Source organism: Lonchura striata, chromosome 4, assembly GCF_050655825.1.
Source record: "Lonchura striata isolate lonStrDom1 chromosome 4, ASM5065582v1, whole genome shotgun sequence".
Classification (NCBI taxonomy): domain Eukaryota; kingdom Metazoa; phylum Chordata; class Aves; order Passeriformes; family Estrildidae; genus Lonchura; species Lonchura striata.
In genome coordinates, this window is record NC_140706.1 from 39,455,289 (window position 1) to 39,527,377 (window position 72,089).

The 72,089-nt window shown below is 36.7% G+C and overlaps 1 protein-coding gene across 2 annotated transcripts; it reads left to right on the forward strand.

Moving 5' to 3' along the window:
• Nucleotides 1-12,456: 12,456 nt before the first annotated feature.
• NAF1 (nuclear assembly factor 1 ribonucleoprotein) lies at nt 12,457-36,603 on the forward strand. Of its 2 annotated transcripts, none has more exons than XR_014955127.1 (8): nt 12,457-13,132; nt 14,751-14,886; nt 16,379-16,472; nt 19,452-19,534; nt 20,454-20,614; nt 24,466-24,688; nt 28,944-29,049; nt 31,492-36,603. XR_014955127.1 is itself a non-coding variant. In XM_077782595.2 (8 exons), exons 1-8 carry the CDS (start codon nt 12,519-12,521, stop codon nt 31,899-31,901), a joined length of 1,656 nt encoding a protein of 551 aa, XP_077638721.2. In that variant the 5' UTR covers nt 12,470-12,518; the 3' UTR covers nt 31,902-36,603. The 2 variants fall into 2 exon arrangements, 1 of the variants encoding a protein (XP_077638721.2); XM_077782595.2 differs by having other exon boundaries at nt 12,470-13,132; nt 24,466-24,517.
• The last annotated feature ends 35,486 nt before the right edge of the window (nt 36,604-72,089 follow it).

The following is a 72,089-nucleotide window of genomic DNA, read 5'->3' on the forward strand; positions in this document are numbered from 1 at the left end:
TCTGTCTTAAGTAGACCAGAGGTTTCACCACCATCCACCCTAAAACCTCGCCTCAGCAAAAGAGTCCTAGCTGGACTCAGCCAGAGATGATTTTCAGCACAGCTACTAGGTTGTACCTGATTTTCAGGTAGCTGCTAGTGGCTACACTCTTCTCCCCCAGCTTTATCTACTCCTCCTTTGACCTGAGATAATTGGACAGTATCTTCATCTTATCTCAAGTCCCATATCAGGAAGCATACTCAGGGGGGAGGGAGGTGGCTTTGGTGGTCACAGAAGAGCAGTTCTTTCTTTGTACAGTTTCCTGCAGTGGGAAAAGCCCTTCAGTGATTTTAACATTATTTGAGCCATTAACCATTTCAGTCTCTCACACTCCTGAAAGATAAAAAAAGAGGTATGGGGTTAAGCAAGTGCCTTTGATGCATATCAACACTGCTGATGGCAAATAGATAAAAATCTTATTTATGGAGGTCAAGAAGCTGATCTCATTCTTTGAGGGCTCAGAATGTAAAATATGAGAAGCAGATAATATTAGAAGCAGATATTAATGTTCTTGGTCTAACCCATTTTCTGTGACATGGCATTAAAGAATATTAAACTTAGACCAAAAAAAAAAGTGAGTTTTCTTACTGTAACACACAGAAAAAAACTGGTACAGATGTCGGTGACTATAACATTTTACTGATCTGTTTCTGTGGAAATTCCTAGTATTTATGTTTAGCCTAAGTATGAGTTTTCTGTTGAAAACCAGACCAACCATTAGGATCAATGAATCTCCCCATTCCAGTGTAGAACATCTAGAAATATTTGGATCTCCTGTTCATATAAGTGATCAGGAGATAACTGAATCTCCAGTCCACAACTGATTGAAAACTCCATGCTGGACAGTGAGCAGACTAAGAATTGCTTGCTAACTTCCTTATTATGTGCCTTTTTATTTTCAGCTGAATACCAGTGAATATGTGACTGAAGCATATATTTTGATTTGAAGAACACTGAGAAGATGTTTCAGCAAGGTTTTGTATCTCTCAAACAGGAAACACAGCATTAGAAAGATCTGAAAAGTGTATTAATAGGTAAAAAAATCTTCAAAAGGTGAATAGCTGGTAAAATTACCTGGGATATATTTAAACTAAATGAAGATCAAAAAATAAAGCATTTTATCTGTGAAAATATTTTAATGAGAACAAATAACTGTAATTGGTGGACTTGTCCTCTGAACATGCTTCAGATAGGACTGTACCATCTGGAGTTACCAGCAATTTGATGAAATGCCAAATTTCTAGTTTTGAATTCACTGATACTACTGTAATCTATTTGATACATTCTTTATTTTGTATTCATGACTAACATCACAATGTGCTTTTTGCAGAACAAAAACTGCCTAACAAAACCACCTAGCTATTTCTAGTTTTGGTATTCCTATCTTATAATTATGAAGCATCTAGGAATATCAAGCAGAGAAATCACTGCATTATCTAAACAAACTCTTTTGCAACATGGTATTCCGTTAATATTGTTAATGATCCTAGTCAGCATCACAAAGGATACCAGCTCTGAGAAATATGATTTAGTAAATACATAGTTCAAATATACAGAGACAAATTACAGAGTAATTTTACTATGCTGTGTAACAACAGATGACAAGGAAGGAATTGAGTGAATTTTACATGAATATAAAGTAGTAAAGCAAAGAAAAGGCATGCTTTTTGGTTTAGAAATTGTCCTTCTAAGCACCTTTGTATTTGATTTTCTTGTTTATGTAGAAACTGCTAAGAGTAAAATAAAAATATATAATATATATGAAATACAGAAGTTGATTTTATTAAGATAAAAAAAGAGATAAGCACTCAAATAGTCTAGTTGCAAAATATCTGCTTTTCCTTCTCAGCTCAAATTTATTCAGTCTTGTGGGTAGCTTTGAATTTTAAAAATTGTTACTACTATGGCTATGTGAACCACTAACAAATATTCTACTACTGGAGCATTACCTCCTTAAATAATCTAATATTTCGCCATTCTGCTGTTGTATATTATTTTTTCCCAAATAATTTGTTAGGTAGGTTAGTTTGTCCACAAATTGGAGTTTCATGTGTCATTGTGACACACATCATAATGTCATAGTCTAAATTCCCTTCTCTTTCACAATTACTGCTTCTCTTTCAGCCTTCAGCTTTCAGGGGTACAAGATTTCCCCCTTTTTACCATGGGCACTGTTTGTTCTGCTGTTTGGTGTTTTAACATCCAAAGACCAACGATTTTCTCTACAGAAGTAATTGCCCTTTCATGCTTTCCTTTATCTCAATCATTTTAGGTCGAAGATACAAGGAAGCAAGTGAGGAAATGGCTTTGTTTATAAACTTCTCATTCTGAAGCTTCTCTTCCTTTTCAAATGCAACTGAATTTCCTTCCTCTACTCTGACACTGAGCAAAGAGGATGGTTACCTAAGCAGGGACACACAGCTGCCTTTCCTTTGTGTATGTCCATATATTTGGTGTATTCAGCTTTGTGGGAATAAGGAGCTAAATCATTCACAATAAAGACGCCTGCCCAGATAACTGGAAAAGAACTGAGCACCTGTAGAATGTATTTCCTTTATTGGTATCATATTTATGACTATATATGATGTGCATAATATGCTATATTTTTTATTTATACATATGATATATAAGTGATATTAATATCAGTTGAGCTATCCAGTAGGCAAATCCAGTCTTCTACCAGAAACAGCCATGACTGTTGAAAGTTCTAGAGTGACACTTTCTGACCACAAGCTAAAGAAAGTGTTTCTCTCTGGTGCAATTCAGCTCTTATTATTTATCAAAGAGTTAATAACGGGGCTTGAAATCATATGTCCTGTCTCTCTAATGTTTTGCTAATATTTTCTTCCTCTACTCCAGCTTCTTTTTTTCTTATAACAGTCTGGTTTTGGATTACCTTTTTCCTCACTTTTTTTTCTTCTTGCCCTCAAAGAAAACAGGGCAAAGTGGTCTAGTTTCTAACATCTGTCAAAGTATGATCTTGGATAGGAGCAGTACACATTTGTTTGCAGTGAACACATTGCTTTTGAGTGGGAGGACTGAATGTCAAGTGAAGATTTGCTTCCTTTTCCACACTGTCCCAGAATTGTGTTTCTGATGGAAGTATGCTGGCTCATACAGAAGGTTTTATCCATAAAATAAAATAATGATAGCACTGACATCCATGTGGAAGACAAAGTATTAAAACCTCTGCATTTTCAACAGCAGCTTGATAGAAAACAGAATCTGAAATAAAAATGGATGGCCTAACCTTCCAGCTGTAAATTTATTGCATAGTAAATGAGGATAAATCTGTTCAATTGCAACTTTTGCAGCACATGACCTTTTTTCTTAGCTTAATCAATAAATCAACCAATACTCCAGTTTTCTCTGAATTAAAAATTTAAAAGCAAAATCAATTTTTCTATGGCATATCTCCAAAATTCAGAAAACTTACCTCAGATACTGGCTGACAAGTGGAATTTTGAGATAATTTACTCTAAGCAATAATAAAAAAAATATATTATTAAAGGATATACAATAATTCCTGAAATAAACTTAAATTCAATCTGAATGTAAAGGATGATGTGTCTTTTAGCAGACTTTTTTTTTTTTGTGAGGATCATCCACTAATTATCATCATATAAATGCAACAGAGAATGCAAATGCATTCCTTTCTTCAGTAAAAATGTTTATAGTGTTTTTAGTGCCATACTGTAATTGAAATTAGCCTTTTGACTAGAAAAAGTAAACCATTTCTTAAAAGGATTAATTTATTTTTATTGTTGGATAAAATTCCTGAAGGTCTCTCAGGAAAATTCTGCACATAAAAAAAGAGTAAATAAGCATGCAGCCACATGAATTACGTCTGTCTCTTGGGCAAGGTCAAGACAATTGTGCACATATTAATAAGCTGACTGAGAAGTCTCTAAGTGTGTACAACAACTCAGAGCATCCCTTCTGCATGTCACTTAGTGAACCCAAGCAGATCACGACAAGAGATCCTGTGCACTAGCCATTGCTTCAGGATTCCTGTATGTTAGGATGTTTCAGGAGAAACAGGAACTGCTGCCCTGAGAGAACACAAAACCATCTCTGCTTAGACAAAAGATGCATTTAGGTGAATATCCTGTCTTCAGCAAAAGATGACAGTACTCATCTGAAATAAAAGTGTAATTAACAAAGCTGGCATAGGTGCTTCTAGTCTGCAGCAGTCTGTGGGCCAGGAATTTTCTACAGGCAGGAATGTAATCTTTATAATTATTAAAAACTTGTGAGTATCCAAAACATTCTGTGGGGAGAAGTTCCATAGCTCACTCTTCTATATTGTGTGAAGGACCATCTTTTTTTTTCATCTTGACCTGCCACATGAAGGTTTTAATGTTTTAATGTTTTAAGCCTCTTGTTCATCACCAAGAATTGTTTCTTATTCATATTCCTCCTAAATCTCTGTGGCAGTACATGTGGATTGTTTTTGCAGACTGAAGAAGGCTGTCTGTTTAGTACAGAATCTTCCCTACATTTCTTCCAGTTCTGCTCTATCCGATCTGACATAAGGAATTGCATACGGTATGCAAGATACAGAAGCATAGTCAATTTATTTTGTAGCATAATATTTTTTATGTTATGTTCTCAGTTTATTTTTTTCTTTTTCTTTCTTCTTCTGTCATTGTCTTTCTCTTTTTCCTTTTTTTTTTTTTTGGATTCTTACAGAACACTCAGCTACTGCTTTCATAGACCTATTTATTATAATTGTAAGGTGTTTTTCAAGATTTATTTATTTTCAGGGATCTATTTTAGTATCTGTAAAGCTAGGACTCTTTTGTCTCATATGTTTGATTTTATAAATTTTCTTTCTGAAATTTTCCTACCTTCTATCACCCAAGCACTCAATCTTCCAGTGTTCATCTGCAATTATTCACAGTCACCCATGTGTCACCTACTGTTATTTGTGTATAGGTTAGCACATTTTGCCACCTTATTGCTTTCCAGATCTCTTGTGACAATAGATAAAACAAAGTTTTCATATAAAGTTTGTCCATGTCCATATATATCCATCCTCATCTGAGTCAAGATGTATTACAGGCAGATTAAGCACGTCAGCTCTTCTATATATTCAAAATTCATTTAAAAAAATTAATCTGCAAATAGAACAGAGATCTGAATTCAGAAACTCACATAGAGTTTCTGGACTCATGGTTCAGGATGAAAATAATAATAACAATAACAATATGGATTACTTTTCACCAGCTTAAATAAGTGGGAACTGAATACTGGTACTGCTGATCCCATTTGCACGGTACCCTCTCCTGTTGCCTGGTCAAAACTGAGGTAATTTCTGTACCAAATGGCCACTCAGTGGACAGGGAGAAAGGTTTTGATAATTTCATAAGGTCTGTTTTACTTTCTTTCTGAGGCACTGTAGTAGCATTGCTTTTCATCTTATTGTACAGTTCAGCAAACAAAAATAAATATTTTTCCATTTTGCGATGTAGAGAGTGGACATTTTTCTAGTCCTTCTGGACCAACCATGATTCACATGATTGTCTGAGATTGCAGGAGCCTGAACATAATGAGCCACATCTCTTCTACAGTTGTGTTCCTTGGTTCTCAAAGAGCCTATCAACAACACCAAATTACTAAAAAAGAGCATGATTAAGTCAAAGGGAAAGGGAAAGGGAAAGGGAAAGGGAAAGGGAAAGGGAAAGGGAAAGGGAAAGGGAAAGGGAAAGGGAAAGGAAAGGAAAGGAAAGGAAAGGAAAGGAAAGGAAAGGAAAGGAAAGGAAAGGAAAGGAAAGGAAAGGAAAGGAAAGGAAAGGAAAGGAAAGGAAAGGAAAGGAAAGGAAAGGAAAGGAAAGGAAAGGAAAGGAAAGGAAAAAGAAAAGGAACATGGCATGATAAGAGAACTCCTGGGACAGATGGAGGGGCAGCATGAAGCACAACTTCCCTGAATGCGAAACCAGAATGTAGGATGAAAAGCAGAGGCAAAGAATTTAGGAAAGCCCTGTGCAATATATATTCATTTTAGTTTCTTTCCACTTTCTTCAGATAATTTTGACACTTTGGGTACAACTTATGTATGTGATGTGAAGCGATCTTGCTTTTTCTGGTGACTACTTTCAGAATAATCACTGAGTAAGTGATCTCAACTGAGTTTGTGCCTTATTGGTGATGTTATGAGAGATTCCATCTACAAGATTTTCAGTTTTGTCTGAAGATATTGAGCTCATAGGCACTATAATTTCTCTCAAGAATAAGATAATGTTTCACCAGACAGGTTTTCAAACTTACTTTTTTCTACAGACACAGTTTTACTTTCGAGCTTTGGAACTGACTTGCAGCTCTCATGAGGGCAAGGTGATGCACACTTACCTATCAGTGAGGAATCAGTAATTAAAATGGAGCATCAAGGTGGTGTGCTTTCAGTAGCCATTTTTGCTAGGCAGACATGCTTGCATTTCCTGAAATATTTTTATTTTTTGTAAGTTTTAGGTGTTGGAAACTTTTTTTTTTTTGTTGTTTGATTTTTTAAGAGTACAGAGAATTATAATTAAGCCAAAAGCTTAATTGATTCTCAGTGGTTCAGTCTGAAGGCAATGGAAAGATATGAAGGCCAAATGAGCATGCATAAAATTCTTAAGGATATAATGATTTCCCAAAAGCCATTCAATGAGTCTAGATATGTAACTGTCTCACCTGCTGGTCTCCTGTATATTCTTCTTACCCTATGCTAGACTGCTTTCTTCAAACTCCAAAGAAGTGCCTGCTTATGGTATTCCATGCAGACCAGTTTTTGTTTCAAAGGGACTTTTTAGAATTTTTCATACTCCTTCTGTTATCCTGTTTCTTTACATTTTGGAAAAAAAAAATCCAACATAAACCAACTAATTCTTCCTTATGAGTACAAGGAGATACAACTTTCAGTTTTACTCGTGTCTGCAAGGACAGAAAGGCTGGCACAATGAAGCACTCAGAAAATAAGAACTGGAGAAAAGGTAAAACCACCTGTTTTATTGACAGTGCCAGTTTATGATAGATTAAAGTTATCCAAATACAATGTAAGAAATGCAGTCTGAGATGTAAAGTGTTCAGAAATCTACAGCAAAACATCTGAATAAAGTGACAATTATGACATAAGTGGATTAAAATTTACAATCTTTAATTTGTTCACTGATTTCATGCTTAATGTCTGTCATATATTGGCACTTTAATAAGTGCCTGTCTACCCAAAACATTGCAAGCATGGAAAGAATGTTAGGCTGTGCAGCAAGATGAGATGGATTGGTTGAGAGCATATATCTGGACAGAAAGAGAGGCCTTCCCGGCTCCAAACAGTCGGTAAAGGCCTCTGAGAGCTACAAAAACTTCACTTTTGTGGAAGACACATCTGAACCATGATAATCAGATAAAAACCCCAGTTCACTAAAACTACTATTTCTTACATAGAGGTCATTACAGGGAAGCCACACTCAAATTTACTTGAGTTACTCTGCCCAAATGTGAGTCCCTACAAATTCCAATACACCGACTATGCTGACAGTTGAAATTTCAGAGCTGTTTATACATACAAGAATAAATCACATTTATAGATGCAGCCTGGATCCAGTTGGTTTTGTAACGAATTAAATTATGGTTATATTAGTATAATTCAAAATTATGAGTGAAATAAAGTAGAAAAAGAATGCAGTAGACTCCAATTATAAATAGATGTCATTGACAAACAAACTGTACAAACTCTTAGAATAATTGGAGGTGAACTTGTCCATTGGTCTGTGAAAGGATTTGGAATGCTACTGTTGAAATTGGTTGTGGGCAGCTCAGTCATGGAAAGATTACTGGCTATATTTGGAAAAATAAACAACAATAAGAATATGGTAAATAAAATTGTACATTTTTTCCATATTTAAAAATGTATTTTGGGGAAAAAAAAATCCTTCGAAGTTCAATTTTTTTATCTAGTTATAAGCTGCCCAACTCTTTATATGAAAAAAGAACTAAGAAATTTGTGCAATTTAACTCTGTACAATAATTTTAAGCTTTGAAATGAGTAAAACATTCTGTACCGTAGCTATTTTAATCTCATTTCTGTACTAGATATCTCAGCTGTGCAAGCTACAATATTGATTCATCTGGGTAGAATGAAATATGACTAGCAATAGGGACACAGAAAATTCTGTTGATCTGATTTCTTTTCCCTCTCACTGTTCCTGACCATGAATACCTTAGCTTCTAATAGTTCAGGCAGAGTGAAAAAAAAGGCTCTGGGATCAGAGCAGTAGCTTCAAAACTGTTGGAAATTTAAGCTCATGGTTTCCCTATTGTTGTGGGACAACTCCCTTTCCTCTTCCATGCCACTCTAGAAGCTTGCAGAATCACAAAACAACCTGAGTTGGAAGAAACCCACAAGGATCATCAAATTCAACTCCTGGCCCTGCACAGGACACCCCAAGAGTCACATATTTGCTCGAGACCATTGTCTAAATGCTTCTTAAACTCTGCCAACTGGTGCTGTGACCACTTCCCTGGGAGCCTGCTCCAGTGCCCAACCACCCTTGGGGAGAGGAAACTCTCCCTAATATCCAACCTAAACCTCTCCTGACACAGCTTCATGTCATTCCTTTGGATCCTGTCACTGGTCACCACAGAGAAGAGATCAGTGCCTGCCCCTCTGCCTTCTGCTTGTGAGGAAGCTGTAGACCATTATGAGGTCTCCTCTCAGTCTCCTTCAGGCAGAACAGACCAAGTGACCTCAGCTGCTCCTCACACAGCTTCACCTCCAGACTCTCCACCATCTTCACTGCCCTCCTTTGGATGCTCTCCAGTTTATACCCTTCTTATATTGTGGTGCCCAAAACTGCCCCCAGCACTCAAGGTGAGGCTGCTCCAGTGCAGAACAGAGTGGGACAATCCCCTCCTTTCCTGGATGGTGATGCTGTGCCTGATGTCCCCTAGGACAGGGCTGGCCCTCCTGGCTGCCAGGGCACAATCACTCATGTTCAGCTTGACATTGACCCAGACCACCAGATCCCTTTCCATAGTGCTGCTCTCCAGCCTGTTGTTCCCCAGTTTGCACATAAATATAGGGTTTTCCTATCCCAGGTGGAGAATCCAAAACTTGTGTTCCTTAATCTTCATACAGTTGGTGATTACCCAGCCCTCTAATTTGTCTGCATCTCTGCAGGACCTCTCTGACTTTGAGGGAGTCAATGGTTTCTCCCACAGGCAAACTTAAGAGCCCTTAGAGTCCTGTGCCCAAGTTGTCTATGCAGACGCTGAAGGCCACTGACCCTACAATGGAAGCCTGAAGAACCCCTTCCGTGACAGGCTGCCAGTCTGATGTCACCCCGTTCACGATGAACCTTTGCAGCCAATTCGCGAGGCAGCTGCTCACCCTTTGTATGACGTTTATCCAAGTGTGTGCTGGACATTTAATCCAGAGGGATCCTATGAGAGACAGCATTGGAAGCTTTATTGATATCAAAAAAATATATCAAGCAGGCTTACCAGCTGCTTATACTACTTACAGTACAGTGATATAGTGATATAGTGATATAGTGATATCACTGTGTATAGTCATTCACATATGGAAGCATAAAATATATAAATTATAAAGATCACAGTGAATAGTGTTTTAAAATATATAAAGAAACATTACTTCCTTTCTTATTCGTACCTTTTCTTCCCAAGACATAATAAGCAGGACACTGAAATCTCCAACCTGTTTTCTATATTCCAGTCCAGGACAGATATGACGATGAAACTATTTCTTCCAACAGACTCCTTTATTGCATCCAAAGCATTGCAATAAAACATTGTAATAATAGTTTGAGTTCCATCACTTTAGCTTTAAAAGTGCAATGGGAGCAATTATGCACACCCATCTTAGCAGCAAGAATGAAGAAATAAATGTAGGAAACAACACCTCCAGAGAGCTTCATCAAAGATTGGAGGCAGAAAACAGAGCTTACAGTACCTTTTATCCCAGCCTTGACAGATGATGTCAGATTCCAGTCCTAGCAGTGACATTTCTTAACTGCTCAGACCTTGAAAACATGCGTTGGAACTACTGTGATTCAAGTGTTCATCTCTGAAATGTTTCTTTTCCTAGAACATCTCTTTGCTCATGCTGTTACGTTGCAGATTATTTACTGCATGCCTTTGCTGAGTGGATGACGATGTTTACTCTGCATTAAACCTCTCAATATCTTCATTCTAAGAGCAATGCTATTTTATATGTTAAGGGGGATAAGTGGCAGCATTCAGATGAAATAAAGTATCTTTCTTGTCTGAAAGATGCTGCCAGTTCTGCACAAACACAGAGGAAACTGTCATAACACAATCTATGTGCCAGAGTAAAGCTATAAATCACTTACTAAAATACTTTAAAAAGCAGGAAAGACATGGTTCATAAGACAGTTGAAGAATTTTACTTACATAAATGCAACATAAAGACCTGAATATATTTTCACATTTCCAAGCAATGTGTGATAACAAATAAATAAAATTAATTTTAATTCAATTAATTCCTTCATACATTATGGCATTAATTATTTTACCTTTTTTAGGAAAGGCTTTGGCTGATGAAAGGGCTTTGTCTGCTTTGGTGAAATTATTTCCTTCCCAGTCACACTGATCAACTTTTTCACACAAACACACAAATCTTGTATTATAGTCTATTTCAGATACATCTGACAAAACAAATGAATAAATTAAAAAAGAAATCCCAGTCTAATAATAAACTGTCTTTGCTTAGTTTTAAAATGAAACCTGGTTTTGCAGAATTTGATTTTAGCGGGATTCTGCATCTATTCATTGTTTAATTGGATACATATTTCATTTCTGTCACTTTCTTAGGGATTAAAATATATTTGCCAGTGAGATTCAATAGAAACCATTTTTATAATTGTTCAATATTTAATCTCCAAGCAATTGACAATTAATTGTTGTTGACATTTAATTGCATGATTTTCTAAAGCTCTCTTTTGTTAAAGAGCTTGCAGTACAGGTCAGTAATATTCAGAACATGCTTCCCACGTACACTCATCTCAAGATCCCAGTGCTGTCACTGAAGGTGGAGATGATTCCTACCCTAGGTGTTCTGAGTAATTGTGCAGTGAGAGTTTACTGCTGCTGTATAAACGTACAGCTCATACAGGCTCCTTGCCTATGACCGTGCAAAACTATCAAATGCTCATAACATACCTGTTCTGCTTGACCTATACATAATTGTAGACAACTGAAAAAAAGTACTGTTGAATTAAATTATATACAAACTTGGACATGCATGACTTTCCTACTAAATAAAAATCTGCTGGTTGCTTCTGTTATGTCATAATGAAGAGTGGAACAACCAGAGAACAAATCTTCTGTCATCAGATGCTCCCTTCAGCCTGTGTTGGTTATTAGTGAAGCACTCTTGTGACAGTGGGCTCAATGTAGCCTTGCCATTCTGGACAAGAATAAAATGTTTTGGGCGCCATTTGAGCTGTGGGGCACACAGCCCTGGAGGAGAAGGTCATTACATGGAAAACGTATCATTCTCTGCTCTCATCAGATATTCAAGTCCCAGTCTCCTCTGGCACTTCCAGCATTATCACATGCAACTTTTTCAAGTATTTATCTGTTTTTATCTACTTATTCTCCTGGGGCCTATGCTGTACTCTGTTGCCTGGTAATGAAGCCCATTTGGAATCCGGTCCAAGGGACAGTGTGGTGTGGTCAGGGACACACAGCGCTGGCCCAGGAGCGCAGTTGTCAAAGTACACTTTAGAGGCTGGGTTAAAGGGACTTGTCACCCTAACAGTGATCTCCTGATGCTGTGTGCCTTTAGAACATCTTTTGGCATTTCCCAAGGATTAATTGCACTATAGAGAAAACGTAGTGCTTTTTCTGCTGTGTTCCCTTGTGAGGAAAAGCTTTATCTGTGTGACACCAACCACACAGAGCAGTCAGGAGGGACCTGAGTCGGTTCCCTCCTATGGGAACCGTGTGCCACATCCTGGGATGCCAAGAGTCCTTCCCATCCCCACGGAGCTGCGTGAGACAGACACCTCAGAAAACCTAAAGCTCCAAAGCCGTAAGTATTTATGGTGAACCAGAACACAGATTTTTTTTTGGAGAGCTTGGCATTATTGTACAGTCACCATCAGTATGGAGTCACTACGTCAATGTACTACAAACTACTATTAGTACAGTAATTTGGTATTCTACAGCTTTTTTGTTGTTGTTGTTTTTGGTTTTTTTTTTTAGTTTTAACTACATGACTCTGTGTGTTGTCAGCACAGAACCCCTCCCAGCAGGTTCACAGTAAGAGCAGCTCTAGCTCTGTGTCTCACTGAGCCGCCACAGACACCAAGGCCGGCCGCGGAGCTCCCCCCGCCCGGAGCCGCCCCGGGACTGGCCCGGGCCCGCCTCGCTTCGGCGCACGCGCACGGGGGCGGCTCGCGGCGGCCGGAAGTGGCGCGCGCCGGGGGCGGTGACGCGGGGCGCGTGGCGCGGGAATGGAGGGGCGGCTGGAGAACCCGGCCGTGGAGCCGGGCGGGCAGCCCGAGACGGTGGAGCGGGAAGTGGTGGAGCAGCTGGAGAACCCGGCCGTGGAGCTGGGCTGCCAGCAGGAAGTGCTAGAGCAGCTGGAGAACCCGGGTGTGGGGCCGGGAGGGCAGCGAGAGATGGTGGAGCAGCTGGAGAACCTGGCCATGGAGCCAGGCGGGCAGCGGGAAGTGGCGGAGCAGGTAGAGAACCCGGCTATGGGGCCGGGTCGGGAGCGGGAGATGATGGAGCAGCTGGAGAATCCGGCTGTGGGGCCGGGCCGGCAGCGGGAAGTGGTGGAGCAGCTGGAGAGCCTGGCTTTGGAGCCAGGCAAGCAGCGAGAAGTGGAGCAGCGGGAGAACCCGGCCGTGGAGCCGGGCGGACAGCTGGAGGAGGTGGAGCAGCGGGAGAACCCGGCCGTGCAGCCGGGCGGACAGCGGCAGGCCGACCGGGAGCTGGTGCAGAGCCCTGCGGAGGGCGCCGGGGAAGTCCAAGGCGCTGTGCCCCCGGCCGCGGGCCCGCGGCGCTCGCCGCCCGCCTGGCCCCGCGGTCCCGCGGCCGCCGTGCCCTCGTCGGACTCGGACAGGTGGGTCCAGCCCCGCCTCGCCCCGTGCTCCCCGAGGCCTCGGGCGGCGGCGCGGGCCGCTGGGGCTGTGGCTGAGCGCCAGAGAGCCCGGTGTGTCTCCCCCGTCTCGCTGTTTCACCCTCTGGAGCTTGCTCCTTCCCATCAAAGGTGTAATTTTCAGTTACATTTGTCTGGGAGCCTGTTAAATTAGGTCTCCAGATCAGTGCCTGTAAGGGTGTAGGGTTTAACGATGGCATGAGTTTGGTGGCTGCCGCCTGGAGAGCGTGGGGCGCCCGCCCCATTGGCTTGAGGTAGTCCTCAACAGAATTTTGGGGCAGGACACCCGCAGTAGGACTGCTGAAAAACCTGAATGCAGGACTAAAGGTGGCGAGTCTGCACACCATACCATGTTGGCATCTCAGTGGAAAAGCTCATTCTCGTTTATTTTTTATTTAATATGGTTCCATATTGTACTTGAGGCATCTCTACTTCGATGTTCAGTATAGTTGGTGAAAGGTTAAATGTGGGCTCTGTTGCAGTGTTAGAAGTCTGCACACTTCGGTTGTTGCAGTAAGTCTTGTGTTTTCTTATTTGGCTGGTACAGCAGGATGGCCATGTACTTCTTTTGACTAGAGAAGGCTAAAATAAAGTCTAAGAATCTTCTTTTAAAGATACCAAGCTTCATTAAGAGTTAATTGATTAAAGTTTGACTTCAGAAGTACTTTTGTTGGTTCAAAGTTTCCTTGAATATCATAAAGTGATAGTGAAATTCCTGACTTCAGGGGCTTCACCCATGTGTAGTGTTTTTTACTTTCAAAATCTCTTGTGCTGATAAACATTAAAGATGAAATTTTAATAACTACAACTTATCTGTTTTGCATATATCTCAGTCTTTGTTTTGTTTTTAACTTTCTTCACTGGTCGGTATCCTAGTCTGATTTTTTTGTCTTTCTGTTGTATTGATATTGTTCCAAGAAGTCCATATTTGACCTTTTCAAAAGGTTTATTTGGAGAGGTGCTCTTATTTCTTGTCATTACTATGAGCATTTGTTGTAATAAAGAAAGGAGCAATAGAAGGCCACCCACTTACTTGGGAATGAGACTGGTATTACAAGAATCTCGAAAGAAGTGTTTTTTTTTGGTTTTTTGGGTTTTTTTTTTTCCTTCAGGTAAGAAAGGTTATTTTGCATAAGTTTGCTTATCTCATTGTATTTTCATGTGTTAAGTTCGTATTTCTTCAGTTACTAGGATCAATTGTTCCACATTTTTTTCTTCCACCAGCCCTTGAAGAACTTGGACCTTTGCTAAAACAAGCATGTTGACATGAATAAGGACTGGTTTCTTACTCTACTTGAAATATTGAGAGTCTAAGACAATAAGTATCTCTTCACATGTGACAGTGAGAAATACTGAATTACTTTGTGAATATTTACCAGGAGATTTGGACAGGACATGAATTATGAAATGAATCCATTTTATTTACAAAAAATAGAATTTTCTCCCCTTGACTGCAAGATGCATTACTTGGAATAAGTATTTTCTTAACTTTCATTCAGCATTATGCTAATGTTGGGATTTTACAAGAACAGTGACTGTGAGAAGGCAGTATTGTAACTCCCATATTTTTTTTTTAATATAGTGATACAGATTCAGATAGTTCATCAACTACACTCTTCTCTTCATCTTCATCAGCAGTATCTGATGAAGATGATCATCCAAATGAAAAGAATAACAGATCTTACTGTCTTAGGACAAAGGATGAGTTGCCTATTGATGTAAGTACAATGCAGTATTTTTTAAACCCTTTTCTACTAACCCAGCTAAAAATTTATATATTAAGTTAGTCCTCCTGTGTCAAGATGGGGATAGAATCAGAATAGTAAAAGAGAAACTCCAAGGCTGAACTAGACACAGTTTAGTGGGTAAAGCAAAAGCCACCCACACAAGCAAAGAGAACCCAGAAATTAATTTACCACTTTCCATGGACAGGCAGGTGTTCTGCCATCCCCAGGAAAGCTGGGCTTCATCATGTGTAACTGTTGCTTGGGCACACAAACAGCATCACTGGAAATGTCCCTCATTCTCCTTTTTCACCCAGCTTTGTATGCTGAGCATGATGTTACATGGTATAGAATGTTCCTTTGGTCTGTGCAGGTCACCTCTCCTGGCTGTGCCCCTCCCAAGTCCTTTTGCAGCTCCTCACTGGTGGGGTGGCATGGGAGGCAGAAAAAGCCCTGGCTGTGTGGAAGCCCTGCTCAGCAATAATGAAAACATCTCTATATTGTCAGCAATGTTTCCAGCACAGATCCAGAACACAACCCTGTAACAGCCACTGTGAAGAAAATTGGCTTTTCTGCAGTAAAACCCACCACAGTTAATAATATAAAAAATCGTGTTTTACAGGTATATGTATTAAGGAGTGTTAGTGGAACCATTTCAGAAATCTCTTGCTTTGAAACAAGGATTGGCAGATACTGTATATAATGTGGCAGAAGGTATTTTGAGATACAGGATCACAGTTTTATCTTCCTGCTTGTCTTTGGTGTTTCAGTTCTGTTATAAAAGTGACTCAGTTAAGTCTTAGCAGTGAACTAAGTAAATTTTGATCCTTATATGGGAAAAACCCTATTTGAATATTGTGTAGCACTCATTATTATATCTGAAGTTTGGTTTTTTGTGTTCTCTCTGATGTCTAGTACCAAATGCAGCTTTCAGCTAAAAATAATTCTTTGTATAAGTTGTTGTGATGTTTACATCTTTTATAGTGATCCAAGCCATGATGTAAATGGACAGACTCCATTTTGTAAATCAGATGATACACATCTGGTGCATTTTATGCTATATTGCTGTGTACATTTTTTATGCTATATTGCTATATTGCTGTGTACATTTTTCTTCTAGCATACATTGAGTGTTGTTGCAGGTGGTCTTATTTTTTGATTTCTGATTATTGTGTTGTACATGGCGTGTGAATGAAATGCCTGTCAATTGTTGGCTTTCTCCTGCTAAATAAAACTGGCTTCTGCCATAGTTGTGATGGAAATATATAGAGTAGTGTCTCTGTAGGAGAGATTTTCTCAAAAGTGGTGGTCCCCTAAGATGAGTTCATTTAGGATGATTCTGAAAGAGGCAAATCAAACTAGTTTTTTTAACAATAAATCTTAAAAATGCCAGGGGATTTTTCCAAACTGTCAAATTTCTGCAGTGACAAAGTGGTAAGTGCCTTTGTGTGATATTATATTGTAAACATTGACTTGATGTTTGCAGAAACTGCCTCCTGTTGAAGACTTATCAATAATTCTTCCAGATAATGTTGAACTGAAACTCTTTGGGACAGTTTCCAGCGTGATTGAGCAGCTAGGTAGGCAAGATATGTTTGCTGTGTTCTTAATTATTATAATTTCTGTATATCTCTGCATGAATTGTGTTCTTAGCTGGTCCTTCAAAGTGTCAGTCCTGCAGCATCCCATTTCTGGGGGTAGCAGGTTGCTGAATTGGAATTCTAACTAGTATTTGTGTTCAATTACCTTTTGTTTGGCTTATATGCATGTGTTTCTGTGTGACTTCCATGTTTAATTTTTTAATTCAAACACCTTTATTTCTGTTGTGTATTATGGCTTTTATATTGATACTGGCCACAGTTATTGTATTTAAGTGTTTTAAGAAAGTCTTCCAGTTGTAGTTGCTATTTTTGAATAATCCCTGAATATATAGGAGCTGTATAACTGAAAGCGCAGATACAATACAATGCAGTCCCAAGTGCTTGCTTGTTAATATATGAGGACAGGTAAAAGACTTGTTTATTCAACAGTGGAAGTTCATTTATTTATTTTTTTATATATTTATTCATTCCACTTCTGGTACCTTGAGCTGCCCGTTGTCAGCAGTCAGATGATGGTGTGACTAACATGATTTATAGGTGGAGGGTGAGCTTTAGATATTGAATGGATGTAAACTTAACCACAGGCATAGAGATTTAGGGATCTTTTTGGATCTGTGTGGGACCTCAGTATTTGATAAATGAAATCAAAATTTTGCTGAAGCTCATATTACTAAAACATTCACAGTATGTTTGTATTAAAGCTATTTCAAGTGTTTCATTCTGCTTGAACTGCATTTCAAGCAATTTGCTTATGCAAATTAGAAATTAAGTTCAATTTTGAAGTTACAGTATTTATGCTGAATGTAGTACAAAAGAAAGTAAGTAACTTTTGCTATTAATTTTTCTTTTAAAAAACTTCAGATAATACAGGCAAGTCCTCTATTTTATTGTGGTGAGGTTTAATTTCATTCATTTACAGGAAGCTAAAAGGAGGGTGTGGAAGGTAGTGATCTAGTTCTTTTCTACTTTGTCCTTTCTTGCGTATTGATAATAATGGGGACTTCAAGAATGTTGCTTTCAGCTAAAATGGTAGTTTGAAACCAAGTTTTAAAAACAAGTTGAATTATACTTGCTATTATTCTTACTTTTGGTTTAAAATGTGAAGGTATAAACAAAACTATTTTAAAGACTGCAGTTTTGAAAACCATCCTTAATTCTAATCCTTACTGGTGAGTATAATCTTTTCAAATACCAGTTTACTGGTAGGCGAATTCTTCACCTACCAGGCTGCATCCTACTTCATGTAATGTACATCTATAAAGTGTTGCATTAAATTTTTTGGTGAAAATTAGAAAACAAGCTCATAATCATAGTGAAATAAAACCATATAAATGGGATAAACTCCCAGGATATTTGGGATTATTTTCTTGCTTTTATTACCTTGCTTTATAACTTTTCTTTCTCCACATTTTAGTTTGTTTTCAGTTCTTCTGAAAACAGCCCTCAATTTCACTTGATTTGTGGTTATATTAGGGATGCCAGCTGATTGGGGATTTTTTTTTTATTTTTGAACTAAATTGATACCTCTGTATACCAAGTTTGTATCTAGTCTGAGGCGAGTTGATTCCTCATTTGGAAGCCACCAATATTATTCTGACATAAGTGAGTATTCTTTTTCTGTCCCTTTGATGTCCCTCAGAATTTCTTGCTGTTCTCTGTAGCAAACGTCCAAGTTCATCAGTTTGCAGTGAGTGATACTTCTAAGTGGATATTTCATCCTGTGAGGTAAATTTGAGGTTAAAACAGTGTAGGCTCATGCTTGCTGTGCGGTAGCTAAAAGCAGAATGACAGTATTTTCTATGAACTTCTGCTCAATGTATCAGAATTTAACAAAACTTGTGCTGTATCTTGCGTCAAGGTACTTAAAGAGAAGAGAAAAATTCACTGTGTGGGTTGGGACCTGGAGAGTAAACAGCTTTGGATATGAGAAACTTTCCCTGTGCTTTGGGCCCTGCAGGAGTAGAAGCTGATAATTCAGGATGGTTTGGGGTAGGGGAAGCTGTAAGTCAGGCTGGAGGTGGTAGTGTTTCTCCTAAGTTTCATTGGACTGGTGCGTTGTATCTTTTCCTCAGCCTGCTGCATGCTGGGAGCTGCATGTGGTGAATCAAGTTGAGAACATTATCTGAGGTTTTGGTGTTGTTTTTGTGTAGGGTTTTTTTGTGTTGATGTTTGGGGGATTTAGTCTGCTTTTTTTTTGCTAAGGTATTTTTCTCATGAGGTTTGAACAACACATAAGGTTACATACACTGTATATTTTATCTTAAAGGTAGGCACAAGTGAAATTGATTTCACAAATTCTCTTGAAATTCAGTGAACTGTTAAGCCTGTGGAATTGTCATTTCCTTGTTTGGCACGTTAAGTTTTTTGCAGATTGCGTTAGTAGCAGTAGCTTTTAGGTTGGTGACATGTTGATTGCTGAAAGTCCTTTTATGTAAGTTTAGCAGTGATGATCTTGAGCTTTTATTTGAGCCTGAGTGATGCTGTATACTTGAGTGACTTTATTTGCTGATGGACAGTCATTGAGAAAGCTTAATTGAGCATTGTGTTGTTTTTCAGGTAGAGAAGTTCAATCATCATTAGGCCCAAATGTACTACGAGACTTCTATGGCATTAAATTGCAGAATGCCTAACAGATGGGGTATATGCATATATAAACACCATCAGTTGCTACTGTGACTGAACTGCCAGACAGTTTTGTGTTCTGGTATGATTCTTAGGACTCTTTCTCTCTTTACCCCAGAGAACAATAATTCTGTAACCAATATTAGCATTACCACTCATGTATAATTGAGAGGGGGTGTGTGATTCTAAGTACTTTTACACATGTGCAAGAATATTTGGTTGCAGCTCTACAAACTTAAGTAGACAAGTAGTGGTGTGGTTTGTTAAGTTTTACCACAATAAACTACATGCTGTTAAAACATAAAGTTCTAATTATTTTTTTTATTTCCATTTTAGTAATAATTGAATCACTGAGAGGCCTACCTCCAGTAAATGAGGAAAGCATAATTTTTAAAGAAGATCGGCAAGCAGTAGGAAAGGTGGGTGTAAAATAAAAACTTGTTATTCCAATATAAAATTGGAAATACTCTTTAGTGTTCTAGAAAGTAGAGTTGCAGGCTATTAAATGAAAGATAATACTTCCTTAATATATAGTTTTTCTTAGTGCCTTTGACTTTTGCTATATTCATCTGTTTATTTAATCCCAAGAATTCCTAACTTGAAATTAATTGCATCTGGTGAGTTTCCAGTGTTTGTTGAGAGTGCTTGTGGAGAGGAAGAGATTGTTTTCAGATGTATGATGTCTTGGAATAACAGGCTGTGTGCTCTTTTACTGCCAGATAGGGGCAGTGGTTAGAGTGAAGTTCTATGAAAAATGAGCAATGTTGTCTTCTATGCTCTACTGTTCTGATTTAAGGCTAGTGAAGAATGTTTGCTGAGAGGGTTGTACTGAATTTTCTGTAGAAGGAAAGCCATCATCCACAATGCGTACTACTGAAATATCTTTAAATCCTAGATGTGAGTGGAACAAACTTAGCCTGAATTTTGCAGATGCTCTGTCAAACATGGCAGAATTCTCTGCTCTCCATGGAATTGGGGAACAAGCAGTAATTGTTGTAAAGGCATCTTGTTAAGATGAACTTGGAGGAAAAAGTGATCAGGAGATTGTCCCAAGCATTATGAGACTTGAAAGCATAACAGACACAAAAAACAGAGGTTTGACAAAAGAAAGAATTACTATGGATGTGAGAACTTAATGTTCCACGTAATAAAAAACAGTAGTTGCGGAAATACACTTGAACAAAATTTGGTAATGAAACTAAAGTGTGAAAGGAAGTTTTATTTGATGCTGCATTTAGAAAATAATTTGGACTTCTTAAATATCATTGTCTACAATGAAATTAGCTACTACTAATCTACTTGTAGTTTACTTAAACATTTTAATTTTATTTCTTTCAGATATTTGAGATATTTGGTCCTGTTTCACATCCTTTTTATGTGATAAGATTTAACAACTCTGAGCATATCAAAGAGAAAGGTGTTAATGTGCAAGATAGCATGTATTTTGCTCCATCAGTAGAGGACTTCACCCAATATATATTTGCAGAAAAACTAAAACAGTGAGTCTGATTTCTTTTGTAATCTGGTTATAATGTTTTTTTTTTATATAGGTAAAAATGTTGGATTAAAGTTGAGTCTTCAGTGAGAAACTGTAGAACTAAGCTTAACACTTTATATTTCCATGAGATGTTCTCGACTATGTTGTGATAACAAGACTGTGCTATTTTGCCTTTGAGAACAATGAAGAGTAGCTGTAAACTGCAAGCATTTAAAGTGCTGTAATTACTAAAGTTTAGCGTATTCTACTTAATATACTAAGCTTGCTTTCTTTTTATGCTGCTGTTAACTAAAATACCACAACCAGAAAAGTTCACTGATACTTCCTCCATACCCTCTGACACACATATTCATGAGTTTAAAGAAGTTTCTCAAGCTGAACTTTCCAGATTTTGTTGTTCTTTAGATTCTGGTATAGTTTCAGAACTGATATTAAACTTGTTTGCATTCTGAACAAGTTTGTATTAATTTACTATTTTATTTCATATTATAAAGCTGGAATTGAAATGTAATTATCAATAAATCTATTTCACAATTGGAGGATAGCAATTCTAGATAAAAATTACCCTCTAAATTTGCAAGAGAGGAGGGATTTCAGTGACAATGTAGTATGATGTTCAGATGCTTAGCAGTGTTTATGTATCCCAGTCTGACTGAGGAAAGTAGCATGCATAACTAGGACTTGATGCCATTTAGAGGAAAGTGTACTCAAATATACAGACTAAGAAATAAAACATGATAAATGACAGCTAGATATTAATGTTCTAATTATTGATGAGCAATCATCTGAAATAACTGTAGGTTAGACATCTTTTGTCATACAAGTTTCTGTTTATTAGGATTAGTTCTCAGGGGTTGGCTAATTGTCTGCATTCATTACAGCTGTGCCAGTATCCATACTCAACAGTTCTTTTCTTTAGTCAGACCTGCAGGAGTATTTTTTTTAACTTCTTCATTTCTGTGCAAGCAATAAGCATATTTTCTTCCCTTCAGTGAGGACCAAAATAGATCACTTTCTTGCTCTGATGCTTGTTTGTTTTTCTGCAGCATTTTGATGCCAGCTGGTCTTTGATGTGCGTTATTAAACTTTGTTGCTTAGCGCAGTAAAGTGCACAGACTTTAATCATCTGCTTGCTGCGTCAATAACTGTGTGCTGTACTCAGCATCTGAGATGGGAGACTTGTGTTTTACTTTGTTTCATGCTTTGGAAAGTACTACCAATTTTTCATTTGGTAGTACTTCACTGTCATAGGTGGTAAAAACCTGAAACCTGGGTAAGATACGTGAGACTTCCATGGCTTCCAGTGCAGCTGAACAGCGCTTCAGACATTGTTTCTTGTCTTGATTAGGATGAGTGGTATGACTTAAGTTAGAGTACACTAAAACAATAAGTTTTAAGTTAGAGTACACTAAAACAATATCTTAAGTTTGTGTGCAGCATTTGGTGCTTTTGAGTGAAGCTACTTTTTCACGAAATAGGCTTTATTAAAAATGGATGAAGAATTTCTGGTTTTTGAATTATGCTGTAATGCTATGAAGACACTTCAATACTGTAAGAATGTGACATGAATAGTAGAAAAGTCAAGCTTTGGTCAGTGGTACACTGGAAGATTTTTGCACCTTAGTAGGTAGCAAATTTGATAAGCAATAATTTTTATTTTCTGCTTTTTCTTAGTTTGACTGTGTACTGACCAGATTGTGGAGTACTACAGGCTTAAAGTTTAAAAACTGGTTTTCAAAACTGTGATGGTTCTTTGAAAAGGATAAGATCTGAAAGAAACACCGAGTTTGAATTTTTTTCTGAAATCTGAAATGCAATCTGCTTGCATTGTACACAGTTACAGTGCTATGAATAAGCCTTACACTTTATAGAAAAATAAGTGAAAGTGTAGTGTAAAACATTTTGAATGCAAAATAATTTGTTGCTAAAGATGTGTGTTGTATTGCCTGAAACCCAGTTCTAAAAAAGCTTATGTATTTTCATGATTTCTCTGAATTGCCTTTGTTAGACTTCAAGGTCTTACAGTATGTAACTTCACAAGTCAAAAGAATTACTATATTATTCTTTGCAGAAGATCTTAAATACTTCAGAGCATGGAAAGCAGTTTTTGTTTGCTGAAATGGGGAAGGCTGCTTTGGGACAGTGAGATAAACTGCCTGACCTTGAATTGTGTATAGTTTGTAGTCAGTGATGTTACATATTGCTGAATGACTGTAGGTCTTGGCAGTTCTTTTGAGCTCTGGTATTTCTGGCAGGCATGTGTGCTCCAAAATAACAAGATGAAAGGAAGAAACAGTTCAGTTCGTAATAATAAAATAAGTTTTCTGCAGCTGAGAAATAAATTTTATAGAGTCCTTATGTTCTGCCCTGTAATGTTTTCTTCTAATTGAATTTTAATATGTCTTCCTTACCTTTCTTTTTACTCTTAATCTCAAAAGGACATGTAGAGGTTGAATTTCAGTTTTATAGTTAGGAATTGAGGCATGATGTACCTCCAGATGACTTGCCAGTGCTCTCTGTGACTAAGCACCTCTGAAGTGCAGGCTGTAGTTATGTAGTTTTTTGTAGTTACTACTACTTGATTCTTGTTGAATTGATGAATACATAAAAAACTTCTGGTTGTTAGAGCAATGACTGAAGGCATTTCACATTGAACACATAAATGTTTTTAACTGTGTAGTTCCATTTTGGAGGTAAGAATTTTCAGTATTGCATTGTTTTCCACAGTTTTTCTGCATAGCTAAAGATTGTACCTTGACATATCAGACCAAAACCCATACAATTTGAGAGCAGTATGGAAAAATCCTTCAACAGACTACTGACAATGTAATTTAAATATGTTTCACAAGTTCTTTGCTAATAAAAAAATTACTTGATCTTTAGTGAAGGACTTTGTAGTGGATTAAATAAATTAGACTAATCCAAATTTATTTTGGTGCTTGTCAGGCAAGACAATTGAGTTTTTGCTTCTTTAAATGCCTTTTGCCTTGCAAAGTTATGTTTACAACAAAACAAATGGTGAAACCTAGTTATCTAGCTAACACTGTCATAATAAGATTGTAAGCCAAGCACCGAGGGTCTTTTGGTTCTGAATTTACATTGCTGTAGTTACACTGAAAGCCTGTGTCCTATTGAATGAGTTTGTATGTCCTACTGAATGAGTAGGTTCATTATAACTGATAGGACACAAGAAAGCACAACACGAGCCACTGCGATGGCAAAGTAAAAAAAAAGAAGGTTTATTTTCTGACTCCAACTTTTATACTTTTCCAAAGGTGACAGTGGATTGGAGAGTGAATGGGCCACCTCTCCAAAGACATTGGACAAACCACCAGTACATCAACTTCCTCCACCCCCACAAAGGAATGCAAAACAATATGTTGTTTATAGAAAATGTGTGGGAAAGTTTTCTAACAAAATGTAAACTCAGAAGGCTTTAGAAAATCTTAAGAATCAGGGTGACAGATACATGTTCTGAAACCAGAAGAATAAAAATGCTTCTGATTGTAGTCAACAGTTAGCATAAGAAACTTGCAGTGAACTACCTTAGTTCAGGTTCAAAGCAATTAGGGTTCAAAAGGATTTGTTTAGAGAATATTGACCAAAACTTAGTGTTAGGAAATGTGATTGAGATGTTCAGTATTCACTTGAAGTGGGAAGATTTTTCAAGAGTAGTGAAGCCCTGAGTTGGCCTATACGTTACTGTTTGCTTATAAAGAATATTAACAGCGAAGTAACTCTTTGAAAAGAGGAAGCTCTTGTTCTAGGAGACCTGATACCTTATAGAAAGTGCTACCCTTCCTTTATCTGGATTGTCTAATTTGCATTTTGTGTTTGTTTCTTTTCTTCCAGGGAAAAAGGTTCAGATGCATCTTGGAAGAATGACCAAGAACCACCACCTGAAGTAACTACATAGAGGGGTTTTTTGTTTATTGGTTTTGATTACACAAGTCATATATGAAAGCAATTCTGTACAGAGCAAGTAATTAGCAAGCTTAACTTTTTATGGAGACAAGACTTGAACGTACCTCTTCATTGAAAGAAAGAATCATGCTTTTCTTGGAGAGGACACATAGTGAGTGTAGAGAGTACTACCTGTCTCTCTACTGGCTTTTTGCAGTTGACAGAATGTGTGAATTCAGTTCCTCTGTCAAACATATTTGACTACCTGAATGTTTAACTCTAGAGTATCAGTGCTTTTATCTTCCCAAATAATTTTGCTTTTGCTAGGAAACTTTTGTCCCTTTAATTTCTACACTGCAGCTTTGTCTTCAGTTGGCCGCAATCAATTGTTTGTCATCAAAGGCTTACTAGTGCTCTGCAAACTTACTACTTGGACAATTAAGCTGTCTGCTGTTCAGAATTAACTTGACATCTCTGTTGCATTCTTTGAATGGCTTTTTAGTAAGCTTTCCCTACAGTTTGTTGTTGTAAAACAATAGTTCCATGAGAGGTGACAGGGTTCTTCCATAAAAAAGCTGTCATACAAGGTCATGTTGAATTAGGAGCTCCCTGTGGCCACTGATATAATTTGCTATAGGATCTGTAAGTAGTTCTTCAGTGACTTTCTGTCAGTAGTCCTTAAAGCCACTCTAGCTATACATTTGGAGAGTATTCAATAAGAATTACAAGCCTGGTAGTTTTATTGAGGTGCTTCCATGAGATTTGTTTTACATCACAACAGTTGAATCACTTTTCCTTGCAATTTCTACTTTAAACATATACAAAGTAGCTGAAATTCCTAGAAGCCTTGTGTCTACTACAGTACTCTAAAGACATCTGTCTGCTTGTTTTGAATCTTCTAAATGCTTGCCTTTTTAACATAATTCTATGCTATATGCTTCTCACTCTATAATTTAGTAGGAAAGGTGTGTTTTGTGGGGTTTGGGTTTTTTTTTTTGGCAGGGGATAGTGGTATTTTTTTTTGTTTTTTGTTTTTTTTTTTTTTTTTTTTTTTTTTGTTTTTTTCTCCAGTGTTCTAATTGATTTTTAGGGTGGAATGGGATAGACTATTAGAGCTGAAAGGAACCTACAGCAGTCAGGGCTGACAAGTTCAGGGCTGATGCTGAAGCATAAGCTGAAGTGTGTTGTGAAAAAGGGCTGATGCTGAAGCATAAGCTGAAGTGTGTTGTGAAAAACATTGTCCAAATGCCTTTTAAATACTGACAGGCTCAGGGTGTCAGCCACCTCTTTAAGAAGTCTCTTGTACTGTTTGACCACCTTCTCAGTAAAGAATTTCTTCATTATTTCAAGTCTGAACCTCCCTGGTACAGCTTTGGACCTTCTAACTCATCCTATTACTGCATACCAGGTAGAAGAGATCAGCACCTCTCTCTTCCCTTCCTCAGGAAGCTGTAGAGAGCAATGAGGTTGCTTCTCGTCCTCCTTTCCACAAAATGAGGCAAGTCAGGGTCCTTAGCTGCTCTTCACAGGACATGCCTTCCAGTGCTGTCATCAGCTTTGTTTCCCTCCTCTGGATGCGACCAAGGACTTTGACATTCTTGATGTGTGGGGCCCAGAACTGCAGACGCCACTCAGGGTGAGGCACCCCAAGGCTGAATGCTGTGGGTCAGTCACCTCTGTTGGTTGTCTGTGCTGTGTTGATGCACCCCAGAATGGGGTTTTGTCCTCTGGGTTCCAGAGGGCAAAACTGACCCACACTGAGCTGCTGCTGACCAGCACCCCCAGATCCCTCTTGGTAGGGCTACTCTCCAGCCACTCCTCTCCCAGTTTAGGCTTGAGCCTGGTGTTACTTCATCCTAGGTGTGCAGCATTTGAACTCATTAGACTTCATCCCATTAATCATTGCTTGGAGCCTCAATTTATCTAGATCCTTCTGCAAGGCCTCCTGTATATGGCAGTTTGGTATCAGCAAACTTGCTCATGGTGCTTGCTTCTAAATGCTGCATCCAGATCACTGATAAATAGATTGAACATAACTGGCCCTGGAGCTGAGCCCTGAGGAACTCTGCCCTTCAGGCCGTTCTTCATTCATTGCACCATGAACCTGCTCATCCACCGTTAGACAACTTGTCCAGAAGGATGCTGTTAGGGACAGTATTAAATTTTTCATTCACAGTCCTTATCCCAGGATGATTGTTCTGTCTTGAAGGAGAGATACTGTGACATGATCTTTTCTGTGCTCAAAGATAGTTCCTGTAATGATGTATCAGTCTGTCAACTTTTTCCATGGTAGTGAGTGAGGATGATGCATTTTGAAATACTTTTTGTATTGAAGTTTGTGCTTCCTGTAAATGAAACAGAGCTATGTGGTGCTGATTTTTCTCAAATAATGCTTGTATGTCAGTTCTGGCTGTAAATTGCCTTTTTTTCTTGTAAATACATAATCTCACAGAGAATCATAATCTGAGAATTAGAAGTGTTGTATAAGAATTGGCCTGTAGATATGTTATCCATAGAGCTTTGAAAGACTGTACTTAGGGACTTCTGGTTAGTCTTAACTTGCTTTAATTTAGCAGTTTTCTCGTGGTCATGATCCCAAATGGGCTAATTTTGAGCTCTTCTGTTTTCCAGTCATGTTTTAAAAGCTGTTCAGCAGATGAGCTTGTAAATATGTAATTTGAGTTTGCAGGAACCCATGAAATTTTATTGGCCAAGTACAGTCAGTCAAATCTGCAGAGATTCATTGCCTTTTCCAAAGTTTGTTTTTTTTCTTAAAGACTTTTCTTAATTTAAATTTGCTGTACCTCACTATAGGAAGGAACAAAGGAAGCTTGAAAAAAGTCAGTGATGACAGGGGTGGGCACTCTTCTGTGTGATCTGTCTGTGTGCTCTGTTTTGGAAAAAAAAAACACATCTAACATCTTGTAATCCTCAATTAGAGTAATCTTTGGTTAGTTCTAGCAGGTAGAGTTTATACCATGCTATCCCAAGCTGTGACAGTTGATGAGCTGATAGTAGCTTTTGCTGTGAAGGTAATAGCTGTTGATAGCTAAAAAAATAGCTGTTTGCAGATCAAATTTTATGCTACTGATGCTTGAAATTGTCTTAGAGGCAGACCCTTTTAGAGTCCTCAGATTGCAGCTGATTTCTGGCCATCCTCTATAGTAAACTGTGTGCAAATGTTGGAATCACTATTTTTTGTGATAGTGTGAGGCTTCATTTTTGTATTTGTGAATATTAAATTAATTCACGGTAGACTTTTCTTACTTGCTACTTTCAGTTCTATGGTAACCATTCCTTTTTGGCAGGCTTTTAACTAGCCCAGCTTATCTGTAGAGTCACTAACACAGTCTCTCCTAGCTTTGTCTTTGGGGTCAGAGGATGACAAAGTGTAATCTGTATGCTGCAAGGCTAGCAGCAGCCGGTAACTGCAGTTTTTCTGTGGGGTAACATTCTATGGGATGTTACATGGAAATTAAGTAGCAGTAAAAGGTACCTACTGCTGGTCATTATTTCTGCTCTACTGGAGTATGGTGAACTGGAGTTCTTAGAAAAAGCAGGAGTTAGTGAGAGATTTCACTTCGTGGCATACATCATCTTGCTGTAGTTCTTACTGCCTTCTTTGAATATGTCATCCAGTTATGTAGTAGAAGAAATAGTTGTATTCAGAATTAACTTTATTGAGGCTTTTAAAGCACTGCTTTGGTGCATTGTTTTTGAGATCCATGCTCTGTGTATGTGATAAATAGAAGTAAGCAGCATAGCCCCTACTTTCAGAATTGGGAACGTTGGGTAGGAACGAATCCTCACCCCTTTTAAGTAATAAGAGTCAGATATTTTTCAGGGAACTAATTAATGCTGACAGATTTCTTCCCTGACCCTGATAACTTATCCACACTCATGTAAGTTAGGATTCAAAAGGTAGCAAAATCTTGTGTAATGAGAAGAAAATGTTGCAAGGATATCGAATTTGTTGTAAATGACAGCATTTCTCAAAACTGAAAATTTATTTGGAATAACATTGCTATTGCAAATTCAAAGGAAGTGTTATTACGTATACTGCAGAAAATTGCAGTCTAGTGACAATTTTAGAGTAGAGATATTTTTAATTTAGTTGTAATTATGAATTATGTATTAGTTGCCAAGTTAATTTTTATTTATTTTAAAAAATCACTTTTTAATTCCCTTTATCTGCAGTTACTCTTTGAAAGCTTTTTCTTGGCAGCTCTTTTTCAGCCAGCTCCTTTTCTTTTCTTAGTAACATCTAGGCAATCAAATATTTGTGTTCAGCACTGGAATGTTGCTCTTTTCAGGAAAATTAGAAAGGATAACTGAGTCATGCATCAATTGTGTTATGATAAATTTTTGGAATGTTAACTTATTTCTTGAGCTGAGAAGCCAACTGAATTTTTTTTTTTTTTAACCAGGTTTTGGATTTCAGTGATGATGAACAAGAAAGAGAGGCAAAACAGAAGAAAAAGAAGCCTCAAAGTCAAGGAAGGAAGAAAGTCAGATTAGAAACACTTCCATCAAGTGAGTGAATGCTGTGTGAATGTTTCTGTCTGTTAATCTAAGTTTGGAATGCTCATTTATAACTATCTTAGTGATTGAGTTTTTCTGCAGCTAATAGTAATTCTGTACTTTTTAAACTTAAGTTTGAGTTTATGGCTACATTCCGTGTATTATTTTAGAAGAAAAATTAAGTTTTATTGGAAGCCCTGTGGAAGGGAAGTTGTATAGCAGCAGAGCAATTGTCAGGGCAAAGTCAGAGGTTCTTAGAACAGTGTTGGTGAGGATTCTGAACAGATGCCACCACTTGGATGGGGTTCAGCTAAAGCCTTTGAGTGCTCAGAGAAGACAGAGGAAGGCCATGTGCAATTTTTGGAAATCCACTTCTTTGCAGTCAAAATAGGAGATACAGGTCTTAGGTGGAGAACTTACTCCTCTGTCTAAAAGGAAGCTCTTCCTCACCTATGACATACAGATACTCTTCTAAATTACTCTTAATTTTGTTGAGAACTTTTCTGTTTACCTAATGCAGCCATTAGATGAACAAAGCTGTGTAATATGAATAGCCTTCTTTACTCTCCTTTCTCCTGTATGTTCCAGGTGCATGCTTGCAGCTGTGCTCTGTTTACCATAACCAAATTTTCTCTTCTGTCATGCCTCTCTACTGACAAAACTTTGATTTTTGATTGACATTTTGGTTGAATAATTAATATTGCATTCCTGTTTTTCTGTTCTCACTGGTCTGCTTTGGGTACATGCTTTTTATACCTCTCCCTTTAAATATGACTCTCATCCTTTACCCTTTTTCTACTGCTTACTTATCAGATTGCTTCAGCTATCTGCAGTGTGGTGCTTCCCCCATTGAATTTCTCAGACTCCTGTGAGTTTGCTGCTCTTCCTTTGTAAAGCTAATATGCATTTGCCCTGCTGAAACCCTTTTCTCTTGATCTGGGAGATCAGTTGCTGTCTTTTAATACTTTTTGTGCAGTACAATCCTCTCTTGTATCAATCAAAAAAGCCACAGTCTTTCTTGGACTGGCTTTTGCCCTATGGTTTTGACAGTTTTTTTTTTCCCTTAAAAGATGGATCTGAATTTTGCTGCACTTTCTCTTCATTACTGACAATTATTTTTAATGTTAATCCAGCATATGTGTGTTTTCCACCACATCCTTGTTCTGCCAGTTTACTGCAGACCTGCCTTTGCCTAGGGCTTGCTGAAGCTGTTACTGGATGTTACTGTTACTATGGCTGTTCCATAACTGAGAACACAACAGGAGGAACTGCTGCACTCTGTTAAGGGAGATAGGTTTTGATTTCCTGTGGGTTTTTTGTAAATCATATGGCACAGATTGAAATTGTGTGCAATTTGTTTTGGCTGTGGAATTCAGCAGCAACTATATGTCACAAATTGAAGCACAAAGTTAGTCTCAGGTGAAGACTTATGTGAGTGTACTAAAATTGTCTCTTGTTACAGTATTTGATGAAAGAACAAAAATACTTCAAGTACATTACTTCAGTGCTTCCAAGAGGCTTGCTTGTACCAAAGGAATCTTAACTCCTAATCCCCCATGAAAATGAGTAGAAATTCTGAGATGCAACTACCTTTACAGACTTAAAAACATTTTAACCTTTGAAAAGCTCTGTAGTCTAGTGCCAAGGATGAGGTTCACACAGGTTTTTAAATTTCAGTGTTATATTCCTGAATACCTTATTGCTCCCAGCCATAAAATCCTTCTGAGGATTTAAGATCTGCAGCTTTTTAAATATCTTAACAACTCTTCAGAGCATTTTTAGTATTTCAGTGCTTTTCATTTTGTAGTCCTAATCCTATTAAAGTTTCTATGATATTTATATAAAGGGGAAGTATATTTGTTGTGAACATTAAATATATGCCTAGAGCTGTAGAGGGAAGAATTTGTCTTAGAAAGGTGAATGCTGAAAGCTGATTGGCTAGAGGTACAGACAGTCCTTCTTCAGATAGAGTAAGTTAGTTTTATTAATGTGAGCTTGAATAATTTCTTGTGTCCTGTGTCTATGCTGTAATACCAAATTGGGACTGAAAGCTGGATTGCCCTTCAGTGTAATGCAGTGTTGATTTATCTTCAGTTTCAAAATGTGTTGTTTTAAAAGCTTCCAAAATACTTGGCATTTGTGTTCCTGAGATTCATTTATACAAATGTAATGTCTGGAGGGAAAGAAGATTAAATTTCTTCTTTAAAGACTGAATTTGTGACTCTCAGGATCATCCTTTTTATATTACTCCAATCAATCAAGATTAGTTACTAAACAGTAGATTTGCTGGCATTATTTTATTCTTCATGTATTAGTTGCCAGTATTATTTGTTGATAAGATACAAATTTCATTGACTTCAGCTTGAAAGATTTGTGAAGACTAAACTTGACTTTTCCAAAACAATATTACAGCCGTGTGTGTGTGGGGGGGTTCTTATATTTGTTATTCTTTAGGTGAGAATAAAGAACTTCATCACTCAGTGCAACAGCCTGCTTCAAATTACTCAAGGGGATACCGTGGCAGAGGCTTCTCCAGGGATCTATATCCTCCTCCATCAGGCCCTCGAGGGTTTTGCAGACCGCAAGTAAGACCACCACAGCTGTACTTTTCAGACTGGAGAACACACCAGGAACCACCAGTGTTTCCACCACCTCACAGAAGAGAAAATCCAATGATACAACAGTATGCCTTTCCTCCTCCAGAGTTTGGCTATGTCAGTAATTGGCATCAGTTCCAACCTCCGCCTTCAAATACGAATGTGATGTGGACAGGCCCAAACATGTACAATTTATCCTACTCATTTCTGCCACCGCCACCACCACCACCTCCTCCAGACAGCCATCCTCCTCAGTTCAAGCCTTAATGAGATTCCATATGGGTCCATATAGAACACTGCAGGTTACAGGGAGAAAGAACAGCCTGCCAGGACTGCATTCCGTTATTTTGGAGATGCTTGCTTTTACTGCAGTGGTGGAACAAATGCAGAGTTTTGCGCTTCATGGGACATCTGTAGGAAATTATTTCTTTCTGTGTATGTTTTCTATTTCCAAAAAGAAATCTATATGATAAAAGTAACTGAATACTGAATAATAGTTTATTTTTATAATGTCTTCTACTTTAAGATGATAAATAAAGCTTTTTGAAGATTGGTATATAGTGGTGGAAATGTATTTAGTAATAAATATAAGAGTTTATATAACTACTTTTAAGTAGCAATGAGGGTATTTCACATAGACAATATTGGAGTATTTTTAGAATGATGTTGTATTGCTATACTAAAACATTTTTCTCAATTTCTGCAAATTTTGAAACCTACATGGGAACTGATAATCGACATCTAAATTTTGAGCTAGGTTTTTCACTATATATATAAGGTATAAACCACTATCTAGCTTTCAATACTTCACTAATTTCATATTGACTAAAAGACTACATGTGGATGGTTCTTTTTTTAAAATACCTGGAGTAGCTAGATCTGAATTTAGACCAGTGGCTGGCTTGCTGTGTCACATTTGGTGTTCTGCAATGGTTGTAGAAGATCAACCTGTTCATAAGATGTTTTGCATTTAATTTAGGATCTAAAACCAGCATAATTTCTCAAACTTGGATGTAGCTTCTCTAGTTCCTAGGGCAGAGATGCTCATAAATATCTACTAGAATTTGTGGTCAGTCTTTCTAGGAAGAAGTCATTAGGTCTGTTGGAGAGAAAGCCATTTCAGAACTCCCTTGTTTAGATGCTTAAGTGCAGATGGCACTAGATTGCTGTTTGATTACAGTCTAAACTGTCCCCTGAAATTATGAGGTTCATCAGTTCTCCCAGCTTTTTCCGGGAGCGGGGTGAAGTTACCACCAAGGATCACTTGGAAGAACTTCTCCCTGTCCAAAGAGCCAGTCCCACAATTGCACTTCCCTAGTCTTTGTGGAAGTGACTCTGCCTGACAAGGAGGGAGGACCTCATACTGCATCAATATTTTATAAACAGGAGGGAAAAGTACTTGTGGGACCAACAAGGATTATTTTTCAACTGAAAAGTCATTACTAGTGATGATGTTTGAATCTTTACCAATACAGTCACCTTGAACTGATAAAAGTGTGCGGTATGTATTTCTATACTCAAACTTATTTTGACCTTACTACTTTAATAAACATTTCAAGTCTTAAGTAAGCTGTGCTGGTGTTGCTTAGACTTTAATTCCTAATAGCTTGAAGAATGAAGCAAAATTTTAATGCAGAGAGGAAGGGACTGCCTTGTCCAAGATGGTGGGACTTAGAACTAGAATTTAATTTCAGACTTGAAAGTTTGCTATAATATATTTAAGTAATGATATTCTTTGATATATCTAGAACTACTGTTTCATAATTTTGTACAACTGAGGAGGTTATATAGATGTCGGTTTATGGCAAGCAGGTACTCTACAGTGGCAGCAAATAATTGCAGAAGAGCAGTATTCCAGATGTTCATGTTTAATTCAGTTCCTGGAGATTATATTTTTGTATTAAAAGGAATGTCCAGTTCTAGTTTGTTGTAAATGTTTATGTTTCAGGGGAAAGGTAGGAGAAGCTGTATTTCTGGCTATCTAAGCAGCAACCCAGATATGACTTGGGATGCCAATGGCTTGCTCTATATCCCTGGCACAGACATCATCAGCCTTGGCATCCAAAGGGGCAGTTGAAGAATTAACACCAGGAACAGGAGTGAGGTACTAGGAAGTAATTAACGGTCTTAATTATTACTGCTATTGCAACTGGTCTTTTTATGTATAGTAATGTTCACTATTTTCTGCAATAATTGGGTCTGGACTAATAATTCTTTGATAAGGCTGTTAAGATTTCTCTTAAATGATGTGTTCTCCTTCCCCATAATAATATTTTTGCATGTAGCGAAGCCCAGTATAAAGGTGGGTTACAGAATATAGTTTGACAGAAATGTGTTGCAATCTAAGGTGTTTTACAAATTCTTGTTTGTTAACTGTAATACTGTTTTATGTGCTCTTGCCTGATTGCTAGACTTTGGCCTATGATTGGTCAAATGTATGTATTTTGTAGTAGAGAAAGTAGAGGAAATAAGAATATTTTCTAGTACTTGAAAATCTCTCTATTTCTGTCTCCTATTGTCCTCACATTGGGCCTGGAAAGCTGCAATAGAGCTTTGTCACGTACGTAATATTTTTAGTTATTCCCCTTTTTAGGGGAATTTCTTCGTGGACTGCTCTCCAGAGAAAGCTTAAGGCATGGGATGGAGGGGAGAGGCTTGAGAAAATGAGAGGCTTAGGGGAAGATTTGCTGTGATTTTTCAAAGGGCTGAGGTTTACAAATAAAAGTATTAATGCAGTAAACTATTGGTTTGTATAAATTACTGTGATGTGATAACATGGGAAATGGAAATGGTAACTGCACATTTGACAATCCTATTTCCTCTTAAATTTATGAACAAAAAGCGGTACTTTGGTCTTTAATTTAGACAAGAGCAGCAGGAAGGGGATAAATTCATCTTGGAGGTGAACAGCAAAAGGACAAACAGGTTTCCTAAGGAAAAACTATGACAAGGGAAGCAGGGAAGAGCATGCTGCCATAGATTGCTTGGAGATATGGTGGAATCTCCAGTCTTTGAGGGATTCAGAATTTGACTTTGGCCTGTGGGATGTAATGTCCAAGTCAGTTGAGGGTGGACCAGGTGGTCTGTGAAATCTAAGCCCAAACTATTTTCATTACTGTCATTGTTCTGGAGTTTGGTTTTCTCACCAGAGATTTTTTTTTGTCTAGATGCTAAGAGACATGAACAGTCTCCCCTGAAGCTGGTTTTTGGGAAGCTAGCTTTTCATTTATGCTATTGTATTCTTTCATTGTACCTCAGATTTTTATAAACAAAATAGCCATGTTCTAAAAGTTGGACTTGCTGCAGAAAATAATGAATGCTTCCATTTCACTGGATCTAAGAGGAATGGAATTGTTCCTGTAGTAATTGTTTGGAAACCAATGCTAATGAGAGTCTTAGTTGCTGTCTTTTTTCCCTTAGGAGGTAAAGTAAAGCATTTTGTGTTGTACAATTTATTTTGAGAACATTATCAAGGAATAACTACCTGGAAATTTTTTTTTTAAATGCAACCACAAAAAAAACCCCTGAGAATTATTTTGAACAAATGTTCTCTAAAGTAGGGATTTTTGTCTTAGATAAGACCTTTTTAGTAATGCAAGGCAGTCATGCCAGGATGCATATTAATGACACGCAGATGAAAATAAGAAGTAAGCAGTTTCTTTGTAGGTTATATTTAGATGTTTCCAGGTTCCATTTTCTATTTCTTTGCAATTCCAAGGTATAGTCAGTTATTCTTGCCTAGTGACTTCAGTGATGCACATAATCTGATTTAAAGGATTGATGAATCTGTACAAAACAGTTGGTAATAAATTTGTTACAGTGCCAATGATGACAAGGCTTTTACAGAACAGTTTACCTGTCAAGGCAAATGCATAATCTGAAAAGCATGAATAATTACCTTTCTTTATCTCCATCACTGTGCGGTAGCCTTTACTTGCCATAAATTAAATCTGTTGGGACTATGGAAGAAAAATGTTCATTTTCCTGTGAATCTGATGTTCTGTATTTTTTAGGCAATGTTCTGCAAAAATGCTTTATTAGGATTTGCTGTTTGACTGCTGAGGGTTGAAATGGATGGAAATTAGGAATCACAGAATGGTTTGGATTGGAAGGAGTCGTAAAAGACCATGTGGGTCCAAGCCTTCTGCAGTGGGTGGGGACACCTTCCAATAGATGAGAACACCATCCAGTCTGGCCTTGCCTATGCACAATGCTTGCTGTTTATTAGCAGAAAGCCAGTTATACAGAGGGACTGGAGTGGCATACCAGCTTTGAACTTGGACACAGACTCCTCTCTGACTCTTCTATGCCCACCTGGGTACTTGCAAGTACATGGGCAGAAAACAACTTGCTCTGCAAAATACTGAATCTGCTATGGGATCAATTAGAGGTAGGAAGTGTCTTAAATTTGCTTATATCAAGTTTCAAAGACTATTGTTTGCATTTAAGCAGGAAGATTTCATTCTCTTGAGTTTCCTTTTGTGAGAAGTAGGAAACAAAAATGTAGAAACTTCTTAATCATCAGAATGAAATTGGTGCTTGATACCAGAATTAGTTGTTATGAAGGTCTGTCTTTTGGAGGAAGTGGTACAGCTAATATTTTCTTTAAAGACAAGAAGAATGCTACCTATATCCATTTAATACTATTTACTCAATTTTAAATATGTACATTAGTTGGTCTCATGTTTTGTGAGAATTGCATGCGTATGAAACCAGTAAAAAAAACAAAGTATTTTCTTCAACGTAGACCCAGGAAAAGAGTATATTTTTTGACATTCCAGTTGATTGCTTTATGTGAATGTTTAACCTCAGGGAGGCTTTCAGTTTGCAATTGAAAATTAACTTAGACTGTAAAGAGTTCTTAAACCTGTCTACTGTATCTCAATTGCACCTTTCCCAGGCTGTCCTGTGTAACAGTATGGTCCTTTATATACAAACAAACATTTATTAAATGACATTTTTGTGAGCACTTTTCACAGAAATCATGGTCTCTGTTTACTTTCTTAGTTATACTGTTCACTGTGATGTGTTTAATTCAGAGTTTTACATTTTTTCATGATACTCTGCAGTCTCTGCAGCTTGGCTTTGCCACATAATGATGCACTTGAACTTTGGTCTTGGTCAATGCTTTCTGCAGTGAAGAGGACAGAGAGGTATATTTTTTTCTACTTTTTTTGGCACTCTACAACACTCATCTCTGCCACTTTTATATCCAAAAGAGGTACAGTACCACGTGCATTGATGCTCTGCTTTTGTTGACTGCCTGTTTGGTTTTCCTCTTGCAATGGATCCCATATATACACATTATACTCTCTTCATGGTGTACCTCATTTTTGCTCTCTGTACCATTGTGATCCTGAAATTACTTGGACATTAACAATTTCCATCCCTCCAGCATAAGATGATGAAGTGACGATGGAGTTTGAGATGGAAACAATAATTGTTCCCTAGAGAAAAGTACAGCCTTGGGTAAGTTATGTAGGTCATTACGGTCCTTTGGGAGCAGAGAATCCTGTTTGCTGTTTCACTTTGCAATTCCAGTGTAGTGGAAGAAGACAGACTTACTGACTTTAGCAGGAAGAGGATTATCATACCCTCCAAAATTGAGGCATGTATAGATGAGACAGAGTAGAACATTCAGGTTATTGAATTGCCACCATGAATCTCAAGAAAATCAGTGATTTCTTGGACTGGAGAAGCAGCGGGGGAAAACTAATAAAAAATATATATAGCATTTATAAATATACTAATTTCTCAGCAAAGTATTTTTTATTTAGTTTGAAGTAATTTCGGTGGAATATGTAACATACTGTATGATGACTTCATTATGATAAACCATAGAGGGATTGTTGTTCCAGAGATGAGGTGATTCTAGTTAGGCACAAGTTAGGTTAGTGTCTCCTGTGCTTTGTAACTGGGTCGGCGTTTTCATTTAAAAAGGGAATTTCAGGCAAAATCAATTTGTCTACTATGGATGTCTGGAAAACATTGAACTTTGGATCCTGAGAGGAGTTCAGTTTGCATTTCAGAGAGAACTGGGGGTCAGACACCAGGCTTCTCCTGCCCCAGGCTCATGAGTCTAAACCAGTTCAGAAGCTTATAAATCCCATCTTTGTTTCTATGTGATGCAAGGATGTAATAGAAACTGGCATAAAATGCTTTTACTTAGTGATTTTTTTGTGGTGTTATTTTTTAATCCTTTTTTCCTTTCAAGCCAAAACCATACACAAGAGACTGCCTTCTTACAGGTGGTCAATAGCTAATCCAGTTAGGCTGTGATGTTCTTCAGTCTCAGAATAGAGGACAGGAGTAAACAATAATCATGACTGACTCTGAGCTAGCTTATAATGTAATATAAAAGGAGACTAGAAAATCTTTGAAGCTATGTTTTATGTCTTGTTTACATTCTAATCTTAAGAAGTAATCTTGGGAGGCAAATCTTTTCATCAAGGAAGAATTTTTTTTTATAGTGTCTTAATTATCATCTGATGTTTTATTTCCAGGCAACAGCTGTAGTATATATATAAAGAAAGTGTGAATGTATATCTAATATAAAAATTTATAGTACATATGCTTGGTAAATATGAAAATATCATTAATAATTGTATATGTGAGTATATACTTATAACTGTTAGTTGTTCAGAATTACTGTAATTTTACCTGCTTCATGCTAGTTTGGCAGCAGACAGAAAATTGTTGAGTTAGTGCTGCCTAGACAGTTACATGAAGGCTGCTGAATCAAAGCAATTGAGCATGTTAATGCTCTTATTCCATTGCATTGTGTTAAGTCAAATGCTAATTTAAATTATCTCTTGAGGCAGAGAAAACACTTTTATTGGGGGAGAATCTGTTATTTTCCTTGCTTTACCTGTGATGCTAGGATGGCTGTGCCCTGTGTTTACCATGTGCAAATGACAGATGGAGGGATCCACACTCCTCTGTCAAGTCACATTCTGAAGTACTTCATTGTCTGCTCCATGTGATATGTTGTCACATAAGGGATTTACTGTCATACAGGAGCTCTACCTTGACTGCATTTTAATGGTCTTTTTTTTTTAGTTTTCAGTCTGTGTTTAATGAGTGGTTAAGTGGATGTAAAAATGCACTGAAAAGGTTGTTGCTTCTCGACTATGTTGCTTCTAACTATGCTACTGTATTTCTTTTAAAAATAAGTGGTCATGTTTTAATGGGATCAGTTTTCTAAGCCAGCTAAAAAGCAAACCTAATTGCAAGACAAAAGGTCTTGAGGGGATCTGGATGATAATGCAACTTCCCATACTATATTGAAAGGCAAGGACCTGTTGGGAGTGGGTCCAGAGGAGAGATGCTAAGATGTTTAGAGGGCTGGAGCATCTCTCCTGTGAAGACACTTTGAGTAGTTCAACCTGGAGAAGACAAGGTTCCAGGGTGACCTCATTGCAGCCTTTCAGCACCTAAAAGAAAGATTAACTGAGGCTATTTAGTAGGGCCTGTAGCAATAAGACAAGGGCTAAGGGTTTTAAACTGAAAGAATGTTGATTCAGACTAAATGTAAAGTTGGAATGTTTTATGATGAGAGTGCTGAAACACTGGAATGGGTTATCCAGACAAGCTGTGGGTCCCCAAAACATTCAAGGCCAGTTTGGATAGGGCTCTGAGGATCTCACTGAAGATGTCTCTATCTCAGTCAATACGTCCCTGCCCATGGCAGGGGAGTTGGACGAGGTGACCTTTAAAGGTGCCTTCCAACCCAAACCATTTTAGGATTCTGTGAAAGTGGATGATACTGTTTTGGAGGTTTTCAAAGTTCACACATCTTTGTAATGAAACTACAATTTCATTGTACTAGAATATTTTTTTCAGATTATTAGCGCTGTCAGATGTCGGTGATTAAAAACTAATAATTTAGAGCTTTAACTTTACTGCTGCACCTTTAAAGTGATTAGTTTAATTTTTCTATCATAACTTGTTTCCTATATTCAATTCTTTTGGTATGTATTAGTGCATTTCAAATTCCATTAATACTGTGATTAAAAAATAATTGTTTTTTAAAACTCAAGAAGCAATTTAATAGCTCTTGATGATCAAGTAATCTTAAATTTTTAAAAACACCACGTGTCAAGTATTTTCTTACCTTCACTTACAATATCATGCAGAAGCCAAAGACAGTAAGTTAAATACTTACTTTGACATGTAAGTAATACACATCAAAAATTCAGCAAGAAAAGAGAGCTACAAAAATCCGTTCTTGATGTTGCTCATTACTTAGCATGAAATTTTTGCATCCCTTAATGTTTATTAGAGTTTTCTTTGTCTGTAACAGAATCAGAATCAAACTTCAGTGTTTTTATTCTTTCAAGAAGTCCTTCCTCCCTCCTCTGGGAAATAATTTTCTGAAACAGTAGTATATGAGATAAAAACACAAAAGAAAAGGATCTCTACTTGCATCCAGTCTAAAAGAAGTAACAGATTTTCTCTATGAGTTATCTAAACAAGGCCTAAGGAAGTTGAATATGACTGAGAGATCAGATTCTTGTACTATTTTGAATAAAATTAAAAGCAACTGACAACACATACCTGTGAGTAATCTTTATTTGCTAGTACCGCTTGAAGTCTTACTTGTATAGGCTAATAAATACAAATTACGGAATACACTACAAATGTCTTCTGTCTTGTATAGAAGACAAGAAAGTGGAAATGGACTTTGAATGAAGTGCATTAAAGAGCTTGTTAGTCAGCTGTAAGCACAATAATCATCAGCCAACACTGAGGTTTTAAATTTGTTTGCACTCACAAATTGTCCAAGTACTCATAGGACCTAGCTCTTAAGGCTTAGTGCTGAGCAGTTTTGATGTGGCTAAGCCAGAAAGCAATGTGATTTATTAGACCATAATGACAGACTACTATCTTTGATAGCCTTTGAATACAATGGCTACAGATCACCTTCACCTCTCAAAGGTGAAAATTGGAAGCATCATCATTATATGAGCATTATGAATAAATACTTCAGAATACACTTGAGCTGAAAAATTATGCATGGAAAATTGGTCACATGGTTTATTTACTATTCTAAAAAAATACTCATCCATTTTTCATTTTTTTACAGGGTTTATATTGCTTGTAAACACTTTCATTTATGTTTGCCCATCTTTGCTATTACAGTTTTTTGTATGAATGTTATAACAAATTCCCACTTCATTCTAGGCAGAAGAAGCATTTCTACAAGGGCTTGAGACACCTGAACAACAAATACCCCAACTCTCTGATAGTTTTGGTTGAAGATTTTGGTGCTGCAAAGCAATGTATTGTTGTCTTAGCTCTATTCTGAAAATTATTAAAATGTGAATTATTTTAATCCTGAAAGAATGGAAGAGGAAGAACACTGATACGAAAAGTTAAAAAATACTAAGAGAAAAAGCAGGGAATTAGAACTTGATAACTTGCAAAGATTGAGGATGATCCCATTCTCTGGAGATCAGTTGTTTTCCACTGAGTGATGACTGCCATAAGAATGGAGAGCAAATTAACTTCTGGATACTGCTTGTTACACCTTGGTATCTCTTGTGTGTGTTGGTAAGTAAATAATTGCTGTGTTCTTCTGAACTTTGTATATCCTGGTTTGTGGAGTCTCTTGGCACTTGGTAGAAGTTGCTGAACAAAGTGACCTAGAGAAGGAGGATTTAAGTGGTAACAACTGAAAAAAGAAGACTGTATAAGTATAAGTAAGCTTGAAAATGCCATAAGCAAGATTTTGGTCTAAACAAAAGCAAGATTTTTAGTTAAAAAAAAAAATTAAAAAACCCTTAAAGCAACAAAGAAAATAATAAAAACAAAATGAATAAAACAGCCTACCAAAAAACTGAACCAACCAACCAGAAACTACCAAAGAAACCTCAAAAAGAAACCCTTTATGCATTCTACTATGATGAAATTTGGCCTTCTTTGATGAAATTTCATCTTCTATGATGAAATTTGACAGCTTTTCAGGAACAATTCCAATGTAATATTGCATGCCATTTTGTGCTGCTAGATGTCGTTTTTGGCTTTCTTAGTGCCCCAGTCTAACTCAATGCTTGTGCTGGCCTAGCATAAAGCAAGAAGTAAATCAGGAAAGCATTAAGGCATGTAGGGTTAGATCTAGAGAAACAACAGAGGACCAGGAGAGATGGTAACAAGTAATGAAAACAGACCAGAATTTTTGTCTTGACATATGGCTCTCTGGAGTGGCAGCTTTGGGGATTTCTATACACACAATTGCATCTTTGATCGTAGATGTAGTCTTCTGGGAAATAAGATTGAATTCTTTGTTATTGTTGTTATTATTCCTCATGGAAGAACAAGTATTATGATCTAATTTTTATTATTATTTAGAAATAAAATTATACTGTGCAGCATGCCTTACTCAACATGTAATTTTGCTATCTTCTGAAAAGGAGCTTAGTTTGCATATTAGCTTTGTGTTTGAACTATAGGGAGTAATATAGCTGAAAATCTACTAGGTGTAGTAGAAAAAGTGTTTACTGCTTCATACAGAAAAGACTAGGAGCAACATGGCTTCAAATGTTAGTAAGAAAAGAAAAATGGGATTTAAGAAAAAAATTTCAAAATTTATATTGAAATTTATTGTGCCTATTTTATTCAGTAATTATATCCAAAAGCAAATATCTATGAGGCAGAGCCAAATCACCAGACTGGGAGGTAAATACTGATATCATGAGGAAAACAAAGAAAAACTATTTTCAGTTTGCTTAAATACCCTTTGAGTATTCATGCAATATTCAAGACTTGTTACCTTATTATCATAATGATCTCAGTAGTTGCAATATGTACTGTAAGGCAGTGCCTGTTCAAAATATGCATTTTATTTTCTCTATTGTTACCACTCTGGTGAAGTCACATGGTCATTAGCTATGAGTGCAGTCAAAACTCTGCATGATGCAGGAGACATCAGCTGGGTTTTCTTGAGAATAGTCAGTGCTCTAATGGTTTTGAAAAGTGTGTTAAATCAGCTTTTTTAGTCAAAGTAAAATCTGTTTGAAAAATGAGCATGTTTTATGTTAACTCACCTTTGGAAACAAAGTGAAAGTAAAGGAATTATATTTTTGCTTAATCAGTTTGGAAATTGTGCAATGAGGTGCATAGATTGGTAACCTCAGATTAAGATCTTTTTAAGGTACACCAGAGTTGAGGAAAAATCCTCCGCATACACACACAAAAATCCTCCTGCCCTTGAAAGACACTTGTAGATATAAAACAAACAAAAGATCAAAGGGATGAAGCAGAGCAGAAGGTTGAAAAAAGCTCTTAAAGGGAAAAGAATATAATCCTTACCTGAGAAGACAGGGATTTGAAATGCAGAGAGTCTTTGTAATGTGCTTTAGTTAAACAGACAAAAATTAAAAGGTAAGAAAAAATAATTTTGTACCTTGGACAGGTGCAAATAGTTATTAGAATAATTAAAAAAAAAATATAGAGAAACTATCTGACAATAAGATGCTCCTGGGCATTTGCAGAAGAGGAGCTGTGGATCATTTATGTATCTCATGAATCCATACATTTAAACAACTGAATATAATCCTGTGCATAATAATCTCAGCTACCTTTCAGAAGACAATGATACCTTAAAAAGTTATTAAAGAAAGAATTTTAAGTACTAACCACAAATATTGTACCTGTAAAATTGCTTTCATTACCGTAATCAAGTCTTGGGACTTTGCTAGAACATAGTGGCTTTCTGATGAGATGGTTTAAAAAACAAATTCATGTAAATTTGAAGTTTGAGCTGTAAAGGACTTGAAAAAAAGTTAATAATATGGATATATTTTTCTGAGACAAATTTTTAATCTTACCAAGGTAATTCCTGTCCCACCCTTTCCAAGATGTTATGAGTTTTTCTTCTCTGAATTTCTTAATCTGTGATTTGTGTCTTGTTTGTTTTAATCATGCTTGCCATGCAAATAACATCCTGCTATGCAAGTTTATCTATAAGTTTATGAACCGCAACTTTGTGTATATATGTGTTTTACTGTGCTACCTCTAAGGCCCTCAGTAGATGGTCACTGCCATGTGTTTGGGTGGACCCCTGTAAAAAAAATCAGCAGTTATTAGACTGATTCCCTGTTGCTGAAAATAATCTCCCTCTTTATAGTTTATGCCAGGAGAACCACTATTCACCTAATCTGGGCCAAATTCACTTCTGCTTTTCTGCTCCTTTGGACTGTAATTACTATGTAGTATGTTGTGCTTGTTTTCCAGAATATGTAGCCCAGTTTTCCTTTCTGAGTGAGTTTATGATATAGAAGACATCAGATTTAGGCATGAGAAACATTCCATAATGACTGCTATGTAGATCATGAAGAAGATCTGGCAAAAGAAGGATCCTCTACAAGATTAGTTTCTCACAGATGACTGTGAAAAAATGTGTGAAATAATAGTGTGTTATTTCTGATCAGGAGCTCACTGTGGCTTCATGATTTTGATAAATTCAGGAGTATCACTCTCCTGTAGATGTTTGATCTGAATTCTTCCATAGGCTTGCATGGCCTCAAGTTATAGATGTAGTGTCAGAGGATCAGTTTGCTTTTTAAATATGTTTTGTGTTTTCCATAGGATGGTTTTGCCCTGACTTATGGATTCCTGAAATTGTCTTCACAGAATGCATAAGGTTGGAAGAGACAACAGTGCTCAAGCAAGATCATCTCAGAGCACATGCCACAGGATTGCATCCAGATGGCTCTGGAATATCTCCAGTGAGGGAGAGTCCACAGACTCTCTGGACAATCTGTCCCAGTGTGTGGGACAGTAATGAAGTTTCTCCTCATGTTCAGCTGGAGTTTCCTGTGTATCAGTTGCTGCCTGCTTTTCTAGCCCTCTAGCTTGGCACCTCTGAGAAGTGCCTAGCTCCATCCTCCCTTCTGAGTCTACTGTGCTTGGTCAGTAGCCTGTGTATTTGGTAAGATTCTATTGCTTTCCTGCTTACATGAATTTAGCATTATTCTAAGAGCACCTACATTGTGTGTTCAGTGCTGGAAGGTAAAACTGTGACTTTTTCATTACCTTTACCTGGTTTTTATAGCAATTAACTTTTCACTTGTTTGGAAGCTGAGATGATTCCAAATAGTGCTTTTATTTGCAAGCCTTAGTGAATCTTTTTCTTTAGTTTCCTGCTTTTCTTTTATAATTCAGAATGCTTTGCATCATTTTGTTACATGCTGCCATCCAGGTGGTTAGATTTATTAGTAGTTTCATGGTTTCTATTTTTTTAGGCCATTTCTTTTTTATACCACTTGGAATCTTAAATGGAATGAAGATGGTGTTTAAAGGACTACAATGGAAGTCCCATCTGTCTGAAGACAGAATACAGTACACTTGCTGTTGCAGTTAGATGTCATATAGCAGCAGCATTTGGGTCTGTTGCAGCTGCTGACTTTCATTATGCTACAAGAAGCAACCTATTCTCGTGTTAGAGCACAGCTTCAGTCTGAAAGAGGGTTCATAGCAGGGGGCTGAGAGGTGACTGAATTATTCAGGGTTGCTCAGCAGGTCAGAGGGTGTGAGAAGAATCCTGGTACTGCTGCGAAGATGAGCCTTTGAAAAATTTACTTCCCTAGAAGCCATGCTACACTGTTCTTTGATTTTTGATGAGCTTTCATTTCAATAGGGCTAAGATTTAACCCATCATATTTACAAGAGAGGCATTATGATGTAGTTCTGAAGTGCTTGTCACTGTGATATTTTGGTTCCCACATAGCTTATTCACTGGGATTTGCTCTCTGTTACGAGTGACAATGACATTATTCATACTCTGCTTGTTCGTAAGCGCTGAATTCCCAAGGGATGCTTTCTTTTAGTGATACCAGCAAGCTGCAGTTACAGCTTTCAAAGTATTTGTGAGTTGAATTCTTCCAGCTTGAGCTGGCAGCTTTCTCACGACATCAGAATCTCTAGCTCTGTCAGCAATAGCAGCTCCTTTTCAAGAAAGAGGTCTTCATTTCATCACCTTTATCCTCGAGAGGGCAATCACAGAAAAAAACTAGAGGTTTCTGCTCACGAACTAGAGAAGGTTTTAAGCAATTTGGGAAAGAGTGCAGAGAAAGAAACCATTCTGACCTTTCTCTGCACTACCCCTCCAAGTTCAGTTTCTGCTCTTCTCTCTTCCCATTCTTTCTCATGGATACCAGGTCTGGAAATGGGCTGTCTTTTAAGCAGATGGACAGAAAAAAGTTCCTTCAGACAACTTCTACTCACAACTCAGCAAAAATGTGCAAGATTGTTAGGAATCTATAGACACAAAAAGTATTGCTATTAAAATGAAATGTTAGTAAAGACGTAATGAAAGCAAGTGCAAGTGGTAGTCATAAATTTGTGGACATTTGAACATACCACCTCTACACATGTAAGTGTAATTGCATGTTGCAATAGTATTAATGTCATTCAAAATTCATCAACAAAATACACTGCACAATGTTATTTTTAACATTTTTCCAATATGTGTGGTCTCTAGAATATTTGCATTTTCTTAACCACTTCCTAGAATACATAAATCATAGAATCATAGAATTCCTGAGTTGGAAGGGACCTTAAGGACTGTCTACTTTTAATCCCCTGCCATAGGCAGGGACACCTTCCACTAGACCAGGTTGCTCAGAGCTCCAACCAACTTTGAACACTTCCAGGGACTGGGGCATCCATAACTTCTCTGGACCACCTGTTCCAGTGCCTCACCACCCAAAGAACATCTTTCCAATATCTAATCTAAACCTTCATTTTGAAGCCATTCCCTCTTGTCCTGTCACTACGGACCCTTGTAAACAGTCTCTCTCCATCTTTCTTGCGGGCACCCTTCAGGTACAGGAAGGCTGCAATTAGGTCACCTTAAGCCTTTTTTTCCAAGCTGAGCAAACCAAATTCTCTCAGCCTTTCCTCACAGGAGATATGCTCCATCCCTCTAGGCAATCTGGGGCCTTCCTCTGGACTTGCTCTAAAAGGTTGGTGTCCTTCCTGCACTGGGGACCCGGGGCTGGATTCAGCACTCCAGGTGTGGGCTCATCAGAGGGGGCAGAGGGGAGAATCCCTTTCCTTGCCCGGCTGGCCACACTGCTTTGGATGCAGCCCAGGACCTGACTGGCCTTCTGAGCTGCAAGTGTGCATTGCTGGCTCATGTCTTTCAGGAAGCTTTCAGGAAGTGGAAACAAAGACAGGTGTCCTGGGAGGAATACAGTGAAATTTTATGGGACAATGTTAGGGAAGTCAAGGCTCAGTTAGAATTGAGGCTGGCCAGGGATATTAATGGTAACTGGAAGGGCTTTTATAGATACGTTGCAAGCAAAAGAAAGTCAAGGGATAATGTCCTAAGGATAATTTCCTTCCTCTCCAGAAGGAAATGGAAGACTTGGACAAAGAGAAGGCTGAGGTTCTTAATGACTCCGTGCCTCAAGCTTCAATGGCAAGTGCTCCAGCCACACTACCCAAGTCCTTCTCAGCAGGGCTGTTCTGATCTGGTTACCCCAAAGCCTGTGTTGATATCAGGGGCTGCCCTGACCCAAGTGCAGCACCTTACACAATTACACCTTACACAATTCTCAAGCTTGTCCAGCTTGGGTGATGTTCCATCCTTCAGGAGTGTCATCTGTGCCCCTCAGAGCTAGGTGTCATCTGCAGATTTTCTGACAGTATGTTTGATCCCTTCATTTATGCCATTAATGAAAATGTTAAATGCCACTGGTCCCAGTTTGGACCCCTGAGGGACATCACTTGTCACTGGTGTCCAATGAAACCTGACAAAAATGGTTGACACAGTTGACTGTGTTTAAAAATGTTGATGCACTATATCTAGTATGTAATAAACCATCCTATTAATAGATTTTAGCAAATTTTTAAGTGTGTAAGTTATTGGACCTGGAAATTAATTTTATAACTCAAAACAAAGCTGTTTTATCAAACTGTGATTTTTGTTGTTTTGGGTTTTTATTTTTATAATTCTACTGAAAAGCCAATATTTCAATGAAATCATAAAAGAATTGAAACCAATCCTGAACTAAAGCTAGAATTCAGCAGTACAGTACTGTAAGAATAATCTCTTCCAGGATCTTCTAAGTAAAAAGTATTCAGTGCTAACCATAAAATCTAATTAATCATCATGACAACTGAAAAGCAATCTTTTTTTCAGAAATTCTCTATAGTTTTTAATAATTCTGAAAACTTTTTATTATGTTTTTATATTGAACAGGGACTGTAGATGGTGTGCTATCATTTTTCTCAGCAACCTTAGCTCACAAAGAGTTCTCTTTCTGAGGAATTAAATGGATGAAATTTTAAAGATTACTTTCACCACTGTTACCAAGGTACCTGACTTCTTCACCCTTGCTGACTGGAGCCATAAGTGCCAGTATTTCTTCTCTTGCTGTTGCTTGCAGGTGTTGATTCATCATAGTTAGACATTATTGTTTGAAACATAACCCAATATGTCAATGCCAAGGTATGATTTGGATTATTTTTTTTTTGAACTTCACTTATGGTTTTACAGGCACTTTTGCAGGAGCAGAAAATGTAATTTTCCAGCTTTGTGGATGCATCATTCATTACCACTTATAAATCTCTGGCAAATAAGGCAGTGTTTAATTTGAAATGTACATTATTGAACCTTGTCCTTTTTTTCATGGAGGCATGTGTGTGATTTCTTAACTAGATATTAGTACTGATCAAAATGTCTGAGAACAATTTAACCATTGTGCCCCCACTCTAATCAATCCTGTGACAACTTTTACTACTTGTCTGGTAAATTTTATCATATTTTTCACAGAAATTGGCATTTATTTGGCATTTATTCAGAACGTAGAATAATGAATCACAATTTACATAATATTGTGAATGGCACTAAATCCAAGTAAGTAGCAACAATAATTCTAATACACTATCCATGTTGAGCTAGAAGAAAAAGCAACTGCTCCAGTTAGAGATACCTGGTCTTTTATCTATAGCATAAGCCAAACCCAATAGGTTCAGTCACTTAATTCTTGGACAAGAATTTGCTTTGGGAAGGTGCCAGCTCAACTGTTCTTATTTTTGCAGGGGAACATGTGTGTATAGCTTGTTCTGATTGTTTCCTTAACAATTTTTTAATTGTTATCTTTATCTTCTCTATTCTTTTATCTATTGTAATTATCTTTTAGCATCTCCTGTGATCTCACAGGATCAAAAAGGAAATAGTGAAAAGCTTTTTTGGTTGCCTAACAAAAAGTTTTCCTTTTATGCCTGAAAATGAGAAGCCAAGCACTCACAATTTTTTCAAAAACTTCAGTTTTTCAATAAGTATCACTTCAGTATTCTAAGTCTTTTGCTCAAAAAGCTCCCATCATCTTATTTCAGACAGTTTGAGATCTAGAAGAGTGAGCCTGATTTCATGAACCCTTAGACATAGGTCATGAATCATGATACAAAATTTTTTGTACACGTTTTACCTCTGATTCAGCTGCAGGGGGCAGTTCAACACTATTAAAAATAGCAGTTAAGCCATTTATAATTAAGGAGCAAAGAGAAATAATATAGAAAATAAAATGCTCTTCATAAGGAAAGGTGTGAGAAGCTTTGTTTTCATAGGTGATTCCATAATGTTTCCTAAGGATCCATTTGTGTTCTGAGGTGGCTACAAACAAGCACCAAGACTGAACAAGATTGAGGATGATCACTGTGAGATTTAAATGTTGCCAAAACTAATTTTGTCCTTTTTTTCTTTTTTTTTTTAGGAGCAGACCTGAGTGCCTTCAAATGGTTCAGGAGCACATCTGAAATGCCTATACCCCAACACATGCAGCACGAGAAACAGGATGAACTGGAAGGTTTGGTCAGTTCCCAGAGCTATGGCATCATCAGCATTGATGAGACTTAGTGGAATGCATCCTGCGCTGGAGTGCTGGGGTGGGGGGCTGCAGGCAGGCAGGTGAGGTGTTGGAGTGGCACTGTGTGCTGGGCAGAAGTTTGGTTGTACAGCCTTTCAGTGAGTGATGGTGTGGGTGTGTGACCTGCTTACATGCATGCTGAAGGTGTCATGAAATGCAGCCCAAGAGAATGATTTCCTTTTTTAGTTCAGAGCCTTGAAACAGAAGTGATGGGATTGCAGATGCACTGTGTGCTTGCCATACAAGGACAGTATCTTCTGTCGTGATCCATGTTTTCAAACTCCACTGCAGTGTATATCAGCACCTACCCTGGCAGTGTAACCAGGAACAGTGCAGAATTACCATGTGCTTCTGTGCTTGAAAAATGTTTTAGTAGTAAAATAAAGGGTTGCTGAGAGTGAGACCATCCTGAGCAATCTTTCCTGTTGTTCCCTTTAAGATTCTGCATGGTGTCCAGCTGACACCACCTTGTTCTTCACAAGCCTTTTTGGAACCAGTGTCTGAACAGAATTCTGTCTTTTGCAAATATAAGGTGCTTTCAGGAAGAAACATAACTTCACATAAAAAAATTAAATTACTTGCTGAAGATAAAATCACAGTGAAATAAATTCAGCAGCTACAGATTCTGTTGTAACACTTGTTTGCTACTTGCAGCTGGCATCAGTAGACCATGACCATATCTTTAAACTATATCTTCATGAGAGCAAAAACATAATTCTTTAAAAAATTGCCTGAAACGGAATTGATTCAAAATTTTGTATATGTTATACCCTGATGGTTTTCATGAACCTAAAATGAGAAGCTTCTTAAAAACGTCACACTTTTTAGAGTCTCAGCACATACCTAAATCATGAGTCTGATCTAAAGCTATTTGAGATTAAATGTAAATAGCTTTTTCTCTTTGAAGGCTATGTATTGGCTTCTTAATCTTGGTGTCATTTGAAATAACTCTTTCTGTTGGAAATATTAAGACTGAGTCTGAAGCTTTCATAAAGTGACCATCCCATAGCTGGGATCATAGAAAATTTCATAAAGTGAAGAAAAACTCTTTTAAATACCAATTTTTATTATGTGTAGAAGAGCATTAGTATGTCTTCAACATCACATCTAAGATCCTAAGCTAGTTGAACTGAAAACATAACAGACACCCTTAGTATTTCTAGTAATTAAAGAGTTCATTAAGAACAACCTAAGTGTGTTGTCGATAAACTTGAATTTAATATTTGTTTTCATCCTAAGTAGAATAAGCTCATTATTCCTTGAATTGTACCAATAGAAGAAAATCACAATACTCTCATGAAATGGGAAGGAGAGAGCTGGAAATAATTTAAATATAGAAAGTAATCAAAGCAATTTATTGGCTTACCAGTCACTTAATTTGGAATTTTGTCACTTAAAAAGGTGTTTAGAGTGATGAAGTCGTAGTCTTTGTTTGAGAAATATAAATCGCTGAGTGCCTTTCTTAAAAAATAACTAGTTAAGAATTCATGTTGCACAATTAAATCAAAGTGCTCTGAAACATCAAATGCCTGTTCATAGATCCTGCTGTGATTTATAGCATCACACAGAGTATAACAATTTTTCAAAGAATTTCCATATGCACTTACAATGCCTATAAGCTTTGACACAGCCATAATTTCTAGTTTGATGCAAAAATCTCAAGTAATGAAGAATTAGCTATCCCAACACTTGCTTTTGTGTAAAATTACCTTAATTTTAACATGTGCTTTGTCCTTGTAAACCAAGCAATTTTTGGTGGGATATTTTGGTTAGCACATTTTGTCAAAAGTAGGTTTGTGTAAAAAAAAAAAAAAATCTGAGGTAAAAATAATAATGGTATAGGTTTTTGTGAGATACAAACCCAAACTTTCATGCTAAAGTATGGTGAGAAAAATGTAAAATGCTCTGATGCACAAAGATTAGCTCTGTGGCAGAGTTTGTTTTGGCTGAAACCTCCACTTTCTCCATCCTCTGATTGCTCTACCCTGCCTTGGGGACCTGCTGTATTATCCCATGACTTCTGATTTGGGATTTCCACCTGAGAAATCTATTGTGTGTGGGAGAATTTGTTATTCCATATGTTGTCCTCATACGCTGCTCAGACATGGCAACAATGACCTGAGAACAAACCTGAGAACTGAGAAATGTCATCAGGTGCCCTCCTCAGCTGTGCCTGCTATAACAGTGTTCTGGTCTCATTCTGCATTCCCTGAGTGGAATATTATTCTTTCCTTGCTCAGTAAAACCTGTAGAGGAAGTTTCATATTCTGTACTTAATCTAGCTGCTTAACAGAGCTTGCTCACCACAAAAAATTAATTTAAAAATTTACATCTTTCATGCTTGCAGAAAATGTGACCATTTTCTGGCCACATCAGGCAGTGCTCAGGTCAAGGGATGTAGTCTGAAATAAAGAACAAAAAGGGAAGGTGCCTTTTCCTATTAGATGTTGTGTCACTAGGGGTAGTATTTAACAGTTCTATGCACAGTATTTAACAGCACTCTGAGTTACTGTCAGATAAGAGGCTTGATCTGGAGTCAGGTAAGAAATACAGAGTTCATCCATACTAAATCTTTCCTCTTATTCTGCCCTTACTGCATCCATGAACAGTTGCTAAGGCTTGGGAAGAACAAAGGTGCTTCTCAAGAACAAAGGCTTCTTCTTATTGACCATTTCTTGGCATCAAGGAAAGCCATATGTTAAGATCACAAAGAAAAAACCTCAGTGATAAAAAGGGATTGGATGTCTTTATATAATGTGACTTAGTTTTGCTGCACAATTGATCTGTCATCTTAGAGATTTTTTTTCCTTTCAAGCTACTGTTAAAATATTAGGATGGGAACATTATAATACTGTAGAATGGCAACATCTGCTAGCTCTTGGAGTTAGAGTCTGTTTAAGTCTCTATACTTCTACTTTTAATCTTCTCTATGACCTATTTTATTGGAATTTTCCTCATATAAAGTCTTGGGAGACTCTATGTATATACATTTCTAGTATGATAAATGTCTGTTTATTTGAGTCTTGGATGAAGACTGAAATGAATGTTTATCATTCCAGTCAACTGTGGATATGCATTTCTATTTTGGATAATGTATTTAACAGAGGAGGCAAGGATTCAGGTCCAGTACACTGTCAGAAGGGTGTGGCATACATTCTATATTAGTCCTTGAAGTAATTTTGTTATTGTGTAGATAATCTGTGTTTAAGAACCTGGAGAATAAATCAGGTACTTCAGAGAGTTCAGTATCTACAAGAATCTAAATACATCATACATGCTAAATATTTTTCGTACTGTATTTCTTGCAGTAATAAATTTCACCAAAACTTTTATAGACATGCAGATTTTCTAATCTGCATAATCGATTAAGCAACATAGCAAAGTTTTATGATCACAGCATGAATCTATTGGCCAGTCCATTTAAACCTAAAGGGTATAAATGAAAGGGATCTCATTTAAATGTTATTTTGTTAATTTTTTCAATAACAATTGGGTTACAGAGAAGAATTTTATAAAACCCAACATAAAAAAATCCAACAAACCCAGAAATGCACCCTGTCCCCCCAAATAATAAAATTGCATTATAAGTTAAATAGTCTAAAAATTTCAGCCATCTTTTAGGAAACTTGCAAGACTCACTTTTTCTTACTAAGTCTCTGTTCTGTTTGTCTGATAACTGGTGAATCATAAAATGGCCTGGGGTGGAAGGGACCTTGAAGATTGTCTTATTCCAACCCTTTTGCCATGGCCAAGGACACCTTTCACTAGACCAGTTGCTCAGAGCTCATTCAACCCAGCCTAAAACACTTCTGGGGCTTGGGGCATCTATAACTTCTCTGGGCTACCTGTTCCAGTGCCTCACCACCCTCACAGTGTATGTGCAGAGTAATTCTTTCTTGTCTTCTTATGGTAAGTTTTCCAATTGGAGGGTTGATATAGGCTATCTTTAGCAGCATTAATTTGCAAGGAGTTTATTATTTTAGTGATGGTTACTGTAGGTATAATCAAGGTCCAAAGTTAAAAATATCACAGTCAAATTATTGCATAGACTATACTTTTTCAGAGGTTAACTGTTTTTGATTTCCTTGCAGAATTTTTCTTAATGGCTTTTTTTCATTTCTATAGCTTGTAGAATAATCTTATCAATAAGTTTGACAATAAGGATAAAAAAAGCATTAACACTTTAATATCTATTAAAACAAAATCAAACCTCCAAAGTATGATAGTAAATGCAGTGCTGTCTGGATATTATTTTAGATACTTTTAGGAAAAAAAAAAAATCTTCCTGTTTTGGGGATGTAATGACATTAGGCAAAACCTTGAGGAGACGAGGCCAAGTGCTGTGCATTGTTTTTACATCAGTCATCTCCACAGGTTGCTAGTTCTGAGGAGTGGCAACATTAGGTACACCAGGTTTTAGCCTGAGTTTCCCTCTCCATAAGGCACTTTGGGTAAAACCTTTGAGCTACCTGTAGCAACTGGTAAGAAAATCCGGGAGGTGAAAATGAGCCGCTGAATTTCATTAAGTGAATGATATTGATGAGAACTTGTCACATCAGAAAGTGCTGGGGAAAAAGAGGATTTCAGGCTGAGTAAATGACTGCTGGTGAGCCACTTCAGTCCTGGGGGTTGTCTTGGCCTGGGCTCACTTACCAGAGTCAGTATGAAAAAACTGTTATTGTTGGGTACACTACATAATAAAATCTGGACCCAAATAATTGGAAGCTGGAGAAACAATTTTGTTTCCCAGTGCTGACAGAGATTTTAAGAAAGTATCTACCATGCCAGGTTTTGGTAAGAACAGAATTATTGTAAGTTCATCACTAAAATGTCACATTTGCACAAACAATCTTCATATGATCACCGAGTAATTTTTTTGTAATATCTACCATATTTCAATTTATATAGAAAAATATTGTGGATGGCAAGAGCTGAAGGAAGATTTGGGTAAATGGACTAGATGAAAATTGTTGGTTTCTGTACATAAATTCTTGTGTAGCATAGGTGATGAAGCACAGAAAACTCATTATCAGAGGAAGGACAGCTATATGTAAAATTCATGTACTTCCAGAAATAGTAAAGTCTGAACCAGGATTCAAATCCTGATTATAAAAAGAAGAAAACTCCAAAAAGAAAGAAAAAAAAAAAGGGTTTTCTTCTTTTTATAAGCCTAAAAAAGCCTAAACTGAGAGCAGTGAATGCAGTATTAAAACTACCCTTAACAAGAATCTGCTACTTAAACATTTTGATTATGCTAAAAGTTGACAAGCTTCTGTTTTTCTGTGAATCACCATGGGCCCTTCCATTAGCTCATGTGGACTATTGAAGCCTCAGAAGGATTCAGCACTGAAGAAACACCATCCCTTTTCCTATGATTTCTGAGGGATCCTTTCAAGACTAATAATAAGTGTTAGTAATTGTTTCCTACCCTGTTTCACAACTGATTCTTGTTTCTTCTATTTAAGATACTAATTTTGTCTTATGAGAGTGCAGAGATGCAGGGTAGAATCATTCCCCATATGAGCACAATTTTTTGAGGGGGATAATGGTGGTGGCTGTTACAGAAAAATGTGCTTTGCCTCATGCTGCATAAAGTATATTTGGACTCTCCATCCTTGGACCACCCTTGGACCAGGTATTATCAGTGCAACCTGCAGGAGGAAAGAAACACTAAATAATATCAGTAAAAAATTTATTATTAATTATTATTAATTGCATAATAAATTCTATACAATAACATTAAATATCATTATAATATAATAATTATATAATTAAATTTTATTAATAAACAGTGATGCATCTGAACAGTCATCTATTAAGGCCCAATTCATCTGCAGCACTCAAGCCCAAAATTCGTGCCAGCAGGTAAAAACTTACGCTGTGTTATATTTCTGTATATAATATAAAATTACCATGGCAGAGGTGGCACATAAATGCTCCAGTTAAAAAAAAAATTCAATGAAAGAGGTGGAAATAGTCCAAGTTGATAAATGCTTAGTTTAAGAAAGGAAAAGATCTTAAAATTGCAGAACTAACACACCAAATGGGAGTCCTGTGTGGTTAGGAGGAAAGAAAAATAGGAAATACCCAATATATATAAAAGTAATTTAAATTTAAACTTTATGTACTAAGAGGAAAGTGTTTAGGGACTGGAGCATATGCTTTTTCATGATAATCAGCTAATTAACTTTTGTCCTCATGCTATGTTGAAAACTGTAGAAAACTAAATTTTTGTAAGCCGTAGAGTCTTAAGTAATTAAAAACCATTTTTGACCTCTCCAGTGCCCTGTAAAAGTTAAGGCATAATATTGAATTCAAGAACCTCAGTACTGAATCTATTAGAGAGCACCAGCATTTTAGAGGCTTTCCTGTCAATAATTCAAGAGAATGATTAGGTTTTATTTTTTAATGGCCTCTTTCTGAGTGAACTTACTCTAGATGCTGCTGGGTATCTGCTTAGCTTGTTCCCATATTCCTAGTTAGAAAAATGCATGCTGTACCATGCTTTTCCTAATATTTGATGTATACAACATTGTGGAGATTTGACACATCGTTTTCCAGAGCAATGAACTTTGTAATTTCAGCTCTTATACACAGGTCTGTTCAGGTGGCCCTCTGTAACCAAATTATCTTTTTTATTTTCCCTTTTGATTAATTTTAAAATTCTGAATACTGCTGTGTGAGATGTTTACTAGAGACTCATTTATATTTTTTTACCAATTTTTTACAAATTCAAATGTTTTGGTGGACTTTTTATGATTGCATAAAATATTTTCAATTTGTTTTGTGAGTTTATCAGATTATTACTCTGGGGTCTTTTTGTTTTTCTTCAGTTTAGTGATAAATTACTTATCTTGCTACTGGTTCATTTCTTGGGTTTATTCTTTTTAATCAGCTATTTGAACTCAGTTTCCAGGGTGTTTTTTAAGAAGGCTTAACTATTATGTCAAAGGTCTACTCACTAGACTCATGCCCTTCATGTTTATGGATCAGTGATAAGTCTCTGGTACCTTGAACCTGTAAACCAACATCAGTTTTTGATTGCCACCCTATGAACTTAAAGCTGTGAGGAAATGCATTTGGGGTTGGGTTGGAGCTCATTGCTGCTTATTACAAGATGCTGAGGAACAAACTTCTCCAAAAACTTGAGAGAATAATGTTATAGCTTTGCTTTCTTTCAGGCTCTTACAAAACAATGGTCATATCTAAGCTTGAGGTGGAGGTTAAAAATACATACAACCTTCCAAAAATTAAAGCTAAAGTTATGGATACTAGTACTCCTTCGATTCAGTCCAAAATTAGGAAATCTTAGTGGCAAACTCACATGTATCTTTTCCAGAGGGTGAGAAGTGGTGATTTTTTTTTTTTTTTTGTCTATTGTAGTGCTGATATATTGGAAAAGTAACAAAAGCACTTAGTTTCACTAAATTTTATGTATGTAAGCCTTCCAACACAATCTATTCCTGTGAGATTTTTCTCTGCAGCTTTGATCACTACTTGTGATTAGGGCTGTACCTTCTTTTTGGAAAAAAAAGTCCTTAAAGTTGATTATGTTTTGGTTTAAGTCTAGCAAAGTCACTTTCAAATATGCTATCCAAGTAATTGTTTTTGTTATGTTTCTCTATGTAGTAGATTCCCGTATCTTTATCAATTTAATCTACCTTACTGAGGGTGTGAAATAATGGCTTTCTTCTTTTACTGGCATAGTTTTTGTCATAAAACAGAAGTCAAGACTTTTGTATATTCTTACTTTTTAAATATTTCTTTGCAAATAGCATTTCTTTGCCAATAGTATGGAACAAGCTCTCCAGGGAAGTGGTCACAGCACCAAGCCTGGCAGGGTTCAAGAAGTATTTGGACAGTGCTCCCAGGCACATGGTGTGACTTTTTGGAGTATCCTTTGTAGAATCAGGAGTTGTACTCGATGATCCCTGTGGGTCCCTTCCATCTCAGAATACTTTATGATTCTCTGAAATCTTTATTGTCCTTTTCCTCATCTGCAGAAAACAATTCATCACGTCTATGTAGGATATCCATTACACATCTGTAGATGACTTATTGATACATCCTAGGATATTTTTAGAACAATTAGCTTTATACTTCACTGTACTCTTTTTGTAGTCCTGCTATCAGTAAAATGTTTTGATGCTAAGTATCTGCAGCGCTAGGGGGCAAATCTAACACCATCATTAGTATCCTTTTCCCCTTCAAGAAACTTAGAAAATGAGTATGCTTACAGAGCTGTAAAATACTCAGATCTGCTAAATTTCAATTGCCTTTGACTCTAGAAGGCAGATTTTCTGTCATAGATCCCAGACTGCAAAGTCAAATTGCTGTTAGAAAATATGCTTATATAGTAATGCAATTATCTTGAATATTTCCAACAGTAAGTTCCAATTTCTGGTGTGCAGGAGGGTATTTCTTGCTGTAGGTGTATTGATTTTTCTCAATTTTCAGGTATATTAATGTTTAACAGGTAATGCTCCTTTGACGCTTCAAGAGAAAGTCTGAACTGCCAGAAATGTCTGTATTGTATGGCCAGCAAATGTAGCTCAGTTCTTTTCTGAATGACATGAACTCATGAATAAATTCTGGTTTAGACACACCAAGTGTTTAGACACACCAAGTCTTTGGTGGTGTGCTGAACAAACCTGAACACAGAAACTGCCACATGCTCTAGCAGTCCTGTCTTAGTTGTCTCATCGTAGTGTTGATGACCTTTTTTCCCAATTGCCACCTATTTTTAGAGACTCAGTTGTAAGAATATATTCCATAAATTGTTTATTGATGGTGTAATGCAACACTGGAGTGTGATGCAGAAGTATTTATTTACTTGACTGCAACATAAAAGGATAATTTAAATTACGATCAGTGTAAGCAAGGCCACATATTTTATACCAAGAATGATATCCCAAGTGACTCCCTACTTTTTTACAATGTCGTGAAGAAAGGTATTTCTTTGTTATTAAGAAAACTTTAAGATATTTATGAAGCTTTACTCTGCTTGTCTCAAGGATTTGATATATAATCCTGTTTAATTAAGGATTTACCTTAATTCCATTTGTGTTGGATTTTGAAAGTATAGCAAACTTCAGAAATTATCAGACTCTGTGGACACAGTCTTTATGTTCAACTTAAGTAAATATCTTTGTTTTACTTTAAGGCAGGTGCCAACCTTCTGCTTTAGAGTCAGACAGATTAATTTTCTTGTCATTCTCCAATACTACCTCTATTCTCAACATCCTGATCTTCTAAGTTCTGCCAACTTTCTTCCAGTCTTGTGCAAGATAGACAGGAATATGGTGGCTTACTGAAAGTCCTGGAGCTGGTTGAGAGATCTCCTGCGTGATGGGAAGGCACAAACAGCCAGGCTCTTCTGGGGGAAGGAGTAGTTGGCCTAAAGGTTAGAACAAAGAATTATTCTCAGGGGGTCCCATGTTGTTTCAAGAGCTGGAATTATTAATAAGTAGTCATGGCACTCACTACCAAGCAATGTGCAAGGTCTAACACGTAGATCCTGAGGTCAGAAAGCAGCTAGATCACCTCTTCAGATATGTGCCCCAAGTAATTAACTGTGGGAGGTATCTATTCACCCACCATTCAAGCTTCATTAATAGTATGTATGGAAATGGGACTTGCTGCTTTCCATAATGCAGAACTAAAAAATGTTGGAAATCCTGTGCTACAAAAGAGGCTAGAATAAGGTCAGGTCTCTACTGATCTGAACTAAACGTCATTGGAATTAGATCTTAAAATGCTAAAAGGAGGCAGTCAGGTCTCTACTCTTCTTTTAAAAGAGAACAGTAGGAAAATATTGCTGACTAAAAAAAGTTATTAGTACAAATAGAAAGGGAAGAAGTCACTTAAGTCCATTTCTCAATGGTATTTAAATATCTAGTTCTCATGAAAATCCTGTGAGCGTTATGCACCAATATAAAATACTGAAAAGGACATGGACAATATTTTTTAAATTAGATTTTTTTATGTTCCTTCTTCCTAAGACTTTCTGTAGAATGTAAATTTGTTAAACTTTTATCCTCAGTCTATAGCACCCAGAAGACTCATATTTTCTCATGCTTTTATATGCTTCTGGGCAAGCAAAAAAACACCTCAAAATTATACCCAAGCTTCTTTTTATTCAGCTAGTAAACTGTAACATGTTGCAGATTATTTTTCAACTACAGAACAATATCCACAAAAATTCAATTCTTTTATAGGAAGATGATAGCAACTAGTACAGTGAATACCTGTAAATGACTTTGTGTTATCTGTTTTTCCACTCCCTTCATAATATGACTTATTTTAAAAAAATATTTGTTTTTTTTCGGAGAGGAAAAAAAAGAATTGCGCTAATGTATTTTCTCAAAACACAATGAAAATACATTCACATTTGTCTTCTGGAAATAAGCGTTGCTGAAAACCTTTCACAGAAGATTTAAGGTTCGATTTTGTCTTGAACCTCCATTCTTTGTGGAGTATTCTGGAATCAGAAAAATAATAATGTGACAGATTGTGAGAGTCTGTAATCAACAGGTCAGAAAGCCACCTGGAATAACAAGGTTTAGAGTTGACATAAACACTGTTTTGTTAGATAAAGAGAACTTTCTGAGGGGAGAATCCAGCTTGATCTTTTTATTATTACTGATCTTTTGTTAACCGATAGGAAGAGTTCTTACAGTTTTAAAAGCTGAAAGAAACAGCAAATAATTTTTGTTGTACTTTAATGGATTGCCTGTAATACCCAAATTGCCCTTAGCAAATTTCACTAATTTCACCTTACTATTCATTTTAATAGCAAAAGATAAGGTATGGTACAGACTTGGCTAAATGCTGACAGTGCTTTTCTTGATTTTTTCACTGTATTCTTCTGTTCATATATATTTCACACTTGATTGGAGCAAAGGCTCAGATTATGAATCATTAAAAGTTGCTCTGGATTATTACCTTCCAATAGCAACTTGTTGGAGTTGAGCAGGGGAAATAAAAGGATCTATGAGGTGGCTTTTATTTATTTGCTTCATAAAATATAATCTTTATTAGGATGAACCAGTCAGTTTGTAGCAGAATGAGCAATGAATGTAAGAGTTCTCAGTACAAATGAAGCTGAAATTATGGGGCCATGGAGTTTCCATCCCTGCAAATAAATGACATCAATACATGTAATGTTTAATCACACATGACATTAAATTGACAAGATAAAGATTTGATGATATCAAAAGGTCTCTCCTACATTCAGTACTGCTCCCACAAATAGATAATTTCTCTGCACACACAAAATCTTCCATTGCTTTTTCTGGCCAGCAGAAGAGTACGGAAGGGAACGTGAGTAAAACAAACTTCAAGCTGATTACAGCTGATTATAGGGTATTGAGAAGGGCACTGAGGAAGTTATTTTGAATTCTCAGCAATGTCCTGAGTCTGTTAGTTCCTCTCTGTCCCTCTCTCACATATATTCATATTCATTATTCCTACCCAGAATTCACTGTCTGATATGACTGAATTTTTAATTAACCTTTTGCCCTTTTCCCACTGCTGTATGTCTTCAGGGAAGATTTCTGGGAGCTTCTTTTGGTCAGGATAGAAGACTAGAAATGCACATGTCCAAGTAGTAGAGACAAAGCAAAACCACTTATCAAATATATTGGTTAATTTAGCTTGATTCTGTTTATGCAGGAGAAATGAATGTCTGGCCCTAAGTTCTATGAATACATTTCTATGTAAAGTTGAGCTATGGTACATATTTAATGACAAAATGAATGTTGGATCTATTATATTCTCCACAACAAAACAGTTATGGTAGTTGTAATTCTTAAAGAGGCATCAGTTTGTTGTACTGTGTTTATTCTCTAACAGAAACTAATGACAATGAAGTCATTAAGCCCACATAAAATCCCTCCAGCACAGTCTTTGTCATTTGTTATTATTTCTTCTAATGCTTTGCAATGAGTGATGAAATGGTTTGAAATAACACAAAAGAGGGCTCTGAATTATCTAAAACTGTCTAATATAGTTGTGGCTTGGTATTTTAAAACTACCTCTTGAATCACTGGAGACATTAAATGGGGTGCAAATGCATTTCATGTGCCTATAATTCTCATTAAGAAAATGTTAGAAGTAAAGCAGAGATGGTTTGGTAACTGCTTAGGAGTCTGAAGGATAAAGGAGAAGATATTTTCTTGCATTATTTATGAAGTGTGAAACTGGGGAGAAAATCTTACTCTGCAAGAAGGAATTTCATAGAGTATTTTTAAATTGCAGTAAGAAAGTGCTTTTGAAATTAAATGCTGATGCTCTTCAGAAGATTCTTTTTTAATGGAAAGAGTATGATTTTCTGAATCCGTTTTGTTTTTGTTCTTATTTAATTACATCCGGATTTTATGTTCTGTTCCACAGAGTAAATTTCTCAAGGCTTCTAATTGCTGAGTGGAATGACTGCTATGTGGCACGAAGAAAAGGGCACGTTAAATTTTCAGGCTGCTGATTTGCAAGTAAGATCATGAAAGAAATGCATGCTTTTAGCACCATGCTTCTTAAAATCTGTGTCCCCTCACTGTACTTTTCAAGTGCACGATATCGATTTCTTTTTTTTTGGTTGAGTATGCCCTGCCCTCAAGCAAAAGCAACTGAACCAGCAAACCTCTCAATTACTCTGCCAAATGCACCCCAGTTTCTTCTGCAGCTTTGCCAATGTGTGTGGCATGGGTCGTGGTTGATAAAAGACTGTCGTGCCATGCTGCTTCTCAGCAGGGAGCCATGATTTTGTTTAAAGCTGTGGAAACCGCTCAGGCTGCCACTCTGCCGAATCCTAAAATCAAAGAGGAAGGCAGGTGGTGTGTGTGTGTGTGCAGGTGGGATGTGGAAAATAGTGAAAACAAGGCTAAATGTCTGAGGGTGCTTTCTTGTACACAGTCCTGGTTTACAGGTGGTGTTTCTTCAGCTATAGTATTCAATTTTAGATAAAAAATGAAGATTAATTGATTTGATCTATTTATTTTGCTAACACTTTCTGGATATTATCACAAATGTACAATTCAGACATCACAACAAAATGGTCTGCAACAAAAAAACAGAAATCAAGATTTTGTTTGCATTATCTTGTCAAATTTCTCCTTCATCCTGAAGATTAAAAAAAAAAGCAAAATACTTGGGACTTTGATCTTGGCATTCTGCTTCCTGTACCTTCTCACATTTTGTTTTTTTTTTGAAGGTAGTATATTATCTATGCCTTAAGAAATATTTCGGGATGACTCATGTTTTCATGTGTTATTGAATTATTTCTTTTTTTCCAGTGGTATCTTGTATTTTTGCTGGGAAATACATAATTTTAGTATTATGTATTGGTATTATTTTATTACTTTTGGTAATTATTTTATAATTATTGGTATTATTTTATTACTTTTGGTATTATTTTATTACTTTTAATCAGGATTTTTTGACAATTAATGTTGGTTTCCTCTAATTCCCAAGAAGTAATTTCTGTTAATGGGAGAATCTGTTGAAGCCTTGGGTCTAATTTCAGCAGCAATTGTAAAAAAGGTGTCAAAGCATAGACCTAAAGCAAGGAAGCCGAAGGATGGAAGTTTAAAGTTTGATATGATAGAAAAAATTGCAAGAGCATTTTTCATACGTGTCACAGCATAGTGTTTCTTTCCCTTTTTCTGTGCTGTCACCTCTAAAAAAGTGACATTTAGTATTGAGCACCACAGTTTAACAAAATACCATACCTCACTGGGGGGTTTTGTACTTTTTTCTTTCTTCCCTTAATTTTTATTGAAATAATTTACTTTTGCTGGTCTATAAAACTTGCACAAATCCAAGTAACAGAGGCAAAAAAAAAGTACTTATTTGCATTGTGACAAACTTAGAGACCTCCCTTACCCAAAGAAGTGATGAGAGATTGGATCTATTTGGATGGCAAAGCACTCTGTTGAGAAAATTGTGTGGTAATATTTACACTGACAACTTGCTTCCTGAAGAGCCAAGGGACTGCAAAATCTCTCATGTACTCAGGTGTCACGTATTTCCCAGCTTAAAAACATGTTTTCCTGGATTTAAAATTGACTGCTGACAGAGGTGTGGAGGAATTTGTTTTGGCAAGGCATGGCAGTCACCAATTTATTTACTACTGGAGCTAATAAATGTAAATTTATTTTACGGCAAGAAAAGGAACCCTCTAGCAAAAAAATTATGTGACACTACTTGTTTTGTAACTGAGGCAAGAAATAGTTTTGCAGTGTATATACCACAATTATTTTGAATTCTTCTGAATGATTTTTCAAACATTTCAGAAAATATGGACTATTACAAAAGAAGGTTGGGACATTTTTAAAATGAGATGTTATTTTCCAGGTGGCATGACACAATAAAATTCTGTACAGAGAGGGGAATTTTAGGGAATTGATTTTGATTTGATTGCAGTCAGTATCCAGAAGGCTTTCATATTAAGTATAATGATTAAAAAAATTACTTTGAAGTAACTGTAAATGTTGTAAATACAGATATGTGGATCTATAGAAATACGGACAAGTACCTGAATACTCACTCAGATGAAATAGCAAAGTGTGATCATATAAAGTATCATATGGATATTGGTTTTGTATTTTTGTCAGATAATATTTCCAGGTCAATAAGAGGTCTGTACAATATTGTCAGTTATGCCTTATTTTCTTAATGTAAAATCATCTTAATTTGTCATCTAGCAGGGCAGTTCAGGAAAACTTTCCAAGTGACAAATATTTAAATGACTTTATAACTTTCTTGTTCATTTTAAATACTGAGGTTATTTACCCCACTTCTCAAGCTATTGGATTCAATGTTTATAAGGTTTAGACAACCATTGGAGAATTCTAAGACTGCAAATTCTTCATGAAAATGTAAGCTGTTATCTTATTACTGCTTAATTAAATGATGATTTGTTAATAGAAGAAAATTATTAATGCTTTCTCAGAGGACTGAAAATATGCTCTATCCACTTATTCTGAATTTAGTCACTATAAGTGATGTAAATTTAAAAATCAACACTTCTAAATGGATTTCTATTACTTGGGCAAAACTGAAAAAGTGCAATTATACTTTTTTATTAGTAATACAATAGAGATATGTGAAATTTAAGTTGACAAAAACCTTTGTAAACCTTGAATATGTTATCCTGTAGCCTTATCAGAACCATGCCAAAAAAAAAAAAAATTAATAACATAATATTGGAAGATCTTTCCCTTTACTCCTTCTTACATTTAAGCTCAGGGTGGTGACGCCTCAGATCCGTACAATCCAAGTACCATAATAAGACTCTCAATGCTGTGCTTGTTGGTGAAAGGTTGCCTTCCATCTGGAGGAGAACTTACCTTGAGAATAAAGCAGCTTTAGTGGCATTTTGGTTTTGAAAGTTCCATGTCTACCGTGTAAAACTTTTTGATATGTATGGGAGCTGGCCAGCCTGAAATGGTCATGGAGGGTCTCGTGATGCCCTCCCCTGTGGTGCTGCCCACGGACCTAGAGAAATTTGCTGTCAGTGTGTCAATCCTGCACAGGCAGTAACTTGCCTTGTCTAGGAACAGACACACACACCAAGCCTGCTGAGGTCTGGAGTGCTGTGGTGGAAGGTCTTTAAGTCAGGCCAGAAGAGCCTCTAGTCTGTTCTTTCAATGGCTTAAGGGGCGTATTTGATGCAGCATTTCTTAAATTCAGCTTGTCTGGGCCCCTGAGGAATCTTCCCACCCAGATTCAATCTGACCTGTGCAGTACATTGAATATGATCACATGACAATGTACTATGATACTGGCTTATCTTCCATGACTTAAATACATGTTTTAGTATGAGCACAACTGAATTCAGGATATACCCCAAAATCCCTTAGCATTGCCAAGATCTGTTTACCTGACTATGAACATATTTGAGAGTCAAATGTTATACCTGTCATACCTATTTCAGTTTCAGATGAAAAAAAAAATTCTGACATTAGCAGGAAGATAATACCTTTAATTGAGATTGCTAAAGAATCTGTAAAATTCATGAACTGGAAGAAACCTTTGGAGAGTCTGAGAATTTTTTTAATTAACTGTAGTCTTAATTTTTACTATGTGAAAATGATATAGTCAGCCTTTAGATACCGATGATAATTTTGTACCTTGATTTCTCTCTTTTATCTACTCATAAATAATTTTTTTCTAATTTTCTTTAGGTTGTAGCTTTTTCTTTCCCAGATAATTTTTTGGTGAACCATTTTGTAACATATGCCAAGTTTGTGAGGTGAAAATATAAGAAGTGATTTAGTTTTCATTTCATTTAAAGGCATGACTTTGATTTTTACCATAAGATTCATATTTTCCAGTTCAAAACAGAAAGCTTATCAAAGTATCAATGGCACCAAGAAAAGGTGCTGCTCAGTTTACCTCAGCTGCTTGTTACTATAATTACTATGATTTTTAAAGTATTTGACATTTCCTTTACAGTTATGTCATAGCTTTAGCTGTTGCAGATCCAACAAAGTCTGCAAATGTACACTGAGGCTTAGTTCTATCTGAAAGTCTTCATTTTAAAGGTGATTATGCAATGTTCTTTTAATGTGGGTTAATACATACAACTGCATAGAAAATAAAGTTCAATATATGTGCAAAAGGCCTTCTTTAACTATGTTTATAAGAAATATTTTAAAATGAAATTCAATGTGATAAGCACGGGGGAGAAGGGGAAAAATGTTAATATGAACACCTCATGTCTAAAAAGGGTAATATTATGAATAAATATTGTGAAATATTTATGATTCAAAAATCATGGGAACTTTTAATTTGAAAACAAACCTAATACAGCTTCCAGCTCTCAATTTATGAAAGCTCTGTGGGATTGGAATTTAAAGGTAGTGAAAACATATTAAGGATCTTCCCTTCCTGACTGCCTCCATCCTTCAGTTTATGTGTGCAACAAAATGTTTACTTTTTTCCCCGAGGTCATCACTGAAATGGGGAGTCTAATTTCACTGGAATATGTTCTGAAGCTTCCATGCAATACTATGAAATGGATATATATGTTATCATGGGTCTTCCATCATGTCCCAAGGTGGACTTCTGACAGGTTTCTATTGCATATTCTACTCTTGCTTCATGTTTGGAATTTCTAGGAATCTGTACGCTCGCAAGAAAACCCTTTGCCCTAAATGTTGTGTTTCTGAATTTAAGTAAATAATGATAAAGGAGACTAAAATTGAAAGTTAATTTAATTCAATACAACAGCAGGATATACAGACATATTTCTCTGTCACTGTTGCAATATTTTACTGAAACTGAACCATGTGCATTTGAAGCACAGATTTATGTCACTTAAAATATATTCCAAAACAGGTGTGAGAAACACCAAGGGAAGATTAAATAAATGTGCAAGTAAGTGTCTAGGTGTTTGTGCTGGGTTTTCCTTTCTCCCTCCTTTCTCCCTCCTTTCTCCCTCCTTTCTCCCTCCTTTCTCCCTCCTTTCTCCCTCCTTTCTCCCTCCTTTCTCCCTCCTTTCTCCCTCCTTTCTCCCTCCTTTCTCCCTCCTTTCTCCCTCCTTTCTCCCTCCTTTCTCCCTCCTTTCTCCCTCCTTTCTCCCTCCTTTCTCCCTCCTTTCTCCCTCCTTTCTCCCTCCTTTCTCCCTCTTTTTTTCTTTCTTTTTCTTTCTCTTTTTCTCTCTTGCTCTCACTCTCTAGAGCTGTGCTGATTGCTTAATTTCAATATCAAGTGGAAACTCAGGGAATTGGAAATTGGCGGGAAATAATGAATGCAATCTTAAATATTTCTGTACTTTTATTCATAGGAAATCAAACTAGCATTCAAAACTAGCCAAAATATTTGCAACACAGTGAAAATGTCATGGGGATGTAAAATGGGTCTGCAGATGTAGAGGGTATTAACACTGTGGTGGCCAACCAATTACTTTTGAAACACTATTTCTTTGGTTAAATTGCCCTGACACTTATGTTTTAATTGTGATGAAATCTTTACCTTGAAATTTTTCAGCTAAAGTATTAGTGATATGGCAACATTAATATATAATACAGCAATAACAGGGTTCAACTGTGTTGCTGGGCTAGATATTGAATGAATTCAAGAGTAATAGGTGCTGTTGTGTCTTGACAAGCAGTACTTAAATGATTTTTTTTAATCAAAGATATTTTAAAATTTGCTTTCTGGCTTGATGTCTTCCATCCTTGTCTAAAGCTTTCATGTTCTGTGTTTTTTAACTAAATGATGTACCTGACTGAAAACAGAAGCCTTGATGTTCCCTTAACAATCACTTATAGCCATTTATTAGGTTGAATTGCAAGCAGCAAATAAAATGCAAGGTGAATTTACTTCTTAACAACCATACACCTTTCTGAAAGGAAGAGTTGTGTCAAGAGCCACTGCTATCAGTCATATGCTCAGTGCAACAATGTTCTCAGTTGTGCCTTGAATAGTGCATGCTTTCTAGCAGCAAATGGGGCCGTTCTTCAAGAGAATGTCTAAATCATTCAAAAGACCTATTAACTCTATAACAGCATGTATGGAAAAGATCTGTTAAAAATTGTGCTTATCTTGTGTGTTTCTCCAATTTTCACACTATTACAGAGGAAGGAAAAGAAGCAGTGATTTTCATTTGAAGCAAAAATATTGGAGGATGATTGAATATCACCTCTCTCTGTTAATGCAGTTTTATTCCTCAATATGTAATTGAATGGGCAGATATGAATGCAGCACAGGTAAAACAAAAAAGCTCTGGTTTAAAAGAGGATCAACTTTAAAATGATATAAACTTTAAAATCCTACTGTAATTTCAGCAATGGTCTAGGTAATAAGGACTTAATCTGAGCGTGTTTGTGGCAGTCACTTTGAAGGCCCTGGTTCCTCATCTGTACTCCTTTTAGTATCCAAGATAGGATGGTTAAAGTTAGCTTGGAATTGCGTAGAATGAAGATTTACATCTTTGGAACATACCCCAGATGTTAACTTTGAGAAGCAGACAGACTACATAGAAGTTCTGTTTTTATCTAAGAAAACATCAAACATTCAAAATACCTAAACCAGATGCTTTTTAAAATATTTGTAAAACAATGTCCTATTAAGTGATGATCTTTGAAATTTTATCTGACTTTTTTTTTTTTTTTTTGCTTAAGGCACAGGAATGCACCAGTACTTTCTGTGGTGAAACATACTGCTGGGTATTATAAATATTTACATAGCTAAAAGTAATGAGAAAATACAGAGATTAAAAAAAATTTACTTCTGCATGTCACATAGGAAGGTATCTTTGAAAACTTAGCAATGTGTGCATTTTCATCCTATGGAGCCTTTTCTAGATTCCAGCACAATAAATGATCAAAGTCATGCAGTCACTAACAGAAGTCAAAATAAAATTTTAGATAACAAGCATGAGAGTTTGGATGCAACAGATACATTTTGAAAGGTAAGATTTTCACATATAACAATAATATTTGATAGTTTGTTAAGCATTATAAAATTTGCTAAGTACCAAGTTATTAGCAATAACTTAAAATATCAGTGTTTATCACCACTAGCTGATTAAAGAATACTGAAACTAACATAGCTCTTTCACAACTGACCACTTTAGAAACTTCTCTTTGATTTTGTATAGTAATGCAACCTGTATTACTCTTCTCCCCCATATTTGTCATAGAGATTCTTAACCAAAACTGAAGTAATTTTTACAGGTTCACATTCCTCTCAGTGGTGAAACTTTTGCAGTGTCTATTCAAACTGAGACACTTACCTGTGCTTGTAATGTATTTTTAGACTGCAGTTATACACCTAATATCTACCTAAATATCAATACCATTACGTGATTGAATATTCAATAATGCAAAGATCCCTTTAAAATTCTTGTGAGTAGCTCTTAATTATGCAGATGTAATAAAAGACTTAAGGCAGATTATATCCTTATTTATTTTGATAGAACTCACAATTGGTAATTGCAGAACTCTGTTGCTATAGTTACCATTAAATGAGATTGAAAGCAACCTGTCAAACACCAATTTACTGCAATCCTGGCTGTAGTAATTCTGCACTTAAAAACCATCTTAGAGAAGGATATCAAGTCTTTAGTCCTCTAAGTGTTTATGAAATTGAGAAATTCTAGAAGGACTGAGTTTAAAAATACTTTATGGTCCAAACACAAGGAAAAGTAATGCTTTGTCCTCTGCCTTCCCAATTTGAGCAAGTGGCTACTGAGGTTCAGACTTCTAATTATGCTTCAAAATTGGAGGTAAATTCAGGTTCGCTTTGATCTCATTTAAAAGATATCACTATGCCTTGGCTTCAGAAGTGCTAGAGACTGTCTGGGCAGGACTTCCAACTGTGTTTAAAAATTACATTTAGCAGTGCTGGCCAAAAATTTCAGTTTCTGTCTCCTTAGAACTTGATAGTCCTGTGTTTTGATGTGACAAATGTTGTGCTTTTGACCCTCAAAGATCTGAAGAGCATCTAGATGTGCTGTCAACGGGGTACAACTCAGTTGAACGCAAAGCTTGCAAATATTTGATTCTGTACAACTTTACAGCCTTCCAGTGTGTTTTGTGACCAGGAAACAATGTTGACGGGGTGAGCAAGATGCTGAAAATTAATAAGCCCTAACTCACAAGCCTCATGAATTTTTGGTTTTGATTTTATTTTTTTTTAAGCTTCATTGGCAAGAATAAACAGTTGGTTTATGTCATCACAAATAGTCATATGCCTTTCTTTTCTCTCCTTTTAACGTAGCACAATTGCCAGTTTTCTTCCCTTCTTTCAGAGAACATCAGCCTGCTACTTTCATCCTCCTCACTTTTCAGCCCCCTGACCTACACCCTTGTGTGACAGTCCCATTTTGTTTTCTCATTCTTTTCCCCATTTACCCGGTGCCCTCCTGCATTCACCTTGCCAAGGGTGATGTTCACTTCTTGCTTTGCTTCTCTTTCTTCAGCAGTTGTTACGATGGGATTTCTAGAGCAGGCACTGTGGAAGGAACAGCTGGGGCAAGGACTAAAAGAGTTATCTGGCTCTCAGAAGTGGCCAGATTCTTTCTGTTGAAAGAATCATCTGAAGTTGTTAACAATCAGAATACTGAGAAAAAATACAGCTTTCATGAAGTATGACTATGTTCCAAAAAAGTTCAAAACTGGGGTAAAACAGCTGTATCTACAAAATACCAGCAGCCTCTATTAATGACTTATGATGAATGTTCCAACATTTTGTTTCTGAAGCACAAAAAGAGGCCAGGAACTTTTGATTGCAAAACACTGGAATATTTCAAGCAATGGCTTCTTGTTGATATATTTTAATAGAAATAAGATTTCTGCAAAAGTCATTATATTCTTTCAGGAAAAAGATATCTGACTATAAACATTATAAGCAGCTGCCGGGCTGCTTGAATATTTACAAAACCTTCTGAAGTAGGGCAATAATAATGAGAAGTAGTCAAGTACAGCTTGTGCAGATCAAGATTATAGAAATTCTTAGTTTGTTTAGCTAATTTTTGCACAGAATTGTAGGTTCTAGAAAAAGATAGGTACATAAGTAAGAAGAAGAAGAAAACACAGAATGGCAAACAAGGGATTTGAATATTTGCATTTATTGTGAGAACAGCTAAGTTGTACTAAACAAAAGAAGAGAAACAAATCAGGTAAATGCTAATTGATTTTATAGGCTTTTTTATGACCCAGAAATGCTGAGGAATGTTAAACTGGTTGAGACTGATGATTGCTTTTTAAATGACATTTCACAAAATATATAAAGGATAATCATGTTTGTTTTCATACTCAAAAGAACTAAGCACAAAGCATTTAAAAAAAATAACTAAAGTGTGATGGCTCTGTTTAAAAATCAAACTATGTACTAAAAATGTGGAAAAATAGAAAGGAATGAAAGTGAAATTATTTGTTCTATTAAAAGTGAAAAATAAAAGGAAGAGAATTAAAAAACTGGAATGATGACAGAAATAACTAAGCAAGTTAAATGTTACCTTATTCCTTGATCTGGAAACCTCTCCATCTTTACAGATTGAATTTGATTTGTGATATTGAAGCAGTGCAGGCTTGTATAACTTTTTGTTCTTCTTTGCCATTATCTGATGATGTCTATTTGTCAGATTTCTGTTGTACGTTATTTTTTCTTTCATATTTTTCTTCTGATTTCTCCTTATGGTTTCTTTATATACAGAAATATATACTATACTCCATATAGAGACCACATATATTTTTGCATATAGAATTTCTTTGTATGTGTAGATGTTAATGTAATATTATATATGGAAATTAAATATAAATGTGTATATAGATATGATTTGTCTCTGTATGTTGCATACACAGATATTTCGGCTGTAATTTGAAGTCATTGAATCATTTATATTTTACCTTAATCTGATGCTCTTGTCTTTGTTCTGGGATCTTTCCTGGGTGACCATTTCCAATGAGTCACAATAAAACTGATATTTGGCTAGATTGTTCTAGAATTTTTTTAGCCAAACAGACATTGTGATGTTCCTGTAGGTATCAAGTATGTAATGGTTGTTGTTATAGGCAAATTAAAATTTGTCATGTGCATTTGCACAACTGTGATTTGATTCTCTATTATTTGT

Bases quoted from the DNA above. Each gene is read 5' to 3' on its own strand.
- NAF1 (XM_077782595.2), top strand. From the start codon at position 12,519: ATGGAGGGGCGGCTGGAGAACCCGGCCGTGGAGCCGGGCGGGCAGCCC. The intron at 16,473-19,451 runs GTAGGCAAGATA...TTTCCATTTTAG, and splicing joins CAGCGTGATTGAGCAGCTAG to TAATAATTGAATCACTGAGA. The intron at 29,050-31,491 runs GTGAGTGAATGC...GTTATTCTTTAG, and splicing joins ATTAGAAACACTTCCATCAA to GTGAGAATAAAGAACTTCAT.